Here is a 72,089-nt window from a genome sequence, read left to right as displayed (position 1 = left end):
AATGTGTCTTATCTGTCTGTGAGGCTGGGGGCAAATGATATACAACCAAACATGAAGACATTTGTAAAGTTACGATACTATGATTAAATTGAATGCTTGAAAATTAATCCATATACTGTATACAGTACGAGAGACCCGTTATATAGTACTTGAATAGCAACTTAACATTTTTAGAAAAGGAAGTCATATGTTTATGAGGTCATCCAATAGATGTAATTACCTGTGGACTAAAGATGGCAAAAAAGCTACACCGAGTTCAAGGCATTGGATTGACTGCATGCTGAGCTGTTACCTCAAGCTGCTACCCCACATCTCTCTCTCTTGCACTTTATCATGGGACAGGATGTTTATGGGTACAGTGCATTGTTTACCTCTGGGATTTTGTTTATAAATGAAGGATGTCATAGCAACATTGGCCATGACCTTTTGTTTATTACATTAAAGTTCTCATTCCCACGGTGGATCTGAGCAAACAAAAATGGCAGGGTACAAGACAGAAAGAGGATACAGTGGGTGGTGGCAGGGTGACTTGTAAAAGCACTGAGTCTTTATTGCAGCTGACAGTAATGATGTTGACAATGTCAGTGGCTGGTGGCATGACACCAGTGGGAGCCAGCGTGCTTGGGGTGGTTTGGCTAGTCACCTTGTGAACAGGTCCAAAGCCCTCTCCCACATTAACAGCCTTTTCACTGTGCTGCATGTGTGGCCCCTGCCACATTCAGACGCTGCTTCACAAGGCCACAGTGCTGCTGGAAATTACTCCATCACTCTGAAAACACCCAACCCTGTTCACTTGGCCCTTAAACACGGCTGCACCGGATCAAAATTTGGATTCTGATGTGAAGCCACTGCTTCCTAACCTTACTGTGCACTCTGACAACTGCTACTACTTTTTCAAGGCCATTGCCCTGCTCTCATTTAAGAAAAAAATATACATAAAACTAAGGCTAAATTTTTGGCTTTCACAGACACGTTCTGTTCAAATGGCCTAAAGTATATTTTTATAAATATATATATCATTAGGCAGAATACATAGAAGTAAATAGACAAAGAAATTACTGCCCCATCAAATTGCTATAAGTTTTGTATAGGTTGAAAGAGCTAGCAAAGGACATGTCTTTTATTGAGTATGATTCTAACGTAGGCATAATGAGTAAAGCATTTCACTGCATGTTGTACTCTGTATGTATGTGTATGTGACAAATAAAATTTGATTTGATTTGATTTTGTATAAGTTACACATATACTCTACACAGTTAATTTTTTTTTACATTTAATATCATGACACAGAGCTGAGCTCTAAATTCGTGTTGACTCCAAGTCCAAGGTCCAAGTGACACATACCTAAGATTCAAGACAATCTACAAAGGCGAAGCAAAAAAGTCACTCGGGTTCTGATTAATCATTACTCAGATCTAACGGGTGACTGAGGATCAATGCTAGCATGATTCGAATTTGCTGGATAGTGAATGTAATTAAAGAACAGCATAACATGACCTACAATGCATGTTTTATTCTTCAAAAAAATAAATAAATGAAATAATATTTCACTTTGCCTAAGTATATAACTATTTTACATGTTTACTATGCAAATGTCTGGCATTAAGCCAATATGATGATCATTCTTTTTAAACATACTGTAGTATCTCAACACATTGGAACAAAAAACACACAAACAAACAGAAAATCAGATTTAGAAAATGCTGAAAATTATTATGGTTTGCTTATATAACTTACATATACCAGTAAATGCAATGACTGTTTATTGATCTCTGTGTGTCCTTTCAACACCTATCCAAAAAACACCGACACATTTCAAGACAGTACTTTCAGGAAAAATTTGCTTTTTTATTTTATTTTTTAATGGGTGTGTGTGTGTGTGGGGGTGGGTGGGTGGGGGGGTGTTTATGGCAACTGTTTTGTACATATCATGACAGTGTTAGTGAATTTAAAGGATCATGTTACTATTTACAAATGCAAATGTGAGAACATTTCTTTTAATATATCGTATTAATGCGTCCATAAAAGCCTGCAAATAATTGGTACTGGTGGTATTTCCGTTGACTAGGCTAAATTTTAATTATGCCTAAAAAGCTTACATCATGCAGTCACTCCCTTAGGTTATAACACTCTATATTTAACGTGTGTCACTGAAGCCAAAAGTGATGGAAAGGAACACTGGAACATGTTGCTTCCTGTTAAAAGGATTCACAACACAGGATGTATTGTATAACTGTTAGGATGTTTGGACCATAAAACAAACCATGTTTTTGATATTAACAACATATAGCAAGTTGCTGTTTTATTTCAAAAATGAAACTGTGTTGGAAAGGAATATGGCAGTACTTACAGGTCTGTAGTGGGCACTAAATCTGTTCTCTTTTGAAGATTTGTACATGTAGAATATTTAAAAAACCACACAGTAAGAACCTCTGGGAACTTGGCTGTATTTGTTCCTGGCATTTTGGCTTCTTTGCATGTCCTTGTATGACACAAACTAGAGACAATAATAGGCACTATTCCTGGTGTGACACAGATCTCTTGGTAACTTTGCTGCTCATTGCCTGAAATGCACTCACTGACCTCATTAGCTAAGTGTCAGTAACTGCACAAAAGAGGTTAATTAAGTGTAACAAGGATCAGCTTGATTAGTCTCTGGTAACATACGCAGTGACCGAAAAAGGACTTGGAGGTCTTACAACTCATTCAAGCCCCATACATTTTGTATGCTGTGAGGAAACATTTGTAAAATAAATGAGATAGGATACACAATGACGTCAGTCACTCTCATCCATCTTCTGCTGTAAATGGAACTGGTGTATGGTGGGGAAATAAAAATGGAGTTGGTACACACAGTTGCCACATGACCCTAAGTCTCCTTGGTCACCTCTGATTCTCTCTCCAAACTCCTGTTAGATTACTGTTTACTGATTTTTGTATTCCCTCAACTCTCACCTACTGGGATAAAGGTTCTGCAGTATTCTGCTTCCAGGATTCTACCTCATCACTGGCCAAGATTAATCACTGTCTAATGAGGTGGGTAAAATTTTAGACATGGTCTGGAGACCCCCAACAGCTTGAGCTTGTTAAGCAGTAACAGAGGTCTATATGCATGGCCGGGTTTTCTCCCTTCCTGCTAGGTCTGAGTCACTGGGCAGTGCCCAAGCCAAGGGCATCGTGAATCAGTGATGCTTCAGATGGAGCCTGCTTGATGTTGTCCACCCCACCCCCACCCCTCTTGCTGTTCCACAGAGCATCTGCGTCACCCCATTCAGCCTTAGATAAGAGCTGTCAGGGTGGACTAATTATGGTGGTGAGTGACATAGGCAGGGAGGCATTAGCCTCTTTTACACATGTGAATTCTGAATAAGCTTGGAGAAGAAAAAAAGGATGAGAGACACAGAGAGAGGGAAAGTGACAGAGAGGGGGGGCACCAGAGAAAAGTTAGTTGTACAGAAAACGTTTGAAAAAATTGCAAATGGAGCCAGCTGCTCTTTGAGCTTGTTTGCCCCACCATCTTGCCTAACCCTCCTCTCCTCTAACACCTCATCCATTTCAAATCCACACCGCCCACTAATTTTGCTCTCCACTCTCACATAGTGCTTTCCTCTCCCAGGCTTTGCATCCAGCACTATCTCACCTCCTTTTCCCCCCTGTTTGATGTGGTCTGTTCTGTCAATGAATGATAGCTGAGTCCTGTGAGAATCCTCTCCAAGGTGAAACATGTCCTGTCTTTAAAGTCACTTTTTTTAAGCCTGCATAGCCAGGAAGAGGCGAAATGGCGCAACAGAGGAAGTGGGATGCGTCTGATTCTTCTCTGATGTTTGTAGTAGTCCGCCTACATGTCTATACTTCCCCAGTAATCTAGAACTTCCGACATTATTTTAAAGCTAAGCATGAGGAGATTAAACTAGAAACTCCCAGATGGTATGTATTCTAAAGCAATATGTTTGAGCAGAGAACAGAAAAATGATAAAGCAACAGTAAGTGTTTTTTCCCTAATGCAATTGAACTTCTTTCCCTCTGTCATACTTGATATAGAACATTTTGCTTCTTCTTCTTAGTATTCAGAGATCCTCTTTCCTGCCACCTCACTTTGCCAAAGGCTAATAGACTGGGCCTTCAGATTAATTTTCAAGGAAATTACTTCAACAACCCTTGCTTGAACAGTCCATATTCTTCACCATGCCATTGATCACTGATATGATGATTAGCATGACCCTATAATTGTGTGAAATGCATCAAGAATGAGAGTAGTATTAACAAATGATCTCCATTCGATGGCTCGTTTGCAGTTTTGGCACCCTGTTAATCACCTGTCAGATACGTTATATAAAGAATCGGAGGGGAAAAATGTACGGAATTAAAATACAGACTAAAGAATGTGGAAGTGAGCAGCCAGGCACTTGGGTGTCTTTGTTTAATGAATGGGTTTTACAGTGGTATTTGAGGGAAGTTTTAAATACAGGAATGTAAGCAAGGAATGTTAAGTGATGGGTGGGTGGAGAGTGATTAATCTCTGGTGATTTAATGTGTTGATTTTTCTAAAGATTCAGCACAGTCTGACATACAACCAGCACTTACAAAATGCAGTATGCATATCAGAGAACAACACTTAAGAGACCAATTAGATGTTTTTAGTTTCCTGCACATCTCTATAAACTTAGACTATTCTTTTAGAACAAGCATTCATTCCTCATCAGCTATTATTAAAACCTTAGTCAGCACTTTTCACCTAAGATCTTGCTTTTTAAAACAATGGCAAATGATTGGTTTCACCTTCTTAATATCTAAAGATTTGAAGTCACTAATAGTTTTAATTTTGCACCGAAACAGTGATTTGAATTTAGTTCAATTCTCCTGACAGAAAAAGATTTGTCAAAGATTTGTTGTTTCTACCAATAATAAATTATGACATCTCTACGTTAAAACACCATAATTAGATTTCACAAAAATGATGTCGAAATATTTTTATTTCTTTTTTTAGTCTTGCCTAAACTTTATGTTTCTACCTAATCCTGTTGGGTAAAGAGCCAGTTTAACAAACACAGTGATCAATGTAATCAATCTGCCTAAAGATCTAAAACTTTGCTAGCTAGGTCTTATTTCCTTAGGCTATAATTGGCACATATGGCTCTCAAAATGTCTGTGATGCTTCACCACTGTCACAGTATGAAAACAGAGACCCTCTGTACAGATAGAAGAAGACAAATAAGAAAAAATTCATAGCAAGATATTTAGACAACAGAATAGAAGTAATTGAATTAATCAATGACTATTTCCCCACCTCTGCTTTTGTGATCAGAGACAAGTTGTTGAGACCTTGTTGATTCTCATGTTTAGATATTGTGAGTTTAAACTCAGGTGATGAGATGGGGACTGATTTGGATGATGATGAAAATCAAATGCTTATATGTCCTTTCCCACCGTATGCAAACAGCTTACAAATTGAGATCCACAAAGATTTTTACGTTGCGCAAACCTTACTTCTGATTAAGATATGTGCCAATAAGATGCCAATTTCGGTTCAGGAAGCTTGTAATCTTTTAAAATTTGTATACTAGAAAAGAACAATATTTGACCATTTGAAGGGATTTCCGGGGGGCACGGTGGCTTAGTGGTTAGCACGTTCGCCTCACACCTCCAGGGTTGGGGTTCGATTCCCGCCTCCACCTTGTGTGTGTGGAGTTTGCATGTTCTCCTTGTTCCTCGGGGGTTTCCTCCGGGTACTCCGGTTTCCTCCCCCGGTCCAAAGACATGCATGGTAGGTTGATTGGCATCTCTGGAAAATTGTCTATAGTGTGTGATTGTGTGAGTGAATGAGAGTGTGTGTGTGCCCTGCGATGGGTTGGCACTCCGTCCAGGGTGCATCCTGCCTTGATGCCCAATGACGCCTGAGATAGGCACAGGCTCCCCGTGACCCGAGGTAGTTCGGATAAGCGGTAGAAGATGAATGAATGAATGAAGGGATTTCCGATATAACCACACAATTACTGTATTTGTTGCTGTTGCTTTTCTCAGACGTAGACATAGACATAGTTGCGCATAAAAATCCATTTCAATACACTTTTACTTTTTTTAGCATTGTAGTGGATTACACATTCTCTATTTTGTTGGCTGCAGATTTATATCACCGAAATTTCTTAGAAAGAATCAACTCAGTGTGTCTACTAAGTGAAGCCAGGCTGTAAAAAAGTAAACACTCAACTTAGATTCATTGCAGCAAGTTGACTCAAGGAAGTACTCAATTTCAAGTGAAAAGATGGGTCCAGAAATCAGCAGCACATACTTAAAATTGCAGTAACACATTATTGTTGCTGTGCTAAGACAGGTTAAGTCTGAACTAACAAATTTAGTGCACAAAGAGCTGCTTGTAGTAGGTTGGGTGGCCAAATGGACTTCCATTAAAGATTCTCATAAGACCTAGAACGGAAGACTCTGTCTCAGAAGGTGTGCCCATGTCTGAGGGTGCCGTATTTCAGTGCCATGCACTGTGTGTTTCCCTGGTTACACAGTCTCCAAGGTAGCAGGTGCTTGGAAATGGGTGAAATTTTTCAGCTGCTGGAATGCAGCCTTGAATCAGTGTGTGAGAAAGCAGGCATTGTTGGCATCACATGCTGTGGAGGTGGCATCCGGAGACATACTGCTGATTTTCCATCAGTGTGGGCAGAGGTGCTGTTTTATTTCCTCTCTTTATCAGGGGTTCTGCTTTATACTCTGTCTTTATCAACTTAAATCAGAGAGAACAAACAAGTGTACCTTGTATCTATATAGAATAACCGAGATGTAACAACACAGCAACTGCACTTTCACAGGTTCATGTTCATACCCATGGTTAATAATTAGATCTGATTTCTTAAAACATAAATTTTCTTGAAATTGGTAGATTTCCAGAAAATTTTAGCATACTTAGCAAACAGGAAATTACTCAAATATGTGTTTTGACCTGTAACAGGACCGGTGCTAGTCTGTGTAGGAATATGACTTTTTTTAAATAAAGCTGGGATCTATAATATAGATAATGGTGGTAAAATGGTTTAACTGAAAGGCACTGTATCGATTACCTATTGAATTGTCTATTTAAATTCATGAATAATAAAGCACAAACTCTTCACATATTGAAGACTGAAATCCCCATTTACCACAAACTTATACTCTGTCTATGCTTTGTTTGAGGCAGAGAGCTCTTGAAGTATCATTAGCTACTGCACCCTCTCAAGCCACCAAGCTAAATGCAATCGAATAAAGATTGCCTAATGAAGATGCTGCTGCTATATACTGAAAGCTGTTGGGCCAGAAGGAATCTAAGGCCAATTAGCATCGGAATCTAAGGCCAATTAGCATACTTTACATTTACGTTTATGGCATGTGGCAGACGCCCTTATCCAGAGGGACGTACAACAGTGCTTTTAAGTGTCTATTGATGAATACTGGTTCACTAGGTTACAGAATTAAGTACTCACCATCATCTTCAAACTGTCCTTTGATCAGCATGTCTTACATATCTTTGCAATGTTTGCAGTTTTTAAACTTTTCATTTAAAATTAGACTCCAAGAATTATACGGCATTTATACACAATAATATAACTCTTTGTATGTCACTAGTAAAAAACCTGATCTTGAACATTGTGTAGGTTTCTTCCAGGCTCTCCAGTTTCCTCTCAGTGTCCAATTACATGTGAATAGGATTGGCTATTCTAGATGTGACCGTAGATGTAATTAAGTGTATGAATGTGGGTGTGGATGGTATTCTACAATGGACCGGTATCCCATCCATGGTGAATTCTCTCACTTTGTGACTAGTGTTGCTAGGATAGGTCATGCCAACAAGTGAAAATTATATATTATATATATATATATATATATATAAATTTTCATTCCTGTCAGACTATTACATATATCATATGTATAATAAATTCCCAAATTTATTGAAACAGGGCATTGAAACATGGTGAATTTATGTGGGAAATAATAGCATTGTCTTTGGTCTGGATTTGGGATGGATGATAAGCGCTAGAGAATGGGAATGGGGGGGTGGGTAGAACATTGTACTTGTAAAAAGGACTAAATGTTCTTTTTTGTCATACAGCTGGAAGATCACTGGGCCAAGTTCTGTCTGAGCTCTGCTATCACACCTATTAAAACAATGTATTCTTAACATGAAGCAGTATTGTTAAATTATGAATGCATGAATTGGCTACAGGCCCATATCATTATACCAAACCATATCTGTTTTATCTTTGGTCACTTACATAAGATAAACTAAATCTGTTATGTCAGTTAAGGTTATTTAACTGGAACATTGTGTATGAACAAGATCTAGGGAAGGGGGTGTAGTTCTTGGAACCATAACTAAACTGTATGGTCCATTTAAGCTTCAATTCTTTGCTTGCACATGACACACTCCTCATAAAACCCACTAATCTGAGAAGTACCAATATCAGCTTTAATTGTTTCATACTATGACAGAGCTTTTTTTTTTCTTTTTACAAAGAAATTGCTTTGTTTTTTTTTTTCAGGTTGTGAGGCACTAGTTTAAATCCTCAGTAGATTTATAAGAACAAAGTTTTATTTCTGGGTGCTTTTAGCAGCTCCAGCATGATGGGCTTCCATGATAATTCAGCAGGAGCTTTAATCTTATCTGAACAATCAAGCTGCTTTATTCTCAGGTACTTCCTTATTTAGGTTGCTTAGCTACATGCCAACACAAACACAATTTTATAATTTTATAAAACAATTTTATAATTCATATCAAAATACATGGGGCAGATGTTTCCCTTTCAGCAGGCCAATAACCCTAAGCCTATATTTTACAGCTAGAACCTTTCTGCAACTACCATCATGCTTTACTGTGGTGCTCGTCTTCTCAGAGTGATAACCAATGCTTGGGTGGGAAATGTCCATGAACAAGTTGACACATCTGGACATCAGATGCTTCCAGGTTTTCAACCATTTTGGCTTCTTTGTCACGTCTTTGACTAATGCCCTCCTTACCATGTCACTGACCTTTGCTAGACAGCCTACTCTAGGCAGTGTTACAGTCTTGCTGTTTCTTCTGTTGACATCTATTACTGTTTTGTAATTTTTATTTCCTATATATTTTTTCTTTTCTATTTGTATAAGTAAATTCAATTTTTATTATAAATTCACATTTACAATTATGGCATTTAGCAGACACACTTATCCAGAGTATACAAACAGTGCTTTGTAACACTGGTTCAATAGGTCACATACAGTACCTAGGATACCATTTTAAATAAACAATATTTATGAATACATAAAACAAACAGGGAAAATAAGAGCTAGTTTAAGTGTTTCAGGAAGAGGTAGGTCTTCACCCGACATTTTAAGAAAGTCAGTGACTCAGCTGTTTAGACAACTAGGGGAAGTTAATTCCACCACTTCGGTGCCAGAAAGGAAAAGACGTCTTGACGTATACCTACCTCTTAACCTGAGACGGTTAGACCATTTGAGCAGTACTAGTAGATCAAAGGGAGCATAGTGCAGTGTGAGGAATGATAAGAGCTATGAGGTAAGCTGGTAAGTGCTGGTACATTTTTGTCTTAGGCAAAAAAAAATAGGCAAACATCAGTTTTGAAGCTGATGCTTTCAGCTACCAGAAGCCAGTGGAGGGAGCATAGCAGTAGGGTGGTGTGTGAAAACTTAAGCAAGCTGAAAACAAGTTGTGTCGCTGCATTTTGGATCATTTGCATAGAATGGATTGCAAGAATCATGAGTGTTGCAGTAGACCAGACTTGAAATAACAAGAGACTGAACAAGAACCTGAGCAGGATGTATGGATAAAAATGGCCGAACCCTTCGGATGTTGTCGAGAAGAACCTGATATTTCACATTAGTGACATGAAATGAAAAGTTGATTGTCCATGGTTACCCCAAGGTTGCAAGCAGAGCTCAGAGCGTTGAACAGGGATATCGTAAAGTCCTGACCTAGGGATGTATCATTTAGAATGACCAGCAGTTCAGTTTTACTGGGATTGAGATTCAGCTAATGAGCCATCATACATGATTTGTCCGCCAGACATGCTGAGTTCCGAGCAGAAGCCATGGTGTCTGAGGAAGTGAAGGAGAAGACAAGTTGAGTGTTATCAGCATGACAGTGGTAAGAGAACCCATGTGATGATATAATGTTGCCAAGAGAGGGAGAGAAGGAGAACACCTAGTACTGAGCCTTGTGGGACACCACTAAAGAGTCTGTGTTAAGCAGATTTCAATCCCCTCCGTGTTACCTGACATGAGCGACCATCCAGGTAGGAAACAAACAATTCCCATGCTGCTCCACAAATTCCAAGAGTAGGGTGGACAAGAAAGTCTTGTGGTTGACTGTGTCAAATGCTGCCGAAATGTAGAGGAGGGTAAGGAATGGTGACAGGTTGGCTGATTTAGCAGCATGTAGTTTCTCAGTGACAGCCAAAAGGGCTGCATCTGTGGAATGTGCTGCTTTGAAGTCAGACTGGTTGAGATCTTAGAGGTTGTTTTGCACATGCATTTTATAATTTATGCATTTTTTATTGCTGATGTCTGATGGATCCAGAGCAGGTTTCTTCAGGATGGGATACCTGCCTCTCTATTTAGTTGGTACATAACCCCTAGGTAGTTGGTACGTGACCAGATTCTATGGATCCTTTGATGATATAATTTGATTAATCTTAATTCCTCTGAATAGTAATGTTATGTCACAAACATAAAGACAAGCATTTCACTACGTCATAGATTGTATAGTTGTTTATATGACCAATATAATTTGAATTTTAATTAATGGTTGTGGCATAATCTTTTCCATTGTTTTATCAACAGATTGATGTATTCCTGACAAAATGACAATAACCATATCCAGACAAAAAGTAAATGTAAAATTTGCAAAATGTAGTAAAGCTCAAGGGGGTAAATATTCATGCAAGCCATGGTAGACTTCACACTTGAGTCTTTTTTGATTGGTAGGAGATCTGGTGAATGTATTAGACAGACCACTTTGTATAGCATACCTTGACTTAATCTCAATAAACTTATTTTGTGTTGTTTTTTTGGAGATTTGACAAATCACTGTTTTTCTATACTTTTGGTCTGTACTGTTTGGTCTTAAAATTTGGAGGTGGAATTTGATTTTAAACTCATGCTTTGTCATTTTGGGTGCTACAGTAGATGCATAATTATCATGTCATGTTATGGGTTGTCACAGAATATCCCTTTAGGCTTGTCTGGGTGGTGTGCTGGCCTAGATGGACAAACTGACCTCATACAAAATTCATAGGAATTCTAATGAGCAATTTTGTGGAATGAAGTTATAAGAAAGGCTACAAAAGCTTACCCCAACCCATGTCCATATTCATGGCTAACCTAGATTTCAAAAGTAAGTGCATGAAGTGGAAATGGAAAACAAAAATTAATATACAGCACTGTGATTGTTGAAGCAAACTCGAGGTGTTTAATATGCTTCCTTGAAGTAACTACAACAAATTTTATGGCTTATGTTGCAAAGCTGAGTTCTTTGACCACTAGGATACTACACTGTTGATTTTCTCTAAAAAAAAAGTAACCTTGTAAGTGGTAAACTTTCAGGTCTATATCAATGTAATTGCCTTATTTGTAACTTCAAGAAGATATATCCCAACACAGCATCCTCTCTGAGAGAATATTCCTTTCATCACCAGATTTCCTCAGTCACAAGGTTGTATTCTGTCTAGATGAAGTCTGTTTGGTTATTTCAGAATTCTGCTACATCAAAAAAAAAACCTTAAAGCCAGTCCGATGGAAACTTCTTATGTTGAATTCATTTAACATCTGAGAGTACAGTAAGGTTCCTAAGTTCTGCAGTGCTCCTTTCGTGTCACACCCTCCTTTCATTTATATATTTAGGTTAGTAATTATAAAATATATTGCAGGGTGTAGATGAAAGGCCTCAGTGGAACGTGAGGTTGTTCGAGCCAACTCCATTTGCATGTCAGACGTGTGGATCTGGCAGCAGAGGAAGGGCTGGATAACATTTTCTCTGCCCAAGCCATTTCTTCTCCTTGAATGTCGACTGCCTTTTAATAGCAGTTTTCATCTTTATGAAACTAGCATTTGACATAAAAGGTTCAAGACACAATAAGGAAACACTAACTTCCCTCTTTCAAAAAGAAGTACCAAATAAAATAAAGGTTTGTGAAGCTCTTAAAGGAGCAGTTAGTGATAATCTGGCCATTTTTTGAAGTTGACTGAGTGCTGGAGGATGATGGAATGTGTGGGAGATATAGATTTGCAAAGTGTGAGGTCTAGCACATATCAGGAAATGTGCGGGAAGGGAAAGTACAGTATAAAACGGCATGTTTGCCATCCTGTCCAGTTTTTGAGTGAACACACTGTGACTGTTGATGTAGGCCAAGTACAAAGAAATACATACAGCATTATCATCATCACTAGCCAACACAATCTGAGTTTTGTCTGATTTCATTTTCAGCAGAATGTGAAGACTTGTAAGTTGTGCTGTCAAATGGTTATACATTACTTTGACGGCAATACATCACTGACGGCAATACATTTTGAAAGATTTATCAACATCTTACGTAACGGTGTCAGTTAAAATAATAATAATTCATCACATTTTTTAGTTCAGATATAAGAGCGATTTTTCAAATGCAATGCACTGAGCAACTCAACATAAGCTTTGAATCGAAAGCATCTGCATTGATTAACTAGAACATTACTGTAAACTGCAAAATTTGGCTTTATTATATGTTGTAGTTCCAAAGGTTGCAGTACTACACTACGCATTAACCCCAGTTTGTCACATGTCTCACTCTCAATTTTGTGTCTATTTTTGGTAGCTCCCCATCCCAATAGGTTGTGAATCACTATATTGTGTATAGGAGTTTGGACACATGTAAGGATCCTGGCTTACTACATTCTGGGACAACGATGTATCAGTTTCTGATGTTGTTCTAAATTCTCCATCACTGACTGTAAAAACGAAAACATATAGTGTTTGTCATATAATTTTTTTAGTTTAATCAACCGTATTTTTCATGGTAGGTCGAGCAGGATTGTACTGTCAGCTAGCAAGTGGATCATTAAATACTTTAAAGTCATTAGACTCAATCAAAGCATATAGAGAATACCAAATAAAGATAGAATGCACAAATGTAAGTAATCATTTAAGAGCTACAGCATAACAATCACAACAAACTCCTTATATTTTTAGATGAAGCTTATCCATTTTTTAATTTTTTTTTCCACCGGAGAGGCTTCAGTAAATATGACAATTTCCAGTGAGGGAACATACATAGGGACAGACTGTACTTTTGTGGTGCATAATAGGATTTTTTTAGGGAGCAAATGTTCTAGTGACAGCCCTTAAAATGGCAGCCACCCTGATCAGTGACTTTCGGTGCCTTGCTCAAGGGCACCTCAGTCGTGGCCGGCCCGAGACTCGAACCCGCAACCTTAGGGTTAGGAGTCAGACTCTCTAACCATTAGGCCATGACTTCCCCCCCTCCACGACTTCCCACCTTCATATTCTTTATATTCCTGTAAAGCTATTTTATATTCTTTATATTCCTGTAAAGCTATTTTATTTTATTTTAATACTTACACCATTGTCTGTTTTTAAACACGCAGTAAAAATAAAACACAATTGCGTACTGTATAGTGATGGTGCTTTTGTTCATATCCACAGTTCTTATTTATGTTCTTTTGCTTTGCTTGTACTTCACCCAATAAATTATCTGATCTTGCATCTACCGCTTTGTCCAGTCCCTGACTATACATAATTATATACGATCAACTAACATATTAGAAATAAGTCCATAAAAACATGTTCTGTTTATTGGTTTGAATTTAACTAGAATGTTGGCTATACTGTACCTTCCCTTTTGGACTTTGCTCCATTTTTCTAACAGTACTTGAAGTAAAATTGAAAAGTAAAGCTTGTCGCAGAAGGATGTTATCAGCTTGTGCTTGCCATCTAGGCTTCCTCTATCTGTTTGCCACCTGTTCTGAGCTGATCGAGAGATCTTGGCCCACGCATTCACCATTCCTCAATCCTGTTGGTTTGCCTATAGTTATACAGATCTGTTCTCTTTCTGTCTTACTGTACATTATGCCAGTGCCAGATCTTCACACACTTCTACTGTAGTGGCTCTTCTTCTTAGCTACCAGATCTGTTGCTCAGTTTCTGCTCGGAGCTTCTGCAATTGTGTTTTACCTTCTTCTGCTGTGAATGGTCCCTAAACATTAGCAGTTCATGGCAATTTACAATCTTGATATCTTGTCACCAAGAAGAACATGTTTTTCCTTTTGAGTGCTCTCAAAGGTTTCTTCTTCCAGTTGTCTCAGAAAGTTTGTCCTCATCCCTGGCTTGCTCAATATTGATAGGTTTTAAACCATAACAGTTAATTTTATTTTGGTCACAGAACAGCTTTATAGAGATCTGGATGTTTATTTCTAAGACTTTGCTAAAAAAAAGCTTACTTTTAGCCATAATTCTTACAAGCTAACCCTTTTTAAATTTGTTAAGACATTACAGAGTGTTTCGAGGCAGGATTCATCCATGGTCTAGTGTGGAAGAAATAAATTAGATGCATCATACTACCTTCTGATCTCCTGAATATCAATTTGTTGCTCATTTACTGTGCTTGTACAGTGTTAAAACTACATATACTAAGAATTTGCATAAGAAAGTTTACATGAGAATTCATGCATGGCTAAGCAAGAGCTATAATTAAGTATTCACCATAATAAGTCCTTATTATTCAGTCGTCCATTCAAAAGCGTATTATTCTGTAACTGCCAGGAATTATTCAGTAACAACAGGAAAACTAATAAGAGAGGTCTAGTTACAAGAGTAAGGAATTTGTGTCTAGACGAGCTCCTGGCAGTTCATTCATTTTTTCTTTTGTTCTTCTGCATCTTTATCCAGGTAAGAGTCTATCCAGTAAACAGGGGGATGGGGCACCTTGGAGATTAGAAGGGTTAATTGTATTTATTCATAGACTTGTTTTCTATAAATTTTGCATAATGGTATGAATATAATATGGAAAGTATAATATATTCCTACCTTACACCCAGGGTTTCTGCCTTGGATGAAGAAAAAGAAGAAGAAGAAGGTCAAAAGAATATAAATATTCTAATAAAGTAAGGGTTGAAAATGTACTTCTCTTTTTAATCCTCTCTTTTTTTAAGAATCATTTGATCTTTACACTTTTAAACAAATCTCTCAAATCTACTGCAATGAGAACAATGCTTTATGTCCATGTTAATCTTGTAAATATTCATATATAAAGTAGAGTAGTACTTTAAACCTAGGTGCAACATTACTCAAAAAAGCAAAAGGCCTGAAGCATGAACTGTTTATGTTCATGGTAGGCCTTCCTGTCACTGGCTTCTCTCAGTTCTCTCCAAGCAATGCAGTTATCTCCAAATATAAAATATACACCATTTTACACCAGGCTTTGAACTAGTACATATGAACTTTGTAGATATGAGCACTCTCCTGCAAATTGATGTAGTATGATGGAATTTCTCAGGTGGGTGCAGTCCCCTTCCCATGTCTGACTGAAATCTGGGGTCTGCAGGGCTGCCCATTCTTCTGCTCTGAGTCAACTTCCATAGAATGTGGTACCAATCCAGTGCTTTCCTGTTTGGTCTCCAAACCTCTGTTTTACTTGGAAGGCCTTTTAAAAAATCCCGAACACTGAAAGTACTGAAATGTACTGAAAAGCATGGGCAGCTCTGGGCCAGATATGTTCAGATTTGATGTGGTTGCAGCACATTGTTATGTGTCATGGATTTTTTTCCACAAGGTGTAGTGGCTGGGATTGTTGGAGAAGTGGGATTCAAATGTCCATAGCCAGTCAAACGGCCTGAAAAGAAAAATGGGCAAAATAGGCACCCGTTAAAAGTAAGACCAAGCGTATCAATAACTTAGAAGTTTGTTACAAAATTGTGGAGAACCTGTTTCATAAAAGGATTTTATCCGGAAAGTCATAGGATCGGTTAGAATATGCACCTGTTATAAATCTACGATTCGGGAAACAGACAGACATGGTAAAAAGAAACAGACTTTGTCCAACTTCTACACGTCAACCTACTCAGTCCATCTCAGTCATGCTGTCAGAGGACAGAGATACTTACTGACATAATACTGACATTGTTTACACCAGCTTCTGTTCCAATGCTGAACAATCACAGCTTCGATCCTGTTCCACTTCAAAATCATGTTGAGTGGCATTTTCACCTCACAGCTCCAGTTTATATGCAAGTTCAGAATCATATTGTTGTCATAGAGTTGAACAGACAAATCCTAAAGGTCAAACTAGAGCTGACAAACAGGCAAAGTACCGGTCAATCAGCAGACTTATTGAATATGTATCTAAGGGCCTTTTTACACCTGGTCACTTCATGTGTTTTCTCTGATCCGATAGCTATCTGATTTGTTAAAACTGTTCCATTTACATTAAGCCACAGAAATGCATCTTGGCAAATCGAATATCAATCCGACCTTTCTACTCCCAAATTGCAATTATATTTTACCTCATTTATGGGGTAATTGAAATGGAACACGCTTTGGTGTGTGCGGTTTTCAGAATGCAATCAAAAAGAAGATGAAAAAACTAACGACGGTTATGCTACAAAAAACAGCATCTACTGTTTGTTTCTGGCGCGATACACGACTTGCGAGTGACGTACTTCCATTTGGGAGGAGTATATCGCTGACGTATGTGGCTTGAACAACCACATGCATTTACACCTGTCCAGTTTAATCTCAAATGCATCCCAGACCACCTCCTGAAGTGGTTTGAACTATTGGATTTATATCCGTCTCAAAAACGTTTCGGGGGGCATTTACACCTGGTCTTTTTACGATCGCATAGCTATTCGATCACAGAAAATGCATGAAGTGACCAGGTGTAAAAAGGCCCTATCCTAGGACCAAGTTGGTCAGGCCTGATTTAAAAAGATTGGATTGATGTGTAGTTCAAAACAGTTCAATATCACATTGAGATTTGTGATGATTTGTGTTACTTCAGCCTGGTAGTGTGAACAACCTGAAATTGAATTACATACTATCCAGTTTAAATAAAATATAATACAATTGAAAACAGTGTTTGAAAAATTCATACCAATTATGAGCATGTGTTTTTTGTTGTAAAACAATACTTCTATTAACTATTAACCCTGATTAGAATGTCTTAATATATATTTTTCATCTAATTCTCATGTAAACCTTCAAAACAGATGCAAAATTGTATATTGAGTTACAGCACTATGCTTCCTTGATACTTTAACTCATTCCAGCACTCCCACTGGAAAAAAAAAGATATTACATGCAGGGCAGGGCAATGTTTTGACACTGCTTAACTTCTATCAAAAGGACCCACACCCTTCCTTAATGGACAGGTGGGCCAGCACCCACTGCTGAGTGGAGGAGGAATGTGGGCTGTCACGCAGGAGTATGAATACTAGGGAACGTGCAGGAAGCTTGCCAAGTCTGGATATTCTGTAGAAGGTGATCCCATACCTTTTTTTTTACCTCCAGTGCCAACACTGGTGCTGGAACCTGTCCTACCTCAGAGAGCCAGCATAGTGTTTATATTTCCATGATTTAAACTGTGGGAGTTTGCACATCACATGAAATGACCAAAGTCAAATCTATAAAAGTCTGTATATATTTTCAGCTCAGAAATATTGTTTAACATACAACGCCCACAAAGCTGGACCCTTCCTTTTTATTTTTATTTTTTAAGCCGCTTTAAACAGGTTTGAATAATCATTTGCATGCAGTTTGTTTAATTTCTAATCTGGCCTCAACATTGCATCATTTTAGTCAGCATGCCCTTTATCAAGTGTTTTAGTGAATCAGACTATCCCAGGTACACTGGGTGCAAGGTGGGAATACAATCCATATCACCTGTCCTGGATGAAATGTCAGTTCACCACAGAGCTGCTGAAATATTTTATTCTGTTAACTTGTTGAGCCTCATTTATAAAAGTTAATTAGTTAACTTCTGTGTAAATGTTCTCAAAACCAACGCAAACACTTAAATACTTAGAAACCATGAACATGGCTGTGGACTGCATTAACAATAGTATGCTATGAAGGCTTAGGACTTTCACTTAAGTATCCATCAGTGAAAGCTTGATAACTTAAACAAAATAGACTTCATGTTAAAACTAGAATGAAATTTTGGTTGAATAATTGCCCATTTTGGCCATATAGAGTACAATTTCAGAAAGGGGAAATATTTATAATCACACTATCTGGGGTCACTTACTGTAGATGAGGGCATTTTCCTTACTCTCAAGGAAGTCTCCTTCCTCTCAAGGTTTTTTCTAATATTATCCCAGGAGTTTTTCCCTGCCACTTTGGCTGCTGGCTCGCTCATTACGGATAAATTAAGAATGTTTATGTTTCATAAAAGAGCTATACAAGTTAAAGTGAATTGAATTTCTTTCAGCTTGGAAATGATCAAAACCATTTATGGCAAAGCTCACAGAGAGTTAAAAACAGAAATAAATGATGAAAGGATGACTGAAAGATCAACCTCAAAGTAAGTTACATACAATTTTGTCCAGTAATGCAGCTCAGCAAATTCAAATCAGCAACCATTTTATTAGGTGCCATTGATTTTGTCCTAATTGAATGGATTATTTTATTTTTACCATTTTAATTTCTTCATTGCATTGACAGCATAATCCACTCATAGTAACTCAGACCATTGATACAATTTCAAACTTTAAACTGTGGATCATATTAATGAGTCTCCTCATTAACACAAAATCATCAACTCTAGGTTTTCTAAACTAATTGGATTTTGATGACTACCCCATTTCTTGTGCAAACAATGTACAAATATATATGCATCTACTTTGATAAATGAGGCCCATTAATCTCAAAGCTCTCTCAGACAGTTCACATCTTATTTTTAGCAGCTGTCAAAATAAGCTTTGATTGCTGGAGGTGTCAAAATGAGCTCACTACCAATTCCAGTACCAGCATCTGCACCTTATCAATAGTAAAGAGCTACTAGTGAAAGTACTGGCTGTAGTGAGGTTCTAACCCCTGTATTCCAAGCAAATCACTAAGGAGATGCCAAGACATTTTCCAACTTGTTTCACATGGAACCCAGAGACAGAGTTTTAAAAAAAAACTTTGAAAACATGAAAAACTAGGAAATCTATTTCAATCACCCCAAACAGCATATTTTTAATATGCTGCCTTTATTCACTCTTATAGAATGTGTGTGTCAGGTCCAGAAGTACACGTGGAGAGTTTATATTAGCTAATGTGATAGTAAGCTTATGTGCATAAACAAATATCTACTATTTAGAGTGCAGGGAGAAAAATTGTTCCAGAGGAGAACTTGGTTCAAAAGATGAGGTTATGGGGCTTCTTCCCATCTATTCTTAGTTTTTAGAGAATAAGTTAATTCACCCTTGCTCTGTCATGTTCCAGTGAACTTTCTGCTTCAGCACATTTGGAAATTATACTAAATGACATGACCATGAGTATCTTTTTCTCATTCACTCCCATCTTTCATTTCAATCATGGCAGAAAAATAAATGTGTCAAAATGAATTTGATATACAAGGTCATGCTGTAACGAGACTAAGAGGTTAAGTAAAATTCTTCAAAATGCTCTGGCTTAAAATATATATAAGAAAAACAGTTGAATTATCATCAGTCGTTATATATGCAAGTAAAAAAGGTGGTACCCCAGTCCACTGCAAGGCACAAGGCATAAACATGTTTTCATCTAGTGTCAATTCAAAGTAGGCAAATTCACTTCCAATACAGTGTTACAATACAGTGAGTTGTATTGTCTGTTTGCACTGTCCTTTGTCTCACACTGTTGCACTAGGTTGCACACGTTGCACTTTATGTGGTTAGAACCAGTGTTGTGCTAGTTACTAAGAAATAGTAACTAGTTACCGTTACTAGTTACTTCATTCAAAAAGTAACTCAATTACTTTGTTGATTACTTACACCAAAAAGTAATGCGTTACTGTTAAAAGTAACCTTTTAGTTACTTTTTTAAAGAACTTTCTTTAATGTTCCCATTAATGCCCTTTTATGCGTTATGGTCTATACAAACACAAAACTGTTTGTTGATCTGTCCCTGGCTAACAGTCCGGTTAAAATCTAGTCGCTGTTGTTTGGCTGGAGGGGCTTGACTCACTTCGAGTGTGTCCACCATCACCGGGTTAGATTCTAGCTACGTGGAGGCATGTAGTTTCTACCTCCAGATGGGAGTTGCTGTTTATCGCAGTAGATAGGACCTTCGAACCAGAAAGACGCCGCTTACATTTGACTAAAATGTTTTTGTCTTTATGCTCAACTAAAGTGAAATAATGAGAATATTTCCACTTTGAGAAACTTGTCTTGCTCTCGCCTTGACTCGCCATTACTGCCGTACATACTTGAATAAACGTAAACACACCCACAGTGCGGCGCCTTCGTGTTTACAGTGGTTGGCATCCACCAATCCTACAATGCGTCGCTGCTGTAAACAGGTTAGGCTGTAGGCTAAACTTCAGCCAAAATTAATTAAGTTAAAAAAGTAACGGACAAACGCACAATATGGTAACGGTAAAAAGTAATGTGTTAGAGTATTAGTTACTGTCAAAAGTAACTGTGTTACAGTAACACGTTACTGCCCAACACTGGTTAGGACTTAAGTCCTTGGCTCTGTGTTGTTTTATATAGCTTTATGTGATTTTTTTGTAGCACCATGGTTCTGGAGAAACTGTGTTTCATTTCACTGTGTACTGCATCAGCTGTATATGGTTGAGATGACAATAAAAACGTCTTGACATGACTTGACTTGACTCTTGACTTGAAACTGTAGAAATCAGAAGAAACCCACTTGGACCTTGGGAGAATATGTGAAATTCCAAAAATAGAGTAACACGAGATCTGGAGATGAGAGATTTCAGCATTGTCCATTGTATCATCATGCAGCCATTAAGCAATTAAACAAAAAAACAAGTTCTACAACTGTACAACAGTGAAACACAACTATTGAATCACAATGAGCTCCAGTTTTATCATGATCAGAAATGAAATTTTAGAGAGCTTTTTTGATCCTGTAACCTGGTATCCTACATGAACCCAGCAGTGGAAAGGTTATCAGCATAAGTGTGGATCTGCATGCTGATATTGTGGTTAGAACAGGAGCATAGGGATTAGAACAAAAGCGTAAAAGGTTAAGCCACAGTATTGTTTCTGAGACTCGTTTTGTACCATTGTTATCTTTGTGTGCACTCGAATGTTGTGTTAAAGAATTAGAAAAAAAAGAATATTTAGTTTACATTTTCTGTGTGAACTGACTTTTTTCACTGAGGTGCCAAGTGACTGGTCAGATGTGAGACATAAAACAAATGGATTGCCAATATGTTTCAAAGTCCAGAAAAACCCAAGCTATGAACACTTTGCCAAAACTTTTAAGTGTGAGATCTGTGTCAAAATATCCACAAGTGCTCAATCTCTACCATGGCACCTTTGTTAACATGATCACATAGCCAGCTGGGGCCAGTACTGAACCATGGTGTTAAGTGAAGAGAAAAAGTCATTAGGAGGGGAAAGGAATATCCAGTGCTTTCACGGGTAAAGAAGGCCTCTCGGGTATTAGTCAGACGTTGTCTCATGACACACTGACATATGTGGATCATGCTTAGAGACAAACCCTAGATTAAGAGCACAGGATTTGATGATGAGCTTCAAGGTTGCATAGTTTGCTGGAACCAATGTTATGAGGTTTTTGTTCACTTCGATTCAAAGTGGGGGTGCTTCACCATATTTTCCACACCCATACAGCAGTCCATGTCCAGAGAGACTGGGGGCAGGGCTTCCAGTCAAACAGAAATTTTAGCACAAGTCTGCAAAGCCAGAAGTTCTTGATAGAAATCAATCCATTTTCAAGGCTCAGTTGAAAATTGGAAAATTCTCACTTAGTCTTTTTCCTATCTTCACTTGTCCAGTTTTGGTTAACCTGTGGCCAGTGTAGCCTCAGATTTCTTGTTCTTGGCTAAGAAGAATGAAACCTAATGTGGTCTTTGGCTATAATAGCCCATCTTTTTCAAGGTTCTATGATCTGTTTACCACTGTTGTAAAGAATGATTATTTTGAGTTACCATAGACCTAACGTCGGCTTGTCCCAGACAAGCTATTCTCCTCCTGTAGAATTGTAGCTGCCTAGATCTTTTAGTTGTTTTTTTTTTTCTGGTCAGTGAGTGGAGGCCACGGTAGCTTGCTGGCTAGCATGCTTGCCTCACATCTCCAAAGATGCGGGTGTGTAGTGTGCATGTTCTCCCCATGCCTCAGAGGATTCCGCCAAGTACTCTGGTTTCCTCCCCAGTCCAAAGCCATGTGTTGTAGACTGATTGGCATCTCTGAATTACCTATAGAGTATGTGATTTTGCCCCGTGATAGAAAGAAATTCTGGTCAGGTGGTGTTCCAAATCTCCTGTGATAGGCTCTCCATGTTCCTGGAGACCCAGTACAATAAGCAATGCAGAGAATGGATGGATAGCTTCAATCACTGGTCAGTATATATATATATATTGCACTGTATGTCAATTTGTATGAATTGTAAATGAATGATTAATGACTTGTAGTAACACCTGGAAGTACAATGAATTTCAAATAAATAAATAAATCTCTGTTATTCCCAACTTTTTTTAAAATAAGAAAGTAATCACACTTGAATGATCAAATTAAGTCATTAAACATTTGCCACAAAAAAAAGCCACAGGGATGAGCCTTTAGTGACTGCATATGAACACAATGTTTTAGCCTCTTTGGAGCAAACATAAAAGTTCCCATTGCACGATCATGGTGGTTACTAGGAAACAGAAAAAAGCAGTTCTGAGTTCTCCCAGTAATGCAGGAATGGGAAAATGACTTTTAAAGTAGTCTCACTTGAGACACACATTCCAGCCCTTGCATTAAATGGGAGATTGCTGGCTGAGTGGCCTGTCATTGATATCTGCCATTGGGTTTTGGCTAGAGGGGAGCTTGTACTGCACCCTTACCCAGCGTTTTGTACTGAGGCTACAGGAAAAGCCATCCAAATGTCAAGCTCAGCTTGAGATTCCTCCCTCCCTCCCTCTCTCTCGCTCTCTCTCTCTCTCTCTCTCTCGCTCTCTCCCTCTTGCTTACAGACAATCAAATCTCTTGGCTGCTTATAGAAGGGAAAGCAAGAGAGACAACGAAAGATAGATTGAAGTATGGGGGCCAGATGTACTTTTATCTACTGCTCATGTAGTACCCCAGACCGGGTTTCTTGCTATTTGAAGGTCAGCCACATTACACTTCGCATCTGTAGAGACAAACAAACACTCCTTGTCCGGCTGTGCTCCTGTTCAACTGTCATGTTAAGTTAAATCAGCTTTTGAGCTGAGCAAGTGTGGTCTCAATTTTGTGGCAGCAAGTACAGCTGACACCAATCTAACACAGAAAAGCATCCTTGCTCTCTGATCAGGCTCATGAGTATATTCAGTTTTTACATAATGAAATAGGGAATACTGCTAATTTTACACATCATTAATTAGTCCCCACACAATAGCCATTTTTTTTTGTCATGGCATTCATTAACATAATTAATAGTGAAATTAATTAAGGTCAATGAATATGTTTTGATCCTTTAAGTTACATGTTCCCAACCCTTGCCTTGGAGTACCCATCCTGCATATTTGAGTGCTTTTCCTACTGTAAAACACCAAATTTAATAATCAGCTTATTGCTAGCACTTCCAAGGGTGGTCCAGGACCAGACATCCGACACTGTCTTAGGTGTTGCAGTTTTTTTTTAGGATTTGTACAGATTCAAACTGTAGAGTGCTACTTTTGGTGTCTTTACAATAGTGCTACTGTGGACCCTCGATGCTTACTGACTCAGACATAAAAATTTAATTATTTTGAAACTCAACCTGGGCTCAAGTTCCCAAAAGCATTGCAGCACAAGCATCATCAGTAAATCATTAAATCATGGTAGTATTGGAGTATTCATCACTCTGTCTAACCGTTTAGATGATCATAATTTCACAATGTTTTTGGGAAGCTGATCTCACTGATCTCATAAGGAAATTACAGTAAGAAATTCCATCACCACATCCACTCCTTTAAAAGCTTTAACTTAGAGTAACGGTAGAGAGTGCTTCATAAGGCTTAGATCTGTAAGAATTAAGCCAGCAATTATAGCAAAACTAGTTGTCATTTCTTGTATTAAAACAACATAATGTTGTAATTCATGCTGGTTTGTTACATCACGTTAAATGGTGATGTACACCAGAATCAATCTGAAACACTAATGATAACAGGACCAGTGACCTAAAGTGTCTGAAATGTAATAAATTGGACTGACTATTGCATACCAGACCTTCTTACCTGACATCAATGCCTGACCACACTACTCTTTAATGCTCTGTTGAATAAGCAAATCCCCACAACCACACTTTTAGAGTCTTCCTACTGTACTAAAAGAAGGTACCTAGAATCCTCTACCTACTGTAAGATAAACACCTCTGCTGTAATCAAAAACTTTATGATACTCACATCTTTTTAAACACACTTAGTATTGTTTTCAATGTAACGTATACAATTTTAAATGAGTAAAGTCTTATAATCCCTCTGGTTCCTCTCAAATTTTCTTTCTCGCCTCCAGGGATTTTTCCTTGTCAAGGTTTTCTCTAGTTTGCTCACTAGGGATCTAAATCTACATCCGGTTTTCTGTAAAGCTACTTTGTGATGTCCATTGTTGAAAGTGACACACAAGAGAATGTAATTGAATAGTCATTGGGTTTTGTATTAACTTCAGAGATGGCATACATGCCAATCAACCACCTGAGCCCAGCTAAAGCTTGTGCCAATTTAAAGCTCTTAAACCACTGATCAAAGATTTATTCAAGGGTTGTAAATCATGATAAAACAAATTAATCTGAAGCACTCTGCCCTTAGGCTTGCCTCTAAGGTGAACCTTGCATGGGTAAACTTTGAATATAAGAAGACCACTAATTCAAGGCTTAGATTACCTAAAGCATAGAGATACTCATCTATCCAGACAATAGACTCAGTGGTGAAACACTATATACATTATTTTATTTTAGCAGCTGACTGTAATAGGGGCTATGCAGGCCTGAATGCCTGTGTGATTCTAGCCTCAGATTAGACTTCGAGGTTGATGTCTATCTCAGCCTGGCTGTAAATTACTCTGCTTGTGAATAATGGAGGCCTGTGACTGCTGGGCTTGTTTGCAGGGTGAGGAGCAGGGGTGTAGTCAGGTACAAGGCAGAAGAATTGTTTAGAAGGCACGGTTTGCGGTTCACAGCCTGACCGGAGTGGATCATTTGTTTGTGCCTGGTTTGTGTTTCCCTTTGTTAACTTTTGGTTTAGATTACAGGGTGAGGTGAGAATGGGTTTGTAATTGTGTCCCACACACAGTCATGCACCTTCACAAACATACACACGGACATTTGTAAACCTCATGACCTTGTGAGAGGTGGTACAGTAAACCACAAGAACCCCAATTTATTGTTAACTGCAACAAAATTAAATAGAAATGATCCATAAATAAAGGGTTTGTTTCCATTTGACTACAGTTGAAGGCAACAGGAACTAGTAATTTGTGTATTGCATAATCCTCGATTGTTCATTAATTTCACTTAACAATAAGAGCTCTAGTATTTAAACTCACTTTGTATACACAAAACTCCATAGAAAACCGTAAGGATGGATTTTTTTTTTCTTGTATACTCAGTGAAACATTATACTCTAATCAATAGGTGGGTTTATTTAATTCAATTCCATTTGCAAAGTTGGTGGAATGCCACCTCACTAATATATAAACAGCATGCGAGACGTGACCTTACTTTGAACTTCTTAGAAAGGTGTATGTGTATTATAGTCATAGACTACAGTGACTGTGAGGTGGGTACCATGTAAAATACTGGGTGTAATGTGATTTCTGGGATGTTATGCCTCATGCAGATTCTCAAGGGCTGGAGATTGTTTTTTAAATATTTTTTTAATAAAGCAATGTAACCATCCTGGGATCCCCAGTTCCCTGGTATTAAAGCAAAAGAAGGACAATACAAATACTACAGGATTCTGAAATTCATGTAAATATTTCTTTTGCTTTCTATTAAGTTATTTCCAATATTATACTCTATTATATCGAATGTTGTATTAAATTGGAAAGTAACGGAAAATAAAAGCAATTTCACTAGTGGCCTCAGACAGTTGGATACCACTGTACATTTCATATTGTCGGTGCTTTTTTGTAAACTTATTTTTTGTACTGTTCCAGTATAAACAAGTTTTGATTTGGAGCGCACATTTCATGTTCTGCGTCTATGACCATATTTAACCAGAAGTAAGAAACTAGCATTTGAACAGACCACAAAGAAATATGATCACAAAGCAATCTGATAATTTTCTTAGGCCCATTTCTGGACATGGCAAACATTTTTGCTGTCAAGTCACACTAAAAAGAAAAGCAAAGTAGCAAATACAAGCAAAATAATTCAATAATCTACCCTAAAAACATGTCTACGTGTCATGAAAGGTAGGCTGAAGAAGATGCTGGAACTGGAAAACAAATCCAAAACATGAGGCACAGATATAAATAGGAAACAAATAAAAGTCAGACAAAAACCATCGAGCAAAACAAAACAAAAAAAAATGGCTGTGTAAGATCAGGTAATGGTCCACTGAATGTTCTTGTGCCATTTATAGTACTTATATAAATTTATAAGTATTTAAAGATTTTTAACAAGCCACTAGCTAGAAATCGTAACAGAACAACCAATGTAACAGAAACATCAAGGTGTAATCAAAATACAAATCAAGGATATATTACAGAACAATTATAATATTCTATCAAATGCTATTGGTATATGCCAGTGCTGACGTTTTATAATGTGAGAACATAGTCGTGTTACTGGAAATTAAGTCATCGGTACTGCAATGTCTAGTGAGCCTTACCAGCGCCCGTAAATTGTGCACACAATATACTGATTCATAACCTAGGGAGCTTATCGAAGTACACCCGAAGGGATCTGTAACAGTACTCTGTGTTGTGTTAGGGAAAACTGAGTTTGTTTGGTGGTACCTGAGTTGACCTGACACTAGGCCAAATGTCAAAATCGGAACATCCAAAATGTAATGAGTCCCATGTTTCTTTTTTTGCACACAATCCCTATCCCACAACCACAGCAATATCTGTATTCTCTAGGTCAATGGCCCTGACCACAAAGAGACATATCCTGCAGCTGTCCAAAATGAACAAACTTTTAAAGATTCCCAGTGAAATACTGTATATTCTTTGAAAACAAATGTTTTGAAAATAATATCTTATTTTTTGTGTGTTCTCTGCCTTGCTTTATTGTTCTTCCAACTTTCTCTCTCTATCTATCTATCTATCTATCTATCTATCTATCTATCTATCTATCTATCTATCTCTCCTGGGGTTCATGAGTTGTTCCTTATTGGGGTTTGGTGGTAGGTTATATCTGATCCATGCAATTTTAAACTGAGAGCAAGTTTCATGTGAAGGGAAGTGACTCAGCCCAGTCCCAGGATTCCTGGCTTTATACACTAAAGCATGATGTCATTTCTCAGGGTTACTAAGCATTTGCAGTCATTTTTTATGGGAGTGGGGTTGAGAAGAGTATGGGCAGAGGTATGGGCAGAACCTGCTTTCCTAACCTCCTGATGCACTCAAGTTACTCATGGTTGAGTTTTCTTAAAATCATAGAAGCTGTAATATGTCACACCATTATGCAATGTTCTGTTAGTGGGCATCATTTTTGAATGAGAATGAAAATGAAAAAGAAATCCATTGCTGCATTATTAAAAATGTCCTTAACAGTGGCATTCAAGCGTTCAGATCCCTTTCGTCTTGGTTACAATGGGGATCATGTTTCAAGCTGGATGTGAATGAATGTATTCATAAATTCACATTTGCACCTGAAATGTTGTGTTGAAGAAAATCCAGTTAGCTTGGAAAAATTGGTGGTAGAAGCAGGAACCTCCTGAGTCTGTGTAAATTTACATAAAAATGTAAACCTTTGTTGTCCTACGTTAAGTAAAAGATTAATAAATGAATCACAATGCCGTTCTACAGCAAGCTGTAATGTCTCATTTCCAGTTTTACAGATGGCCAATCATTGCTTTTATAAGTTACAAATACCAGGGTAAATGCCATAGAACAGAAATATCAGGCATACGTTCTATAGCTGTGACATTTATGCATGTCTGGAGTACAATTGTTAGGAATAACAGATGGACACATATCCACAGATGTTTGCTTAATTCCTGTGTGAAAACATTTGCGGATCTACAGAGTGACTGTAGATTTGCCGAAGACCAAAAGACTAAGCATTTTCTTTTACAAAGTGCATTGCAATAAAAGCAGATTCCTTCCAATTCCTGACACATTAAAGCTCTGTAGATCCGCTTTGATTTCACCACTATTCTGGAGAGGAAAAACAACCCAAACCCCATACATTTCTTCATTCTAGTTTTTTCTGCTCTCCTCTCTTTCTCGCTCTCTTCCTTTCCCTGTTGTGTAAGAATACTGTTGCCAGGCAGATGTCTTTATGCATTTCAGGCTCAGTCTTATGCAGCAAACTAACAACAGACTGTCTTTGTTCCCAGGTCCTCTTAAGGAAACATGCAACACTCACCATGACACCAAGAGTTCAGCTCTCTGTATTCACATTTCACTGTCTCTGACCCCAGCATAACCACGCTAATGTTAGAAGAATAACGCTAACTACATTTAAAGTGAGCAAACACATATTTGGATTTAAGTTCTAAGGATTTAGACTGGTAGATGTTCCAAGGGTTATCTCCATGCTTTGTAGGCATAATGATGTCAGACTGTTATGACGTTTTTGAAGAAAACACATTGAACACATTTTAACGTTTCAAATTAGACTTATTATTACAAAGGTGGGGTTGAGACTTGCGTCATGCGCACGTGTTAAAGGCAAGTTTTTTGTTTTGATAGACAAGAGTTGAAATTTTACCAAACAAAATTACTTTACCTTATGAGAAAAAAAAATGCCATATGGTGTTCATCCCAATCAAATATCAGTGCAAGGATATGATGAGCATGCAGTTGTTTTAAATAAGGAAACATGATACCAGATAAAGCCTATACACTGCTATACTATACACATACAAAGCCAAGACCAACTGTATATGTCTCCGCACACTTAAACATCTGTTTACATGTAAGATCAGTAGATTTGACATTCCTTTTAAGTCAGTATGTCTTAGCAAATTGTTGCTGTTTCTTTCAAGACACACTGTCTCACGTTTAGGCAGGATCTGCTTTCATGTGGAACCAAAAAGACCATCCCATTTTAGTACTGCCTGAATGACTTCCATGTGTGCCGTGTATCATGACAGCGCACCAACTTCTTAGAGGACTTCTTTGAAGTTTCAATAGATTTCTTGGGAGGGGTTGAAACAGAAGAATGGGCTGATGTATATGGCATTGCTTGACTATTTCAACCCATTACCATCAGTCAGGGCAATTTAGCAAAAACTAGAGCATTAACATTAGCACAAAGGCTGATCTCAGACCTAAGCAGTTCTACATCACAGTTAAAACAACAGTAGAGGAAATCATTCTGATATACATAAATCATACATCACTGCATTTATTACATGACAGCTGATGCAAAAAAATTAGATAATAGCTAGATTTTTTCTAGACACGTTACCCAAATGCCATTAGTATTACATTACTGCCACACGATTATTACTACACAATTGCTATTATTGTTTGTCTGAAAATGTAACAGATCAGTCCAAAACTGTCTGAGCAGGACAATAGTCAGGAGATTCTCTGGATGTGAGGGATGTACTGCATTACATTACTGTCTCACCTGCAAATCAAAGCAACACTAACTGATCATGGATGTCTGTGAGCATGTATGCAAACGAGTCTAATTAGCTCTCTTCTCCAAGGATGTACATCTCTACTTTGATGTAGAAATGTTTCCGTTCACTGGCTTCACGTGTCTCTGAGGAAGCACCTGCTAGCTTGTGGTTGGGAAGAGACAAATGAAGAAAAGATGGCGTGAAATGATTATTTAAAAACATTTCCATTGGGTAAAGTATTGGTATTGGGTTGTACGATGAAGATCAATTAATTGGTTACCTATAGGCATATCCAATCCATGTCAATAAGTTTGGACTGGCTCAATCACATCTCTGTTTTACTTGAATCAGATTATGTCTGTCCAGAAACAAACACCAGGCCTCATTTCAATGCCCATAATATCCACCAGAATCCTGCTTTTTATTGTCAGTTTGTTTTACCTGATGAAGAAAGACAGCCTTTATTATTGTTACACACATACAGCATTCTTGGCTTGACATATCTCAGCTTGGAAAGAGTTTGCGGTCAGATCACATGGCTAGCCATTGTACAACACACCTGGAGCAGCTGAGGGTTAACAGCTTTGCTCAAGGGAACAACAGTGTGGCTGGGAATTTGACTCTATCCCTCCTGAGTTCAGCAGCCTAGACCTGAACCACTGAATCACCTCTGGACTTATCACTTTGGGACTGGAACACTCGATGGTCTTTATTTTTTCATGGACTGGAACAACAAAGTGGTGTACTGTCACTCAAAGAAGGCTGTAAGTAAAAAATGAGAAAAGGTAAAAGAAATGATGCATCATCAATATTCTTGCTTTCTCTAAAACAAACCGCAGACATGTCTGATTATTTTCCTGACATGGCTAAGAAGATTATATAACAAACTTTATTGCAGTTTCTAAGAGTAGGCTAAAAAAAAAATAGGAAATAATCTTATAAAGGGAGAATGCTTAACATGAATGCAATGAATCAAATGGGAAAAATGCTGAGTAGCAAAATATCTGTTGTGTCAGCTTAAAACTTTTTAAAACACTTCTAATGGTTTCAATTTGGTTAGAATTCCAAATTAGTGGTGTGCTAATTTATGGTGAATGCCACTGAACAGTTAAATTGTCATTATAACCATGTGTGCACACCTCCTGTGAATTGCTTAAAACTCCACTGTTTCAGATCCTCTAAGTGTTTTGGATGACTGATGATGCGGTTCAGCTGTAGTTCATGAGAACACAAGGAGGAACTATTTCACATCCACAAAAAAGAAACAAACAACAAGATTATAAAATGTGACTGAGCAACTCAGACATAGTGGTCAATAAAATGGTTTCTATTAAACCATGGCTGTGGTTTATTCCAAAGGGATTATGACAGGGATCATGCCCTGTTCCTTGTGAAGGATCCACTCTCCAGAGCAAAAACTCAGAAGGGTCGCCCCTCGTCAGGGGTCAAAATTAACGGCCATTTGGAACACACGTGAATGATTAAAAAAAAAAAAACGAAACTGGTGGTTTGTTGTGGCACAATCATTGACACTTCGGTAAACAAGATCAATTATCACAGTTTAATAATAAACAGATGGAATAAGCAACACCAGCAACACCACTAACAAAAAACTTTCCCATGCTGCCACCAGTTATATTTATATGCAGCTGTTCTGATTTTAAAAATTGACATTCATTCATCCTCAGTAACGACTTTATCCTAGTCAGGGTCCCAGTAGTCCTAGGAACTCTCAGTGTAAGGTGGGAATACATTACTAAGATATAATAATAATAATAAATCACATAAGTTTTGAACAACCATCCAGATGGCTGCCATCAGTGATCCCTCTATAGGGCTTATTAATTATAGCATATGGGTATAATATAGAGTTCTAACTTCCATAAATATGCACTTACATTTTGTGACAAATCTTAAAGTAAATTTTGGAGCAAATGCTAAAATCCACTTTATTTTCAAATTTTTTTTTATTGCGAGTTGGTTTGCGATCAAAACTCCCTGAAGCAGAAGTCACCATGGTAACTCATTCTTCCTCAATGAGCATTTGGAATAGTCATGATCCAATCCAGTCCAGCTGCATGCTTTTCATTCACCCACTCCAAACCAAGAGAAATAACCTCACTTGAATTATATTGAAAAATATGAATTTTTTTTTGCTTAAATTCATTTAGTTTTAGTATTAGAATTCATTCCTTTTGTCTGTCCCTCCATTCATTTTCTCTATCTTTTATCCTATACAGGGTTGTGGAGAACATGGAGCCAATGCCAGGGGACTCATAAGGCACAATCCAGGGGACACTTTGGAAGGGATTCCACTCCATTGCAGGACACAATCACCCACACACACTTATACACCCATTCACACACTGCAGACAATCTAGAGATGCCAAACCGCTACAACACGTCTTTGGACCGGAAAAGGAAACCAGGGTCTATTCATATCATGTAGTGCATAGTGTATATTGTGTGAATCATGGTCTCTGCTAACACCTTTGGCGAATAAAATATTCTGATTCATCTGAACAGGAATATCTCCTACTACAGAACAGGACAGTTGAAAGCATTTACTATACTGAGTATTGGTTTCAAAAAATGATTTTATTTGCTGGAATGGTACAATCTGTCCATCTAAAAATGTTTAAGATTATTACATGACATTTTAATTCTTATCTTGTGGCAAAGTAGCATTATTAGTTTCAAGCAAATTATAGCATTTTTATTATTGCAAAAATACATTTTAAGCAGGCTAATAAAGAGTAAATACTAGTTAAGGATGCCTAGTGAATGAGTACTGTTGTGCACAGGAAAATTTAAGTTTAAACTATAGTTTGTATATAAAACAGTGACAGTTAAGACACCAGCCAATATATTTCCTGAGTAATATTTTCAAGCGGTGGTTGAAGACCTACTTATTCAGGAAACACTTCAACTAGAACTTCTTTCCTTATCTTTTGCATTAAAAAAAAATAAAAAATAAAAAAAAAAAAAAAACAACCTTTGAAACTTTTTCATTGTAACTTTGAACAAATGTTTTAAACTCATGGTATCTTAAGTATGTAACCTAGTGAGCCAGCATTAATGTATTCAATGTTAGAGATTTAAGCACTTATGTACGTCCCTCTGGATAAGGGCGTCTGCCAAATTCTGTAAATGTAAATACTGAGAAAGTAAAAATATACTTTCATTTTGGGGATAAACATTGCTGGCTAATACTGCGGTGGGTTGACTGTGCTTCCTTATTATTCAATCTTTACATGTTAAAGAATAAATATTTCTATAAATAACATAGAATAAATGAAAATGTCAAGCTTATCACACATATTGCTACCCGGATGAGAAGAGCAGAACAGAAGGAATTACAGTGATCCAAATAAGCTACATTTACAGCCGGCTTTGCTAAACCAAGCTTGTCTGGGACAGCTGGGACATGAGGACATAAGTACACTAATACGGCAAGTATATAATTACTTGTTAGAAACTTTTAGAGCCTGTTAGAAATAGAACCAATTCAGAATAGGCGCACCCTACCCCTTGATTACCTTCTTTTCTTGTTAAATTTTGTATTCTCGTTAAATTAATGTATTCGATAGAACCCTATATTTAGAGTTAACAAGCAGTTAAACATGCATAACCACACCTGCACTCCAATTACACACATAAAATTATAGAAAAATCTGCTTAATACAACTTTTTTTGAAGAAAATCACTGAAATGCACAATGCACTAAATGTTATGGCTGTAATTAAAGACAAACTCAAGAATAAAAAATTTGCTGCAGTAGAAAATAAAAAAAAATATGGTTAAAAATGCATACACACACACACACACACACACACATATATATATATATATATATATATATATATATATATATATATATATATATATATATATACATACATACATACACTGTACACACACACAGTATGTATCTATATTTATACTGTATAATACATGGTTAAGATACTCTTGTCCGTTATAGAAAATGTCTATACTAATGTGGTACTGTGCAACTTGAAGGCATCATGCAAATTAAAAATTGCACGGTGCACAAGAGTGTTTCCTGCTGTTTGTTTCTGGAAATGACGACACTAAAAAAAGCTAGAGAAATCACTTATCTGCCGGAGTGTCGGGTGGGCAAAACTGACTCTGAAGCTTAAGCATTGCGCTGACCAGCCAAACTGCAGACCACAGATTGAAGAGTTTGTGGTGTGTGTGTTTGGCTGAGTCAGGTTTTGAGCCCACAGGCACAGAATTACAAGCCCAGGTGCTGCCCATTAGCTCCCATCTGGAGGCCGTGCTGCCATTTAACCTCCTCCCACAAGCTCACCAGCAAGGCCTAAAAAGATACAGCACCTAAATTAGCACTGCTATATTACTCCATAGCCACTCAAATGGTCCTGATAGCAATTAACGCTCATGCATTCTCTAAGATTACATTCCTACGTGCTGTTCTGTACAATTTTGAGTTCCTATAACTAAGGATATACTAAACAGCTTAAACAAATAACTAGCATAGTAGTATAGTATAACCCAGGATTATTCACTGCAATGACAGCTGGATGTTTTTTATCACATCGTTAAATCCTTTTGCCAGAAGATTTTTTTTTTTTAAACAGAAAGCTCAGACAGTATTATCAGATGCAAGGTTAAATCAAAGATTGTTATTAAAATGGATATTAATGGTTTTAATTGGTTACACAATTCCACTTGACTATAAACAGTTGTAGAAAATACATTTACATTATTTACTGTCCAGTGTCACCCAAATGAGGATGGGTTTATTTAATTCAAAAGGAAGAAGAAAGAAGGTTAGTAGGGGAAGGACTATTTATAGCTGTTATAATGTAAGTGATAACAGGGAACTTTGTCATGGATCAGTTGGAGACAGATTGTGCAGAGTGTTTAAATTAAAGTGGAACACATGAGGTTAAAGACTAGGAGTATGTAAAAACATAAGCTAGACAAGCATGAAATATACATGAACATGGCATTCATACAACAACAAAAACGCTGCTACTCCCAAGGCTAGACAAAAGATGTGTCTTAATCAGCTCTCTAGCTCCCTAGCTTGTGAATCGGTATATTGTGTACACGAGTTTGGGCACTTCTAAAACCCTGGCTCACTACACGTTGAGACACTAATGACTCAATTTTCAGTGACATTCTAATTTCCTCATCAGTCAAGCTGGATAGTAAGTTAGTGGATTTTTTTTTAACTATTAAAACATTTAAAAGTCATTAGACTCAAACAAACCGTATAAAAAATGTCAAATACAGTTAAAAATCGCCTATGGAAGTAATCTTTTGAGAGCTACCAAATGAAAATGATAACAAGCCACTTACTTTTGTAGATGATGTTGGCTGAGAGTTTGTCTTTTTTTTCGAGCTAAGAGTCTTAAGTAAATGTTTTTTTACTTACACATTTACCAGTAAACAAACATAGTGAGCCTTGATGCTCTATGGTTTTTGTGGTGCACTGAGATTTTTTTAGGGGGCAAACATTTTTGTGCACTGGAAGGATTTTGAAATTAAGACAGACCTTAAAATGAACTAGGGATTTGGTTCAATCTCGCCCAATGTGTGCTATACAAATGTGACTTAGTACTCATTGTGCATAAATATGATTCAGGTGTGAACTGAACATGTCGTGTGCAGCGGCTGAGTCTTGTGCCTGTCCCCAAATAGCAAGCATGGTAAATATTAATTCTAGGCTATTCAATTTTATTTGTATAGTGCCTTCCTAGATGGACATTGAATGGCTATTATGTATAAAAGCAATATGAACCTAATATAAATCCATGCTTTCTGTTCACAAGATGAATGAGAACTTCTGTTTTAATGCTATAATTAAATTCTGTTAGTATTGGAAGCTAGAACATGGGGTAGATGAAACCAGTTGTACAGAGTCATCCATCCATCCATCCATAAATCCATCCATCCATTTTCTCCATGTATGTATTTTGCATTTTGCACTAGTTACAGCCTTCCAAACTGCATATTAATTAATTAATTAATTAATCAGATAAAATAAACATATCCTGTACCTGATTCCACTATGCACGCTAATAAAAATTAGGATAATGGTACAGCATAATAACATTAGCGGTAGCTAACAGGTAGAAACATTGCTTGTTTGCATCACCCTCATTACAATGTACCTCTCACTTAAAATTCTTTGTACTACACTTTTAGTTCACTACACAGTAAATAATTTTACGCACAAGTATCCGAGTATGCAATTTGAGACCGTGATAAATTCCTTTTTACTACATTGAATTTTTCCACAAGCCTGTAAGCAGTCATGTAAGGTTGAGATGTTCCTTTCAAAGGGATTTTGACTCTTGACCTATATCTATTAATAACAAGGTGCTGATAGCAAGAGAGCTTTTCTCCACAAGGATTAGAGCGAAAATGTGTGGATGTGATGACGTCTGCTGGAATCACTTGACTGACAGTGAAATGTTTTGAGGATTTTTCTAATTTCCTTATGATTTGTGCCACCCACACACTTTATTGGCTACCATTTTCCATCTATTTTCTCAGGATTTGATCTCAGTCATTCTCTGGCATGGCAAAGGCCATACACAGAGATCAGAGAACAATAATAAAGGGTGAAGTCTGCCAGCTGTAGAGAAAAGACCATTAGACTTTTCATGCTGAGGCAGTCTACTGGAATTTGAAATAGTACTGGTTACTTTTCAAAACACTGACTGCCTCAATATTCCTTTAGCTCATGAGGGGAACATAATGTGTATTCTTTTCTACAAGTGATTTATCATAATGTCAGTTCACCCCTTTTCTTTTTGTAAAGCCTATTTAAATTATAGATTTTGTTTTGTTTCCTTGGATTATGTCCTTTTGCACACAGTTACTCAATCTGTGTAACTCTCCCTTAAGGATAAAAATAGAACTAAGGTCAAATTGGAAACCTGGACACTTACCATAAACAGATACAGCCATACAAACTCAGTCATGTTTCCAAAACACTACCATTTTTCAGCACTCAATTTTCTACACAGAACCTTTCAAATATCGTTGGCATGTCCTCTGAGAGAGACTTCTGATTCTACATTTTGGCATTTCTTTTATTTATGCTTCAAAATACTTGGATTACTTTAAGATGTAATGATGTTAAGGAAAAAAGTAAATACAACAAGAATGAACATTTCAGCCTGTTTTGGGGTGTCCATGTTCAGCGTTGATTTTTCATGTAACACTCCAAATGAATGCTTAATGGCTCATATGAAAATAGAAACTATATTTGGTTCTACCTAACCTACAAATTTTTTTATAACAACATTGCAAAAGACACCCTCATTTTTTTTTTCCCCACACAAACGTTTAGATCTTCAAAGTAATCTCAAAACCATTTCTGCTTTCTGAGAAGCCCCCAGAATTAATGCAAGGTTATATGAATGGGGTAAAAACATCTCACTCTGAAAGCCAACAGTGTCCTGACTAATTTTATATCAGACTTGCAGCAAAAAAATAAATAATTAAAAATGTCCTCACTCACTCACTCATTTTCTACCACTTATCCGAACTATCTCGGGTCACGGGGAGCCTGTGCCTATCTCAGGCGTCATCGGGCATCAAGGCAGGATACACCCTGGACAGAGTGCCAACCCATCGCAGGGCACACACACACACTCTCATTCACTCACGCAATCACACACTACAGACAATTTTCCAGAGATGCCAATCAACCTACCATGCATGTCTTTTGGACCAGGTTAGGAAACCGGAGTACCCGGAGGAAACCCCCGAGGCACAGGGAGAACATGCAAACTCCACACACACAAGGCGGAGGCGGGAATAGGACCCCCAACCCTGGAGGTATGAGGCGAACGTGCTAACCACTAAGCCACCATGTCCTTTAAGTTGATTTCCCAGTGTACTACTAAAAAGGCTTAACTGTGTTCACATTCAATTTTTGTCAGTTTGAATAAATTCATTTTGAATGTAGACAAACCTGTTTAAAGCCTAATATCTATTGGCAGACAGTACAAATATGGGGCTATTTGAAGCACAAAGTTATATGACTGTATATGTTTATGTATGTGTAATGTAAAGGAAATATTTGGGTTGATTTGGTCATTCTCTTATTTAATACAACACAATTTCCTACATTTGTGAATAGAACTTTAATAAATCATTTTCAATATCATTCTACTGTATACCGTTTCTGGTTTACAGCATAAATGTAGGTTTCTTATTTTTAGCTTAGTACAAGTATACTGTAGATATAAAGAACTGCTGACACATGCAAAAAAGTAAATAAATAAAAAATTGCATGCAATTGGTTTTGTAAGCTGTTATCGTATTGATCTTGTGTCACAGAAACATGATTGCTTAGACTGAGTGGTGCATGGTGCAAAAGCAATGATGTTATTATGCCCTCAGAATCACCCACAGCCATGCTTTGTTGAGCCAGCTGAATAGCAAACAGATGAAGATGGTGGCAGCCTGTGTTGCCTGGAGACCACAAATACACTGACGAGTAAAAAAACGCAACAGCTGGAGCTTGCCATGGGAAAACATCGACTGATTTCATGATCCTGATAAGTTCCAGAGCATGGTCACCTAATACACTTTTAGAATATTCACCCGTACATCCTTCAGCAAAGTCTTTTTTTTGGAAGGTTTTAGTTTACCATTTCAGGCCATTTGACTTCAGTCAGCACCAGCAGGTCTGCATAACTCAATCACTGTGTGTTGTGGTGAAATGAAATGGCTGCACATGATTAATAAATAGATCTATTATATAAGAACAAAATATGCAAAGTGCAATGTAATGTGACCTCTTTCTGATTTTGCATTGTCAGAACTGACTGTGTTTTCCTCTAAGCTCCTTTTACAAGAGTGACAGAAAAAAATGCTTTTATGTATGCCACACCTTGTTAAATTCTCCAGAACCCATGTCTTTTAGAGGCAGACTTTGACTGCATGCCTGACTTAAGACCTAATTTATGGGAGCAGTAGCATTTGAGAGCTAGCCTGTGTCAACCCATTGGTGCTGGCGACTGATGGTGGTGGAGTCAGTGGCAGGGTTGAGCGTGCTGTGGATAGAGAGTTGTGGTGAACACACACTCATTCCATCACATGGATTACACATGGACAATGTAGTGTGGCTGCCACATGCTCCATTTGCTAGAAAGTAATAACACAGCAGTGAAGCACGCAACCGGACCAGTGATCGACGACAAGAAAAAAGTAAATCGGTGATATTTATATAACAGGGGGCAGAAAAAGCCACGTTATATAGGGTATTGCCTATATCTATATATGAGTCTTAAATATGTTTTGATGATGGCCTTAAATTATAGGCTGTCCTAGAGCTTGGAAAGGCAAATGAGAGTGCTGTATCTACAGTGCTGCGCATCAATCTCTCTGATTTTTGAAACAGAATTATGTGTACACTTGCATACCTGGCAGCATTGTGATGAGATATGGTGACATGTTTTTTCTTGAGTTTTATGAATAATTCTTTAACCTGACTGACATCAATTTGGTGCAGCACTACAATGAGAACAAAGCATAAGGAAAGTGCTGATGTGCAGCCAGATAATTGAGAGAGAGAAGGTTCATAGACAGTGTGCAGTCTCCAAATCTTTGAGTATTTTTTTTGTGTAAAAAATCAACCAACACCTAATTACATTGTGTGGAGCTGTGAAATGGCAACACTTTTCGCCACACCATCACACCGTCCTTTTGAAAACATGCGTTTTGATATTAATTTCTGCCCCTTAGAGCGATGAAAACTTTCACGCTACACCACAGAATGAAGACAGACACCTCTATGACTATGCACAGAGCATCCTGATTTGTATTCACAAATACACAGACAAAGAAGGATAAAACAGGCCATAGGGTCATTGTGTCAAGAAAATGTTGACAGTCCAGGAAAAGGAGTGCTTTTCCAGTGAGCTTAGACCTGGCGATCCTCCACAGGAGCTACACACCACTGATTAGGGAAACCACATACTCGGTGACAAACAGTGCAGCTGCCATATTTTGGTTATGGCAAAATCTATCTTTAGCTCTGTTTGTTAGAATGAAGGCAAATGTGCTGAAGTGCTGCTTATTTTGGGTTTTTACTCACCCTCTCCTCTCATGGTTGTTGATTTTGACAGAACATAGTTTAACACTTGTGTAAGGTTATAGCCTGGTGTTCCAGTAAGAGAGGAGGGAACCGGAGAGTTACGGCAGCATAGAACCAGGAGATACAGGAGATCGTTGACATTCCTCATGCTGGCATGGAATGCTCAATTTAGCCATAGTTATGTATAGGTGTAATAATTAGCCCATAATTTAATAACGTTTCAAACATTAAGCCATTTACTGAGTAGTTATTGATTTAGCTACTGATTTAACTTATCTTTAACTTCAAAATCACTGTGGCAGATGACTAATCTCAACTGGTGTTAAAGCCACGTCCTCGTCTAACCCTAACCCTCATCAACACAGACACGTGTTCTCAATTTCATCTGACATTATCGAGCATATAAATACTTCCTGCATTTGTGTACTGGTTTTGTATGTTGGTTTTGTGTGGTTTTATATTATTCATTGCCTCATTCTTTATGTGTAATGCTTTTCCAGCCATGTTCTCAGGCCTGGGTTCCTTGTGGAAATGGATCTGAGTATTTGTGTCCAAACCTATGAATGCATCTTGCTTGACAACTTCTTTATTGAAATTGTATCCTATGAGTCTTTCATGGAAACACACATATTGAAAATGGCCCTTTTAGTGTAGTAATGGAAATTCCAGATCACCCAAGATGCATGACGTATCGTACGTTACCAAGAAAACACGAAAACCCGTGATTAATTGATATCCAGATTGATTTAAGCCAATTATTTGAAGTGGTGCTGTTCTTCCTGTCAAATTTAGTGACACATGAGGCTTTCTGTGGAAGAGGAAGGCATTTATTGTAATTTGAAAATCAAGGGGGAATGAGGACAGCTCTGTGGAACGAACATATTAGTCAGAAGATGAGAATATTTCCATCTTACTGGTGACATTTCAAAATTAGAGGCAAAGTACACAAGGAAATGAAATGGCCCTTCTTTCACACTCTGTCTTATTCCAATAGTGATGAAAGTTCCCCCCAAAAGAATATTAAATGTTGTCATGTCATACAGTATGCCTTTTGTGTATTAGTGAGTATTTATGCTGTATTACCTCCAAATAATTTTAGCCTGAGTAAGTAAATAAAGCATATAGGTGAATAACAGTTGAATAAAGCTTGGATGGACATAGACCTTTCCTGGAAAGCAGATGAGGGGTGATAGATGCTTCATCGCCGTGCTGGCCTTGCCGAATCATGGCCAGTAAAATATGTAGCCATGGCAAGACCGCAACACTACATAAATCAATTCCAGTGGAGCTAAAATTCATTTAATAAAGAGGGTCCGTGGCGCATTATAGCAATTGTACTCAAGGCTCATAAATCATCAACTGCAGCCTTTTGTAGATCATAAACTATTTCAGGAGCTATGACATCACTGAGCTTCGATTCATTATGCAGCCTGTAAGCAATAAACTAAAAGCAGTAAAATAGCACTGAAGCCAGCCACTTGTATTACAAATCCTTATTTTGCCACAAACAAGCACATAACACAAAACACTACTCTGCCAGCAGACTATTCTCTTCCTCAGAACAAAGTAAAAATACAGCATGTTAGAAATAGTCCAAAATTTTAAGCTGATGATTGTGTTATATTTTTTAGTTGTCTTTGAGGATGATTAAAGCACCACTGCTAACGCTACAAGGAAAATGTTATGCTGGCTTTTTTTGGGGACTCCTAAAAGTCTGAAATACTATTAAATCTCATAACTGCTCTGTTGATGCAAAAGACCTGAGATCACACTAATGATGGTGCCAGAGATCATGCTAATGATGGTGCCATTGAACAAAATGGAAGGCTGATCAATTTGAATCTCACTGTGATACTGTAAGCCTGTCCTCATCATAGGCACTCTAGCACAGCTGAATATAATAAATAAATCATATTTATTTCAATTCATTTTAGGTCATAATAAAGGTAACTGTAGGTCATTCTGGACCTACTGATCAACGTCTGTTTTATGATTTTGTCACTTATGAATTAATGAACAGAGTTCAATAGACATGAGTAAAGTTGGCTTTACATACTTATTGAGCTTGTGGAGACAGCAGTCTTGAGTATAACCAGCCACACATGCCTTAGACGTCTGTTGTTTTATTGGAATATGAAGTAGATCTCTGCCTTTTCACCACTTGCTTTTTCACCACTAAGTGATGACAGTCCAATCCTCAGCCTGCTGGGACGAATTTATGAAGTCGTAAACAGAGGTCAAGGCGAATACAAGTACAGAATCATTTCATCATTTGATGCCTTTGTACTTTTAAAATTAGACTGCAGAGACATCAAATGCATTCTCATAGGAAATGTAAGAGAAATTTGTTTTCAAATGCACTCCAATACATAGACAATACATTGCCTTACAATACGTTGGAACACTACGTGGACACATTTGACTTGATTTTTGCCTTGTACATTAACTGCAGTTGATTTGCTATACTGTACAGTATTTATGAGATATGGGTTCTCCTTTCTCACTGGTGAGAAGACCTTGATTTGTTTTCTAGATTTATATACAAGCACTCAAATCACAAGTTTGTATTAACGAACTCATTCAAACATGTTCACATTGGTGTAGTAACCGTGACTTGTATAGCAGATTCTCGACATAATCCGACTGATAATAAACCGGTTAAAAAAAATGATGCAATTTAACAAAGTAAAATGTAAAACTGTTATATCTTATACATATGATACAAATTTCTGTAAGTAGATTATTTACCCTTTTCAAAGGAATCTCCAGAGTCAACACTAAAACAGGAAAGTCAGTTTTCCTCAATGGGAAAATCATTAGGATAGAGGAGTTCGGTTTCCTTGGCAACTCGACAAGCTTTTCTTTAATTTTTTAATTTTTATTTTTTTGTAATAAAGACAAAATTTACTAAAAAGTTACAAAAAAAATGTAGCATATTGTTGTGATATAATAGAAATAAAACGTTTTATTGGAAAATACTCAAAATACTTCAAAAAGCTCTATAACACTATTCTGTTGTTGATTATTTTTCTATATAAGTATGCCATGTCTTGATTTTTCTTTTACATAATACATTACTCTATTCTACTAACTAGAATGAGATTTATATTTCATACTATATGAACAGCTGCTTATATCTCTAACATTTCCATCAAGAAATTATACTAATTTCTGAGGTCTGCAGCCAGAGAATACATTTACAGCAGCTCAGTATCCCTGTCATGTCCTTGGCGTGTAATTTGCCAAATCCTTACATGTGGAAAAACAAGCAGTCTTGTCCGGATGGCTGCCTGTGCTCTCGGACAGGAAAGCCCAGAGATGACTGCTGCAGATCTGGAGACAGTGGAAAACAGGTAAAAAGTCTTTTGTTTTAGGCCACACCCATTTCAAGTTTATTTACTTTTAATTAGGCCACAAAGCCTGAATTAATCCTTGACTTAAACCTAATTAAAAATGCATAAACAGCATTTTGGTGTTGAAAAACTGACTTTACTAGAATAAAAGTGAGGGATAGAATTTAGTGAAGAGAGTATGGAGCGATTGTTATGGCAAACTGGCCAGGCAAGAATCCAAGCAGTAGAGTGGGAAAGAAAGAAACAGAGTCGACAGACAGTGGGAAGAAGAAGGGCAGTAAAGGCTGAGAAAGGGAGACACACACATGAGTGTTCTTTTTTCCCCTCACAGTGATGAAGCAAGGCTTGAAGCGTAGGCTGCAATCAGAATCTTAAATGTACGAGGATAATGGTTCAGCAAATCGTTCCCAGGCACCCTTGCTCAGTTTGTGGAAGACAGGGATCCAGGGAGGAAATAATCGGATTTTGCTTCCTTTATCTTGCTGACGCGGAGCACAGGCAAGACGCTTTCAAAGGCTATGTCTTCCTGTCACAACCCTTTGTATATCCTATCCAGTCTGCAGACTGCTCCATTCCACACATCCTTTATCCATGCACTCTCTGGCTGAGGCTCAAGTAAACCCGCTGGTGATGTTTTGAATGTTTTGTTAATTTATTATTTTTTTTTTTTTTGCTATGTTTATCAAGGGCTATATTTCTGTTTAAATAGCTCTCTTTGTGTAATGCAGAAGATATTAGAAAATTAGCAGCAGTTTTTTTTTTTATTATTTTTATAAAATAAGCAGAATCGGAATAAAAAGGTCTAGAAGATTCCATCGGCTCCTAAATATTGTCTCAGACATGTGAGGAATGGCTATGAACATGTAACAGACACCCATACTGGGTGGTGTTTTGTCTCTCATGTCATTTACCAGGAGTCTTTGCCAGATCTCTGTACAAAGACAAATTGTGTATGTGGAATGTTCTGGAGAGCATCCTAAAACACTTGCATTGTTCACTGTTCTCTGTGATGACATGTGCTTGGATATTTAGTGGCATACTTGACTCCATGCCCTGAGAGCATGCAGGAATAGCTCCACATTCAGGTTATTACACCTGCATGTTGAGCCGCACTGGCAAGCTTCAGGCACACGGTTTGGTACTTACTGGGCGAACGTTAGGGAAAAGATGTTGTAAGTGGACTCATGTTCTTAATGAATGTTTGAACGAAAGCTCGGACTTGAAGGGATAACATTTGCAATTCCACACATAACTATCCGGTCTTGTATAACATATACATGAATGATGGATCATACTGTAGTTCAAGGAGTCAGCTATGTAGTGTCTGGCATTCCAGTTTTGTTATCACTGCTATTGTTGCCAAGTAATTTCATGAAAGCTGAAAGATATCCACTAATCCATTAATCATTCCTATTCCATTCAGTGCATATGTTCACTTGTATGTTGAGCACTGAATATAGTGTAAAATGTCCGAATCTTTTTGGATCCTGGGAGCAAAAAAATTAAACTTCTACTTTACAATTTATCAACAAAATGTTATTTTCCAGGTGTGTTACGGTCTGCATTTTATACCAACCTAATCAAAGTCATCAGTTTAAGGTTTGCAATTGACATAATACATAATTCATTCATTCATTCATCATTGCTAATTGCTTTATATAATTATTATTATTATATACATTGACTGGGACAGCAGCCCATCACATAATACCAAGCACAAACATTCAGACACTCTCTCACATCTAGGGGCAATTTAGCACTACACCAGCTACTGGAGGAAACCAAAGAACCAGAAGAACAGCCACGTGGACGAGTAAAGACCAATCACAGAAACTCCACACAAGAAATTTACACAAACAGTAACTCAAGCTCAACGCTGAACTGCTTGACTACTGTGCCAACCTGCTTATAACTAAGTATATAGTATTACTTATACTTACTAATATAGCTATCTAAAAACAACATACATTTTAAGTGCATCGCTTATGCACAATATGACATTTGTAAGTGAAATAACTGAGTGAAGTTGATGAAGCGATGGGATTTGAATACAGTGATATATTTGAACCTGGGGCAATGATTTGAAGATGAGGCCAAAATATGTGTCTTTGCCGATTATTTACTGTAATCCCATCCACGACTTTCAGAGTAATGTTTGCAGAAAGTCTGTTAAGAACTAAAATATTAATATTAAAATAAACAAGAGTCATTTTTTATATCACTTCAGTGTAAGAGTATGAACTTTTGTACTGTGTATGAATAAAATGAACAACACTTGCTTGCACTGTTTCTACCTTTAGACAAAGGATTCTTTAAAGTTTCCCCCCTCAGTTAGTATGCAAATGTAATATATTTTTAGGAATTGTTGGAAATATTTACTAGTCCACATAAAGTTTTCATTGGTTTATAAACCTCAGTCAGGGGTCATGTCAGATATTGGGAAAGTTTCCTAATCACCAGAGATGTCTTCATTGTGTAAGTGAGTATGAGAGTTTGGTGCCAACTGTACCAACTGATAGCATGAAATTTGCATTAACTCTCCTTATGCCCTCATCGCCTAATGACCAGATGTCTTCTGCCACTGAGCATCAAATGCCATGACCTTGCAGTTCCTCTCCCAGCTGCTACTGGTTTGTGTTTCAGTGTCCTGCAGCTTCCACCTCTGTTTAACCCTGCTCCTGGCAACTTCTCACTAAAGATGTTTTCCCATGATATGTCTGGCTTTGCTAAATGTTGGCACACAAATTTGGATTGGAACAAAAAGGTAAAAAGACAGCATGGTGCATTGTAATTTTTCTGCCTTAAAGCTAAGGAGCTGGTTTAATCCTGAGCTTGGAATGCTGAGATTTGCAGATTCTCTGAGTGTCTGAGTACTGTAGTTTTCTTGTGGGTTTCTACTTCCCAAAATTATGCATAGTTGAACTGGTATCTGAAAACTGCCCCTTGGTTTAACCCTTGTATGTTGTTCGTATTTTTGTTACTCAGCCAGTGTTCGTGGGTCTGGTGGACCCGCTACATTTTTGGGTTTTTAATTCAACACAATCAAAAATTTTATGTTAAAATACTGTACAGATGTTTACTTTATCCCAATTACAAGCAATATAAACAGCATATATGGTTAATATTTGCCCTTTACCTTTATTACATCACATGTTTTAATTAAAGTGCTACTCGTTTTTGTTGTTTTTTTAATAAAATGTAATAAAAAAAGAAAATCAAATTTAATCAAGTTATGAGTGGGAAAAAATCAACAAATTTACAAGGAAGCAAAGTTTTTCAAAACTATTGATGATGAATATGGGTCCCACAGCATACAAGGGTTAAACGAGTGTATAAATGAGTGTGTGTGTGTGTGTGTGTGTGTGTGTGTGTGTTTGTGTGTATGGTGCCCTGTGATGGACTGGTATCACATCCAAGTTGCCTTCTCACATTCTGCCCAGTCTTTCCAGGTTAGGTATAAGACCCACCATGACCCTGACTCAGATAAAACGCTTATTGAAAATGAATTAATAAATGAATGAATGAAAAGGTAGCTTAGACAGACCTTGTTCTGCAAGGTGTATACAGTATAAGTTCTCTTGCTTTTCTGCCTAATAATACAATTTCCACTAAGGCATAATTTCCGATGTTAAATGTCAGCCCTTTAAATTGCCATCATAAAAATAATAATCAGACTGACAATGTAATTATATTTGGCTGAGCAGACTTTGTTTACTCTGGCCATGATATACAACCAAAATGTCTCTAAAGACTTCATTGCTAAGATCTTATTTCATGATCTCTGCCTGGTAGTTTACATCAGGCTGCAACAGCAAGGAGTTGGCGAACAGTGGGTGTTCTCAGGTTCTTGATGCAGACAGGATTCTAAAGTATCTGTAAGAATCAAATTAGCCAATGCCCAGTTTCCCACTGGGAAAGGAAAACAGTACTACGTATATAATTTCTCAAAAGTGGCAAATGTGTTTCTTATTAAAGGGTAGATGAAACGCCAAGCACAAATCATACATACGATCCAAATTAATTCAAATGTTTGTTCCAAAGATGATATCTAACGCCTTTTGGCTCAGACAGTGAAATAAAAATAAACCATTGTAATGTCTAGTGTCTGTCTGATTCATATACAGTATCCTGTCAAAACAAGGCTGAGATTATTAGACTCCCAAAAGCATCAGAATGACCTTATAACAACACCTCACATTTGCAGACATCCTACAGCGAAAAGGAAAGAAAGAGTGGGAGCAAATAGCAGAAAAGGAAGTGATGTCTTAGTGAACACACTCATGAATCAACACCTACTATTTGCCTGTCTAGTTTGGAAACATCTCTTCCTCCATTCTAAGAAAACAAGAGAAGGTCAAACAACATGCTAATGAATGCTCACATTTACTTTAGTCACTGAACTAATTCAAGAAAGGAAGTTAGAAATGCTGTATCTAAAATGAAGTTCGATACCGTTTTAATTTCATAGCACAGCTTTTCACAAATAAAATTGACACAAAGGAGTTCTATAGAAAATTGGATGCACATTTAGATCACTAACAAGCAAGGCAGGAGGGAAGGAGGGAAGAAACCTTGACAGAAACAACACCAGATAGTGGGATTATAAATCATTCAAACGTACAGTGCAAAACACATACAGTACAATACAGCATATATTTAAAGGTTGTTCAGTATAATAATATGATAAATATTGTGAGTACTGTGATGAACACAGGGCAGTATTTACTGTATGATTGCAGCATCATACATAAATCAAATGTAAATACAGTCATAATTCTGCTAATTATGTTAAAAAGTTAAACGTCAGTTCTAAATACATTTTCTGTGCTGAAATCCTGAAGGTTTTAATGTAAGTATAAAACAAGAATAGAAGAAATGCATTTAAGTTGTCTTACACTTGATTAGTGACAATGATGTCATGCCCCTCCATACTGGTGCTGGTATGTAATTGTGTAAACAGCAATCAGTCACAGAGTTTCTTTTTCATTTCGGATCATTACTCACTCTTGACTGTAGTATAGCAGGAACCCCACCTGTAAGGGCCTGTTACAGTAAGAGGAGGGGAATAACACAGTTCTCCTCCTACTCCGTGGCTTGCAGATCAAATAGGCAGCATGTGGTAGCCTGCGGAGGATGATCAAAGACCTGAATGTCTCATCGCACAAGTTCCTGGTGGTCTTTAGAACAATTAGCGTTAGTTCAATCTCCAATCCATTCCAGGGGTTCCATGAAGGCTTAGGGTCTTGAAGTCTCCTGCAACTCTGATCTTCTAACTGCAACCTCATCACAACACAAGAGAATCGTGACCTGATTTTGGAACCGCATTTCAAAACAGAGAAGAAGCCTTTCTAATGGAAGTATCAGAGAAGTGTTTTCAATAGCAAAGCCGCAGCACCATACTGGCACAAAAGTTCAGTTTGAGGTCATGGGTGTGCACAAAACATGGTTAGGGCTCATATCACTCTCTGAGAAAGCACGCAAGCAAGCAAGAAAGAACGAAAGAAAGAAACAGACAGAGAGACAGACTGAAAGGTTCCTCTTATATCATAGCCAGCTGGTCAGAATCTCTTATTTGTTTTCTTACTTCTACAGATGGGCACAGACCATTGGAGATCCATAAGCATTACATAATCAAGTATAGAGTTACACTTCCCACTGCAGCCGAACATTCTAATTATACTTTGCATACAGATCCTCGGCATTCTTTCCTTCCTTAGGGTTGAGATTAAAGATAACTGTTCAGCTTGCACAAGCAGGTTGCACCTCTGGTGGTGTGTCGGTGTGGGCACAGTCTGTGGGACGGAGGTAACTGAATGCCAGCAAGTGTGCAGAGTTCACCACAGAAGAGATTGTTTCCAATCACGTCCCACATCACAACCGCATGGCTTCTGGGACTCAGATTGGGGTGAAATTAAATGGCTGGTGTCATAAAGCCCCCAAACAATGGGGGTATTCACCAGTCGGGGTTTCCTTCAAGCGAACACAAACACGATACATCTGATTCAGCATTTTAGAGTCAATGTAGTCCTTTCTTACTCTTCTCCCTCTGCGGCCATCTGTTAAAAAGAGTAAACCACCTAGCATCCCTCCCAAGCACTACCACTGTGTATTATTTTAATAATAGTCCTCAGAAATACATTTACCACAAGATTTAATACAGAAAACATCAATGTTTAAGCAATTTACAACATGAACATAGTTAGCTGTCACATCCAGCCTAGATTGGAACTTTGAACAAATTTCTATGTTCTTTCATACTTTAATAACATGTAAATATCTGCATTGACCATCAAAACACTTTAGACCCTAATACATTATGCACGTTGACACTGTATGCTTTGTAACCTTTGATAAAGTTCTGGATTTGACCTGTTAAGCTCAAAAGTCTGTACTGCTGCAGTAGGATGCAGCCTGAAATATAGCCTGTTTGCTGTATAGATTATGGGCACACACTACAAAATATAGAATGAATATTGAAATAGAGCTAGAACCCCAAGGGTGGAGACCTTTAGCTATATCATAGCTAAGAAAAGTTTTTAAAAAAATCTGGAGAGTGCAAATCTCTAGTGCAAGTAGGAAGTGCAAGCCTCTCGGGTATCCTTACAGAAGAATGTGTGTCACCAATGCAGAAAGGATATGGTTATTCATTATCTTCATGCTGATGACAAAAACTTAATTCATTCATTCTTTATTCTGGTCAGGCTTGTGTTGGAATTGGAGCCTCTCCTGGGAATGCTAGTTATGAAGTGGGAATACACCATGAATGGGACGACAGTCCATTGCAGGGCAGCTTGCACGCACATATACATTCACTGTAAGGAGCAATTTAAAGTAGACATGTTTTTAGGAGGTGGGAGGAAACCAAAAAACCTGCAAGAAACCTAGAAGGGTATGGAGAGAAGCTGTAGAATTCTGCACAGATGGTAACCCAATCTTAGGATCAAATCTTTGGTAAAATAACAAAACTGATTAAATAGTCACCAAGTGCAAATTGAGACTGATTTGCAGATGAGTTATTAAACCCCTTTGACTGGCAATTGCAGCTATATTTTATAGTTTTCTTTTTTTTTTTTTTTTTAGGTACATGAGCTTTGTTTACATACACGGACAGAAACAGTTAGAGTCTAGTTCTTGCAACTATACTTTTTGGTTTGCAAAAAGGCTCCTACAGTATTTTTGCTGTTCCTCTACGTGAATAGAACCTCTAATTTTCTTTGTGCATAAATGTATAGCTTGTATTTGGGCGCATGAGAAACATGAGAGGGATCTGGCTGCAAACATGAACTCTCTGACTCATGCTGCTCTACCAATTTTTTTAAAAAGACACTAGGAATTTGGCTACAAGGTTTTTTTTTAAACATATAAGTAACAGGCACTGTGTCCTATAGAGATACAAGGAAAAACTGTGCGCTGCTATTTTTTGTCATAGGTAGTAATGTTTTATTGTCAGTAGCTATCCTGTATAGGTTAATAACGTTACTTAAAGTTATTTCTTAGATAGGTTAGCTACATAGATTAATTCATGAATACATATTGTTTACATATCACAAAAGTATTTATCCATAAAAATAGCATTATTTAGATGCATGAGCGAGTGTAGCTAGCATTAGCTTACATATAAATGATAAAGTAACATACATTTCCTTCATGACTCTCCGACAACGTCAAGAAAGAGACGGCCCTATATTCCCAATACTTCTTTTCAAACTACTGTTTGTTTGCTTTTGTAAATTTAGAAATTTACTAGTTGTCCTTGTAAAGAACCCTAAAAGAGTTCATTTAGACATTTTACAGGATTCTATTTCGAATTTCTATCATATTTTAATTTTCCTAAGGCTCCTTGTTTTGTCTTATTGGACAATACATAAATATCCTTTAGATCAACTGCTAAGGGATTTTAATGGGACACATTTGGGGTTGTGTTTCATGAACTACTAAACATTAATAACCAATGCAGGTTTCTTGAGATTTATGCAACATATAAATAAAAGTAAATACTCAACACTTTAGAAATTGATCAAATTTTAAAGAAAATCTCAAAGTACCATCGGTAAAAGAAGAGTTCTAACAAAATTGTAACAATCAAATATAACTCTGTGGCCATGAATGTAAATTTCCTATTTTTGTTAGTATGTACAGGGTGGATATTACTATTGGGGATGTAATTTTACATTTCTGAGACAGTATGTGTAGTCTTACTGAGGGACACAGAGTGAAAAACTGTCATTTCAAGAGTAGGTCATATATCTGTAATCTAGCTGTCATCAGTTCTCTCCTGCATACCTACATTTTCCAAGCAAATATACTACCAAGGAATTCTTTTTGTTTTAGTAAAGTCACAGAAAAACACGAGTAAAATGTGAGAGTTTGTAAAACCTAGCTCTGTGTTCCTGGAAAACACAGAAAAAAACACGGAAAAGTCAGCATGAATTCAGCTCTGACATTCCTCAGAGTCAGCGGCATCATTCAACTTGATGCTGATCTCGGTTTACAACGAGCATGAGACTGGGTTATTGCTCACACAATTATTGATTCCCTGAAGAATTTAACTGGTTACATTTTCTAAAATATAAACAGACTATTAGCCTAATTTAAAGCACCACAATTCTGATCAGACAGTGCCTAAAGGTGCTGCGAATGATTCATGCAGCTCTGCATATTCATGGTAATAAGCAAAGTCTTTGTGTGTCCTGCAAGCTTAATATTTGATCACTTCCACACATGATTTGTTGCATCCCACAGAATCCCTGCACTATGCATACCTCTAGCCTTAACCAATTGTCTTGTTAACCTTCCTGAAAAGCTACGGAAGTAAAAACAACAACAATAATAATAAAAAAAAAAAAACACAATAGAACACGATGTTCTCATTTTATTAACATCCCTAATGTCTATAAAGGAAGCCACCGAACAGAACATCTAAGACAAAACCTCAGAGAACTGGTTTACAAAATAAAATAAATAACAGATTTAAACCTTCAACTAAATGTCTATTAATAATGTGGAAACCGGGTGTATTTAAAGTTAAACATATCCCAAAAGAGCTTTGTCTTTTCTGTTCTTGTGCAGAGATCTTCTTAAGCTTTGGGGAAAGTCCATGTATATAGCCAGCTGACACTGATTGACTTCTTGTTATAGTGCTCCAAGTTCTAAAAGTGGAACTGAACCGCATACAATTCCCATTTCTGGACCAGATCTTGAGTTCATGCTTTCCTTGAAAAAGACCCCAAAGGTCCCACAATTTGAAAAGCAGACACTGAAGCAAATGAGCACTAGAGTCTCATTTGGACATACAAACCTAGAGATTTTCTATGCATGATGGCTGGCCTGAGCCAAAGAGGACTGCAACTGAACCCCACAATTACACCCCAGGACACATGGGAATGTGCTGCTCTTTCTCCTAGATGTACTCACTGTTTGTTTAGACATTTATTACCAATTTGTCACACAGCCATAGCATATAAGGTCAGTTTGGAGAATCATATTTGAGAGTATTTTTTTCCCTAAGCCAATTTTATCCCAAATGTAGGTTTGATAATTCCTAGTTCCATCTTTTGCAATAGCCATAAAGCTTAAGCAAAAGATACAACATGCTAACGCATGCCTTCAATATGCTTTCACATTTAGGCAATGAGAACATTTGCCGAGCTTTTGTTCACTAACATGCAAAACAGGCCATCGCTTGTTGCCCAATGTACATTAAATAATATATATTATCACTCACACTTCCCATTTTACCCCCCCCCCCCCACACACACACACACACAAACACACACACACACTTATCTCACTGAAATGCTATTACATTCCTGACTCAGGGGAAGACAGAAAGAGATGCACTGTTCTTTGTTTAAAAGATGTCGAACTCTGCTGATGGATATAAATGTGGCTCCTCCTCTAAATTCCAATAATGAGAAGTACATAAACAAAACGAGCCATGAAGTCTTCAGACGTTCCACTTTTGGTATCTAATGTATGAGGAGTTGAAATGTAGTTTGCTTCTTGTATTGTGTGTGTGTGCGGTGGTTGTACTGCGTGTTTAAGCTTGTTTTTTTTTTTGTATTACTTTCAACCCTGGCTGCTCAGTTAGGTGCACCTTAGGTAATATATATTACCTGATATATTACCTAATATATATTACTCTGTATATATAAAAAGAGACAGACAATTAATCAATCAATCATTTAATCAGTGAAAGCATGATTGCATTACTACAAGTGTGATTCCATCATTTATGGCTACTTTAAAGACAGTTGCATTATGGTAATGAAATTGTAAATGCAAGACCAGTTCATTATTATTATTATTATTTTTTTTTTTGCTATACACTGGAGACATTTGAGTTTGAGATCAAAAGATGAGCTTTCATTTCCTGATATTTACATCTAGATGTGGTAAACAAACCAGTTCCAGTGCTTTCAGATAGGACCGTATGTAAACCGATGCTCCTTTTCCATCAATACCACAGTTGGCGTAATCTAATCCCATGTAAAACTGCAAGTTGCTCAGTTTCATTACAGTTAGCTTCAAGCCATCAACTCTGCACCTGTTATGGTCTGGGTTTGAACTTTGACCTGACCTCTGACACTAAAGGTGCACACTCTGAGAATGGTAATATCATCTTGAAAAACAAGTGTTGCCTAAATTTCAGTACAGGTCTGCTTTTCTATGGATATGTAGACTTGTGGACATCTACTTCCTCCTCTTTTTCTCATGTAAATAAACTCATTTTCACAAATAAATGAAAGGATAGAGATTGTAGCTTTAAATCTAATCCACATTGCTTACAAGGGATGGCCTTATACTGTACGAATCCCATGTCCGCACTTCTGTTTTTTTTTTTCTTCATTTGTTATTTTTTTTTTTTTCCACAGGGCTAAATAATCAAAAAAATAAATCCTAATATATATATATATATATATATATATATATATATATATATATATATATATATATATATATATATATATTGTGTGTGTGTGTGTGTGTGTGTGTGTACTTTAGGCAGTCACTAGCAGGAAACTTATATCAGGTCTTATTTTTCTGTTACTATTTTAAACCATGACTATTATTATTATTATTATTATTATTATTATTATTATTATTATTATTATTATTATTATTATTATTATTATTATTATTGTTATTATTATTGACATAATAAAAACTAAAAAAAAGTGACTGTTCTTTTTTTGGTATGACTTGAACCAAAAGACCAGGACCAGGAGAGTGTGTCAGAATGCTAGTGACAGCTAAAGATAAATGGAAACAAAGTGGGAGGCACTGAACACCAGAACAGGCAGCTTTCACTGCTGCTTAATATCATAATTCATCCTTGATACTATCTCTTTCTTTTTTCTCTCCTTCTTGCTCCCTCCCTCCCACATACACTTTCATTATGCCTAAGGAGGTTTCTCTTCACATGTACAGAACAGTCCATTAACCCTTAGGACTTGGTGTTTTTTTTTTGTCCATGCTTATTCCTCTTAAAAAAATAAAGTAAAATTAGCCTCAGTGGAGTAAACTGTTATGCATATCCCATTCAGGAGGACTTACACTCGAAGATTTGTGCCATATGCAACCATTGGACTTGCTATTACTTTTAGACAATATGGTTGTGTTCTGGTGCTTATTTCTTTCCACAGGTGCATTGGGTTTAAGTTACAATTCAGCTGTCCAGCTGAAAAAACATGGACAGGAGCGAGGTCATTTAGAGTCTGATTACTTATTTGTTCTGCACATGGGACCTAAAAATCTGCTGTGGGACTCAAGTCAATCCTCACATGACCACAGTGTGATTTAAGCTTTGTCAACAGAGGGAGTAGTACTCTTTGGAAACTAACAGAGCATCAGAGGTGCAATTCCTTTCAGTTAGCTTCAGTGGATTGTCTTAATGCATACTAATATTCCATTCAGACTGGTCAAAATATGTCAATTTTCATCACATCCCCCACCAAAAAAAATAAATGCTTTGTCAGCAAGGCAAGTCACAGGCTTATGTTAATGCACTCTCTTAATATCTTATCATTTGTAAAGAAACAGCACATTTACATCATTGACTTGTGGTGGAAATTCATATAAATATATATATATATATATATATATATATATATATATATATATATATATATATATATATATATATATATATATATATATATATATAGCTTTCTTTAAGGTGCTACATATTTAACATTTACGGAAAGTCATTGTTGTGTAGCAGTCAGTAAATGTTCCACCGTGATAAAAGAAGAGAGCATTTTGTAATTTCCAGTGTCTATGTTATATGACTTTTTTTTCCCAAGAAAGGAAAAAAGAGAGTCTGGTTACTGAGTGAACATTTCTACAGTCCACAATATTACATATCAATTTCACTTGATTAAAAAGGAATATATTAAAGAATATATTAATAATTGTGGTTACTGGCATATTGCTGTGGTATAAATAAAGGAATAAACCACTTCCACTTAACTGTTATTGAAAAATAGTCAACTTGTGTGACTACCCCAGCATTGGTCATTCCTAATAACAGCACACCTTCATCATATTTTCTTCATTGATTATCAGCTAGTCACTGTTATTGATGAAGCATGGGGTGCAATTCTTGCATAAAAATCCATAGTTACACATATGTCAGCAACATATGATGAACTCATCCAGAGTTCAAGTTGCACTTAGAAGCTGCTGAACCTCAGGAGAGATTAATCATAGCATAAATGGTGCTTTCAGTCATGGACCTATTGAGAACGATTTTCAAGCCAGCAAATTTAACGAATCGTGTTCTTGAGCACTAAGTAAACATAGGCAGAGCTGTAACTGAAATGTCTGCAGGCACCATGAGAAGCTGTTAAAACAAAACAAAGCAAAAAACAACTAAGGACAGATTTGTTTGCTGTAATACAAAAAGAAATGAAAATGCCAGCACTTTATGTCAACACGTTCAGGCCAAAATATAGCCATTTAACAGACACTAATGAGTGAGTTCAGGACATTTTAAGTGTCACCAATTATTTACTGTACTTGACCTTGTTACAAGAACACTATGAAATATTTGGAATATTTCACGTTTTACATTTTGCATTTTTTCAATCAGTTGAAAAATTACACGTAAAGGTGAAGAAGAAATTTAAATTCTCCATTTTTCTCTTGAATTTCAGATATTGTGAGATTGACTGACAATGATATTTTCAACATCTAACAATGTTCTTAATATCCTTATACCTTAATCATGTATGCTAATTAAGTACATAATGTGTTTTTGCTAAACTCTGTTACTTTCCTTTGTTTTAAAATGTTTAAAAGTAATATATTTTTCATTTACAAGGGGTAATTGGCATTGAACTGGTAGAATCGCTCGCTTAAACGTAAAATAGTGACACAGAGAATGACAGATGAGTCAGCTATTTGGTGAAAATGTATTAAAAATGTTGATCATGAATCATGACTGTTTAAAAAGAACATCTCAGTGTCTTGGCATATTGAATCCTATATAGAATGTGTTTCAACACAAACAATGGCCTCCCCATTAGCTCAAAATTTAATTGGCACCCTATTGAATAATATCCAGCTGTGGTTTCTCCCTTATCCAAGCAAACCTTTTTGTTGTTTTAGTGCATAATATTTTAGTATTTGGTGTGTAGGAGAAGTAATGTATCTATGACAGCAGTTTTTACAACCAGATTTAGTTGATGAACAGAATCCTATAAAGTTGCTTTATTTAAATAATTTAAATTTCAATCTTTAGGTTTCTTCAGAGAACACTCACTCACTCATCTTCTACCGCTTATCCGAACTACCTCGGATCATCGGGCGTCATCGGGCATCAAGGCAGGATACACCCTGGATGGAGTGCCAACCCATCACAGGGCACTCTTCAGAGAACATTCATTCATTCATTCATTCATCTTCTACCGCTTATCCGAACTACCTCGGGTCACGGGGAGCCTGTGCCTATCTCAGGCGTCATCGGGCATCAAGGCAGGATACACCTTGGATGGAGTGCCAACCCATCACAGGGCACTCTTCAGAGAACATATTATATTTAATTTGTCAGAAGACTTGATGTTTACTTAACGAGTTACTATACGAGTTAATATAAACACATATCACCAGTCAAACATTTCCAATTCTGTCAAATCAATAATAAATATAACAAATACGATAAGTATGGGCAATGATACACAACCATAAATACACTTAAATAATGTGTAGAACTCTGGCTATGATTCCTGGATCCATGGGGTTGGGGGAGCCAACTTGAGAGATAACTGCATTAAATGTATTATCTTTGAGAGTAACATGAGCCTTTCACAAGGTCACAAAAATAATCCAGAAATAAATCTGTTAGTGGGTGAAAGCACCTAGGCTTATGGCTTTCCATAAATTGAGCTAGCCTGCATGTCAGCTGTGGTTTTTGGTTTCTGGCATGCAAGACAGCATTGTTTTTGTCGGCACATAGCTCCTACAGGTAGGGCAGCACGCAGCCCCATGCAGCAATGACGAGGGCAGGCAGGCAGGATGCCAAACAGATTCTAGCTTTCCATGCGAGCACCATTTGGGCAGAGAATGTGCTGAACTGCATGACTGACATGCAGTAACAATGCACACACAGCAGCACCTCCAGGCATAAGGAATAATATTTACACACTTTTTCTGTCTCTTAAGGAGACGTGCACACACTATCACTTGAAACACACCCAGACACCCTTTCTCCTTTTTCCTTGAACCCATACATACTTTCTTAATCTCTACATCAACACACAACTCTCTCTCTGGTACACAGTTAACCCAGTCTTGAATCCAAGTCTCGAATGCATAACCAACAGCACCAGATGCCAATCTTGGCTGTTTCACAGTTTCATCATCCTTGCCCTCTGGAAGGAAAATTTACATTCTGGCAGTCATTTGAAGCTGATTACCAACATGGATGGAGCATTTTTTTCTAAGCTTTTTAAGCTTCAAGACTTTTTGAGAACATGAAGTTAATACCAGTAAATTAGATACATATGAAATCAAACATTGTTTTCGGGAGAGAAAGCCTTAGGGCAGTAGGATTATGTGTATATATCTACCTTGCTTTTAGTGTCCAACTACAGCTTACATACATAAAACACAAATCCCTGTATTCTATGTTCAGTTTAACACACCATCTCTTGACTTTTAATATATGCTTTCAATGTGTCTCAGGTTCCTTGTGGTTGGATAAATGCTATGCCCAGACTTAACATATGGCCAGCCACATAGTTTTGTTTTTCTTTCACTGTGGAAGGCGACAGAAATGGAAACAGACTGATAGTGTGTGAGAGTGAAAGACAGACAGACAGGCAGTGACACAAAGAGAGAGAGAGAGAGAGAGAGAGAGAGAGAGAGAGAGAGAGATGGCTAGAGGTCAGATTATCAACAAACTGGCACGTCTTGTGGGGTGTTGTCAGTATACAGTGGCTAATACCTATCAAAAGTGGTTTATTGATGCTCCCAGGGCTAGCCTACTGTATTTTGTCCAATCCTACAGAAGAGCTACTGTAACACAAATTGCTGAAATATAATGCTGACTATGATTGAAAGGTGTCAGAATACATAGTGCTATACTATGTGCAGACTGCAGAACGGACTGCTGTCCATCACCAAACACACCTACTGTACAATGCTTACGTGAATATCAGAACTAGACAACGGAGCAATAGAAGAAGATGGATTGGTCTGATTAATATGGTTTCATTTTACATCATGTGCACTGAATACCTGGGGTAAAGATGGCAGGAGGCCAAGATGTGCTATTAGAAAAAGTCAAGCCTGGGCAATGTTCTGCTGGGAAACCTTCTGGCAATCATGTGGATGTTACCTCGACACCAACCTAAATATAGATAATAATGGCAAGGATATTCCTAATGAGCCTAATTGCAAAAAAATTTTGAAGAATGGTTTAAGGAACATGACAAACAATTTAAAATATTAAATTGATACTAAAAGACTGATCCATGGAGGCCCCATGTGATGCATAAAATCAGATATGGGTCAATGACTTTAGTTAATGTTCACATCAATCATTGCTATGGGAAAACGTTGATCTTTGACCATGCTATGGTTGTTGGTCCCAGGCAGGTAATATGTGTATTACAGAAACTGCTGATCTCCTTGTATGTTCTCCCGCAAGAGTGTCAAGAGTTTAAGAATGGTGTGAAAAACAAACCATAAAAAAATGCAGTTCTGTGGATGAAGAGAAGAGAATAGTCAGTCTGATAGGAAGGCTACAGTTACTAAATAACCATTCAACACAACCATGGCAAGCAGAACAGCAGCTTGGATTGCACAGAATTAAATACGAGTATCAAAAATAGTAGATTGAAGTAAAGCTTTGTTGTTTAGCGTAAATATCAATGTGTGGGTATACAACTGTAAATGTAATAGATGTGCTAAATGTATGCATAAACATGTCAGATAGAAAGGAAATTTAACTTTATATATATATATATATATATATATATATATATATATATATATATATATATATATATATATATATATATATATACTATATATATATATATACTATATATATATATATAACTTTATATAACTTTATATATATATACATATGCTCCATGTGTATTTATATAGTCTTACGTTTTGTAATGTCTTTGTCCTGAAAAACTTCTTGGCAACTTTTTGGCAAATTGAAGTAAGTGGTAATTAAAGAGGCAGGAGTGGTCAGGATTGTGGCTTTGGTTAGGCGCATATGTGGCATGTCTACCTCTGGAGAGACCATTAACACCTCCAAAAGGGTACCAGAGCATAGCGGAGACACATAGTCGAGCTCTTACTTTGTTCTATTTCACACCTTATGATTTGACTACTCGTTTTTTGGGACAAAAATGAGTGGGAGATGAGATATTCAAAGAAAAATGTGCAGAGAGCGTGGGTGGTCAAACCTAGCCGTGAAAACTCCCTAATCCTGCACAGGGATCTAATGTTATTCTAGCCGCACCCGGCACACGCTGTCCTTTATTTAATGCAATCTATTTCACAGTCTGATGACCAGATAAACATATACAGTATAAGCAATCTTTTTAGATGCCAACCCTAGAAACCTGAGCACCAAAAGTGCGTCAAATCCTAAAATCCCCCTCATGGGTAAAAATAGTCACTGTACTAAAGATAGAACTGTAGAAAGTAGGATACGTTTGCAGCATGACTAATGACTCTGTGAGGTTCATTAAACGCTCGAGTGAGTCCAAGACTACAAGAACTGGGGCATTTACGTCACCTGATTTACTAAAGAAAAAAGAAACCTAGATCAATGTGCTGTAAGATGATGGTGCAGTTTGACACACGTTTCTCCGATTTGCACTGAAGCAACTGTCACAAACCATATTTTGGATTGCTTTTTTTGCATGCAACTCAAAAAAAAAAAATAAAAATAGTATGAAATTTGAAATAGTATTAATAGTAATATGAAATAGTCATATGCCATATGTAATATTACATTTTTCAATTTATTTATGAACCCAAATGATTTGTATGCTTAGACAGATATATCTCTTAGTTTAAGACTTCAGATTTCCGGTATCACAATAACTCGGGTCTGTTTATGTTTTAACTGTATGAGATTGGGGTAAATATGAAGACTATTTCTCAATACAACAGACTGCTCAGATTTCACCTGGTATCAGTCTTGTCATCGCAGTGAGACAGCATATGAAGTATTCGTGATGGAGCTTAAAAAAAACAAAAACTGACAGCAAAGAAAGCATAACAGTGCATTCCCAGAACCGAGGCAATCTCAGGTGGGACAATGATGCACTTGTGTTACCCTTCGTTTGCCATCTCATTGGAAGATATTAATAGAAATTCCTGCGGTGTATGGGTTATTTCTTTACTCCACGCCATCATACCGTACTGCTTTCCTTCTTTGGAGCATACCCGCACATTCAGAGCTGCTAATAGTCTGCTAAACATCTGCTTTGGCAAAAGAATGAAAGATCTTGTTTCTATCTCACTATCACTGTCTCACTATCTCTCTCTTTCTTGCTGTCTGTTCCTTTTACAAAAGCACACACTATACAATATCTCTCACTATCTTGCATCTATTGAAGCAGCTTCAGAGAGCTTTGGATTTCTGCATGCTTAGTCATAGTGAGAGTTAAAAGTAGAGCCTGCATGTTGCACAGGATAAGCACCCACCTGCTGGTATCATTATTTGTGTAACTACCTCATCTAGCCTTAATCTTTTACAGCATCTTCAAAATGTAAATTGAAAATGTGCCATCGTTTCTTTAAGCTCCATCAGAGCAGATATCAGCAGTTGTGGAAAACAGCTGGTAGAGTTAAGTCTGTGTGTATGTTGGCAACTGGAGACAGTGAAGGATGAATGGTGATACATGTTTTTTTAATTTCTTCTCTCCAACACACTAATCTTTACAGTAAGGAGAAGGTCTTTGGCAGCAAGTACCTCTCTCTATTATGCACGCATTTTAAGTAGGTGGAAAAAGGATAAAGTTGTCATTAATATGCATAAGCTGATTTTCTAACAAAGTTTAACAAATGCTGTGTGTGTATATGTTTTTTTTATGTAATTCTTTTTTAGATTTGTTCAGTTTGCACTTTCCCTCATTGTCATATGGTTCAGGAATGGACAAACACCAGATAGCAAATTTCATATTCAGGCAAGTAGTTTTGTTTTGTTTTTGCTTTATTTGTTCAGCCAGAAATGATTGATTGATTTCAACAAGAATGATTTTTGAACAGGTTGTTGCTTGACTGACATGCAGTATTTGACAGCCGGACCTATTTTAGTAGTTTCAGAATTAATAAAAGAATTCCAGGGTTGTCTGATAGCTATGGACTTACTTAGTGTGATGGACCATGATGCTGTAAATGTAGTGTTTACTGCTCAGTGTAACTCCTATCTGAAATTTTTGGGAAACGTTTTTATTTAGTCATTGAAATTTAGGGTCAAAGATACATGCGGGCAAAGATGATTGTTAGCACAAGAACTTAAACTTAGTAAAATAAGCACATTACATCATACAGTGCAAGACTCACTAACAAAACTATGAATTGTGAAGTCCTCCATAATGAATACAGTGTTCTGGGGTGAGAAGAAAGGTCAAAGTGAATCCATCATGAATCCAGGGAGTGATGCTCCATGCAACCCAAAAAAAAAAAAGTATGAATTTTGAAATAGTATTAATAGTAATATGAAATAGTCACATGCTATATGTAATTTTTGTAGTTTACAATCACATTTCAGTACTTACTGTAGATCTGTGTTGTTCTATGTAGCTCTGTTGTGGTTTATGTACAGTAGCGCTATCTTGTTTATGTACTGTAGCACCATGGTCTTGGAGGAACACTGTTTCATTTGACTATGTACTGTGTCAGCTATATATGGTTTAAATGACAATAAATGCTTCTTGACTTGACTTGACTTGACCTTTTATTCTTCATCTTAAACAATTTAGTCTCCAAGAATGAATAAGCTTCACTTGTCTGCCCACAGATACAAGCACAGACTCTTCAGTTGAGCCACACTGGGTTTATAATGTCTCAGTATAGATTTTCCAGAATCAGCAGCACATTGTAATAATAATAATAATAATAATAATAATAATAATAATAATAATAATAATAATAATAACAAGAAGAAGAAAGAAAAAAGAAGAAGAAGTCTGTAAGTGTGAGAAAACAATTAAGTTGTTTCAAAGAAAATCCTAAGAACAGGAATAACAATAAAAGATCTCATACAGTTTTCATCTGTTCAATCACTTTGAATAATCAGAATTGTCCCTAAACACACCAGTGATGATTTAATTATTTCAAACAAATACATTTGATTTAGTTGCCTTGTATATGTGAATGAAACCAATTGACTCTGCAGTGTTTGACACTAATGGCTCCCTAGGCAGACTGAGATATCTATGACCTTACTGGAGGAGCCATCTTTTATCCACTGCAACCGAAAGTTCTGACAGCACAATAATAATAAAAGAAAAAAAAACAACAATCTTTTATTTCACTACTGAGAACCTCCCTGTAATTCTAATAATGCAATAGCGTGCATGGAGGGTTTAAACATGACAGCTGGTATCAGTCAGACAGTGGGACCATAATGAAGTATAGCCTTGGGGAAAGTGTGTGTGTGTGTGTATGTGAGAAAGTACATGTGTATGTGTGTGTGTGCATGTGTGTGAAAGAGTGTGTGCGTGCATGAATACGTGTGTGTGTGTCTGTGTGTGTAAAGATAGAGTGAGAGAGAGAAAGAGAGTTACAGAGACTGAGAGACTTTTAAGCAAATTTCCAACAGTCTTAACTTATTAAAAGTCATTGTTACTGGGAAAAGTTAAACAACAGATAATGCATGTATTATAGAAAGAAAGTGGTTGGATTATTTGCTGTTTATACCATAAAGCTGAACAAACACAACAAGATAGTTCTTCTACCGACTTTCTGTGGGTTAATAATGTGTAACAAAACTATACTGAGTTTTTTCTACTCTCACCAAACACTTTATAAAGAACACTATACTAATACAGGAGAGGGCCTCTCTTTGCTCAGGCAAAACCATTTGTGGCATAGATTCTACAAGATGTTTATACAATTCCACAGAGATAGTAATCCAGGACGATATAACTGCGTCATTCAATTGCTGTAGGTTTTCTTTTCTACCACATCCCAAATCTATTGTATTCAGATCTGGTGACTTGGACGGTCACTGAAAAACACTGAACTCGTTTTCATGTTCATGAATCCAGTTTGAGATGACTTTTTGCTTTGTTACATGGTGCATTTTCATGCTGGAAGCAGTCATTAGAAGATAGATACGTTGCAGACATGAAGGGATACACATTGTCAGCAACAGTACTATGTCACTATGTTGTGACATTAAAATGCGTGATTGCCAAAAGTGTTCCCTGGGTTTATGAATTCAAGCAGAATTCAAGATTCATTGACAGTCTCCAACTGTCCAGTTTTGGTGTCTGTTATCTGTTCTTGGGTGACAGAATTGTAACTCTTATGAGGTCTTCTGCTGTTGTAGTCAATCTGCCTCATGGTTTGACATGTTGTGCATTCTGGGATGCTTTTCTGCTCACCACTATTGTACAGAGTGCTTATGTGAATTAGTGTAGCTCAAAACAGTCTGGATATTCTCCACTGACAACTACAGGGTTTTCCGCAGCACTTTGCAGTTCGGGTGGCCCGCTAAGCTGGGAAACGGTACCGCCTTAACTAGGTCGTCCAAAAAAATAAAAAATTCCGCTGCACAAAATGCCGTCAAGTGCATAACGCGGACACGCTTCACACCGCGAGTGGGCACGAAATGAGAGAAAGACGTGGTCCGTCACTGTCTGTAGGATAACTAGCCAGTTGATAAAACGTGTGTCCGTGAGAATTGTTAGTGGACGTACGTTTTGGGTTTATTTAAGCCTGTTATTGTATTAGTCTATAGTTCTTGCAAATTTAAAGTAAGTTAGCTGGTAATTTTGTTGTTTGAGTTCTTCACCTGCTAGCTACAGTAGGTTGCACATGCCTGTTTTTTAATAATTGTTAAACATAGTACAGAGTCTGTGGTCTATCTCACAAAGAAGACCCCCCCCCCCCCCCTCAATTTTCTGCGGGAAACCTTGCAACTCTAAACAACAAGACTTTTCTATCTCACTAGATGTTTTTCTTTATTGCACCATTCAGCGTAAACTCTAGACTGCTGTGTATGAAAATCCCAGGAGATAGAAATACACAAACCAGCCTATCTGGCACCAACAGTCATGCCACAGTCACAATCACAGAGACACTTTTTTCCCATTCTGATGGTTGTTGTGAATGTTACCCGAAGCTGCTGGCCCATATCTGCATGATTTTATGAATTAGAGCGCTGCCAGATGATTGGCTGATTAGATAATTGTTCAGTATATATATACCTGTTTAACCAAATGTTATTTTGAAAATCCTCACTGTCTATCCAGACAGTGAGGATTTTCAAAATAACATTTTACTATTTACATACTAGAATGCCGGACCTATTTTAGTAGTTTCAGAATTAATAAAAAAATTCCAGGGTTGTCTTCTGTAGAGGGCAAACATGGCATGAGTCTCACTCAATCTAGGCTACTGATGAGTTTGAATTCATTTCTGGAATAGAATGAAGTTTGATCCTATAATACCACCATACATTTTCAGTATGCTTTGGTCACTCCACTGCATCATACTAACTGTAGATAACATTAAACACATGATTGATGAGCTTTAAGATAAAGCTATGGTTCAACAATCGGTTTTAACTAAGAAATAATAATGTGCAGGTTCAAATACCACAAGGTTAGTTTTTAGGAGACAATTAGTTAGCTTAAGTGATTTTACAAGTTGTCAATCTATAGCTAGTCTCAGAACTCCTTTGGGACCACAAAGCATCTCAAATCTTTTGTCCACTTTTCTGGCCATAGGTTTCACTTTTGTTTATCAGACTTTTCTGTGTGCTTGTTTCCGGCCGGAAAATAAACCCTTGAACAAGTGACAACGAGAGCAAAATGTAGTCATTATGTTGAAATAAAAAAAGAGTTAATGTGGTAGTGAGAATGTGATTTTTAAATGAATTTATTTATTTATTTATTTAGGGATGCTTTAAGTAGGGGACAAATGGTATGCAGATAGCATGTAACTACTATTAGCTTATTATTATGTTTAAAAATTAGTGGATAGCTTCCTCATATGAGGCACAAAGTGGCAGTTATTTCAGACGCAAAAAAAGATTGACAGATTAAAACAATAATAAAAATTTTAGTAGCATTGTTAATTTAAAAGTAATTTGGTAAGACATATACATATGATATGATTGGCTATATATATGTATATATAAGGATAAGTAAAAGCAGTCGTATGCATTATGAATGTCTAGTGAAGATTAAAATTGAACAAAAAAATGTATATTTCCAAAAAATCATATTTAAGTATAACAAAGTGTTTCTACTTTATTACTACACACCAGTGTGGATATAAGAGCAAGCATGTGTCTAACTGAGGGGAGACATGTATACTGTACACCCTACAATGTCGTATTAAAAAGCCCCATCATCAGGACACAATGCTTTCTGCCACACATGCAGTGTTAATCACTATTTAACCCAGACAACACACTGCAGTTTTTCTTATCCAGAAAGGTCTTTCATGACCGGAATGGGCAATGCTTGCTATATTTTTGGGTGGATCAGAAGTTTAAATCCCAGTATCAACAAGAAGTGACCTTTTAACACTCCTTTGACCCTATAGTTTTCCCCAGGTCCTTCCAAATCTAACATCCATGGATGTTTTTTGTTTTTTTTTCTCTGTGCCTTCTGCTCTGTATTAATTGTTTATGATATCCCAGAAGAGAACCAGCATGTTGGGCACAATGTGAATGACATTGTCACATTAGAAGAATATAAAAGGGACACATCAGGCAACAATGGTGACACATTTCAACCCAATCACACCAGTCTATGTTATCAGCCTACACCCACTTTTGTAAATACCAGCTTTATTTTTAACTTTCTAGAATTCGAGCTCTAGTTTGAACTTGATGCTAGCTTTTGTACAATTCAATTTCAGCTATACATTTATTTATGTAATTTGACAGATGACCTTATTCAGAGTGACTTATAGAAGATAACGGATATTATGTTTATTTCATTTCATGAGCAGTTGAGGGTTAAAGGCCATGCTCAATGATCCAGCAGGGGCAACTTAGCGGTCCAGGCATTTGATCACATGACCTTCCAAGACAGTCTGATCCCTTAACTGACCAACTTAGGCTGTTGCTATAAACCAGATCTTAAACTTTGTATACTCAAGCTTTATGCTAGGTTTGTAAATCGTAGTTAGAAGTACTATACCTATACATTTGTAAACAGTTTATTTGTCCATATTTATATCAGAAAGTTTCACTTTGAAAATCCCGTATAATTGTGCACTTTATAACTGCTTGGGGTGCCTTTTCTTTTGGGAGTCATGCTGTTTCTCCAGAAGGGTCCTTTTAAAAATCTCACTTAGCTAAATATTGTTTATTCTCGTTGATCGCAATTCCCTGAAAGCAATTTTTTTCCAACATTTAGCAAAAAAAAAAAAAAAACAAATCTAGTATCTTGATTTACATTACGACTCTTATTTCTTACTGGAACAATGATAAACTAGAATGCAAACTTGTTTTTAAAAAAGGTAGTAAGCTAAAAAGCTAACATAGGTGAGGAAATGAATTTCATTGTTTATGGACAACTGTAGATGGTAAAGGCTGAATCTCCTCTTGTAATGCTGTGCTCAGAATCTAGACTTGGAGCCCCCTCTTACCCGAAGCAAAGGTCACAGACAGGCACTATGTCTCCTGCTGGCACCAGACATAATTGTAATTATAGAGGCAGAGAGCAAGAGAGAGTTAACAGCATGTCTTCTACAGTCCACAGCAGTCCCATGCTGTCTCATGTTTGCACAACCCAGTTACAAACAAAGTACATAGGAATCCTAATATGGTAGTACAATTCTGCTAGATTTCTTGTAAAAGAGGTCATAAGATTATGTTGCTATCATGAATTCCTGAGAAACCTCTATTTACAAGTGGGTTGGCTTAATTCATGTAACTTTTTAATCTAGGGAATGACTTAATACATTATCAAGTCATGTCTTGTTTACCTGATGTAGCCGTGTCTCGCGTAGGAAGAGCCAACCGGCCACAACGGCACAATCGCCTGAGGTAGAAAAGAAGCATGTTTGTGTGTGTCAATCACAGAGTCACCAAACCTTAACAGATCTAATACATTTAGTAAACCTGAACAGAGGAAGCATGCAACAAGCTGCTCTATTCAGTCACCTGGTAACAATCTTTTATGTCAGTCACTGCTGGGCTCCAAAATCAGGTTATTTACAATGTGACTGACCTTACCTTAAGAGATAAACAAAGCCTGAAGTGAACCCCAGCCGACATAAACACACTGCAAACAAAACGAGGTCAGTATGTTTCAGGTCTGAGGCACTGCAGACTTGTAAATATTTACCAAGCTTCCTTTTTTTAAGCATTTTTAGCAGTGTCAGCTAATCAGCTATATCCGTTAAGTAACACACAATGCTATATTTTACATATTAAAAAAAAAAACTGTACATTTTTAACACTTCAATTTGGCTGTTGTTGCAGGTGACAAGATGGATGTTGTAATTATATTTTATTTCTCACTGAAAGCAAGCTGTGAAAATATGCAGATTTATTTTGGAGGTGGAAAAATAATGTAAAAAAAAAAAGAAAACATAAGTGATGAGTAACGTACTGTTACTATAGTAAGAATTCCCTGGAGTAGCTGTCATGAAGATTACTAATCTGGAGAAAAAATTACTAATAATTATTATGTTAAGAATTTTACCAATTACTTTTTTTTATTAGTCAATTTTTTATTACAATAAACAAAAAATAATGTGCACATGTTTTACTTCCATTTCTGTTTCGTGTTAACTAATCAAGTCAATTATTAACAGTATATAAAGAGAGGGGGGCACGGTGGCTTAGTGGTTAGCACGTTGGCCTCACACCTCCAGGGTGGGGGTTCGATTCCCGCCTCCACCTTGTGTGTGTGGAGTTTGCATGTTCTCCCCGTGCCTCGGGGGTTTCCTCCGGGTACTCCGGTTTCCTCCCCCGGTCCAAAGACATGCATGGTAGGTTGATTGGCATCTCTGGAAAATTGTCCGTAGTGTGTGATTGCGTGAGTGAATGAGAGTGTGTGTGTGCCCTGCGATGGGTTGGCACTCCGTCCAGGGTGTATCCTGCCTTGATGCCCGATGACGCCTGAGATAGGCACAGGCTCCCCGTGACCCGAGGTAGTTCGGATAAGCGGTAGAAGATGAATGAATGAATATAAAGAGAGGTATTATTAGCTCACTAGCTAACTTGGTGTTTCAGTAGCTTGCTAAGATTTTTAGCTCACTAGCTTAGCTAACTCATCTAAATTTATACATCTTTCGAACTACATAGTTAAATATCTCACACATTATTCTTAGAATCACCTATAGGCTGTAGATGCACTTAGATACAGTATATTGAACACAACAATCAATCAGTGCTGAACATTGAAGTGCCATCTTTGTTGTATTGCTGAAAAACATAAATAAAAATCTGGCTAGTTAGTCTAGCTCAGTGTGCTAGTCTGGTTAAATGTTAAGCTGTAAAATGTTGATATCTTCACAGGTTTTGGCTCACAAAATTTGCAGATCATTAACACACTGTTTCTTTTGATGAATTTAAACTGAAGATCGCTGATAAATTGGGCCAGAAAAGTTTACCTGTCTCCAGTTTCTCTAACATTTGCTTCAGCAGTGTATACATACTGACTTTTTATTAGCTTACAGTATTCTGGTGTTAAATACATTGTTATTTTCTATGAATTTTAATATTTTACTTTATATTTAAGTAAAAATATGATTATGATTTAATTATACTTAAAGTATTATTACAGTAATCCATGTAATGTATTGTAATAAGAGTACATGCAGTTTGTTACTTTCCCCTTGGGAAATATTTGTCTGTAATCATCAGATAAGATAAGACATTTTAGCAAATAAATGATTGAATTACTTACATACAGGGATGAATATTATAGCGAATAGAACTTTTAGCTGATAGTAGTACACATCTTCACACTCCTGCCATCTGGCAGAAGGCACAGATTCATCCATGCCAACCATTAGCAGACTTCTTCCCTGAGGCAGTCAGGTTACTCAACACTCTGCTGCCTTCCAGCGCTCACCTGGGCTAGTCAAACACCTAAAACAGTATGACTCAACACCACTGCCAGCCACGCTGTACAAAGCCGCAGCAGACACTTTCTATTAATGCAACGCTATTCATATTGCTGCTACAGATATCCTTATTGCTGCCAAACTACTAAACAGTTTACAGCCCATGTTCTGAGTATTTTTGTGAATCTTTTTGTCCTGCACTTTTGTCCTGTCCTCTTACCCATCTTGTTGTGTGTTATGTTATGTATGCAGCTTGGTCCTGGAGAAACAACAAGTGCATACAAGCTATATAGACGAATGGCATTAAAATTCCATTTGGTTTGTTTGACATGACTTTTGGGGTTGCAAATAGAATAGGACCTGTTACAATTTAAATGTGGTAAAAACATACAGTATACTGGAATTGTGAATATATTCTTGTTTGGAAGAAAAGCAAAACAAAAAAAAAACATGACATTGGAGACTAAGACTGCACAGTGATATTATTTCACCATACCAGGGCCTGGTACAGGACACGGGCTAAAGAAAATGAGGACAAGATAAATGTGTCATGAGCCCCATAGAGTATTGTCACAGATAGAGAAATATGTTATGTCCTCAAAACATACATTTTGACTTTCTTTTTTTGTTATTGTTGAGATTTCTAAAGTTGGGTTTATGAAAACTCAATGCCGTTCTGGTAAATTATTATTATTATTATTAATTTATTTATTTATTTTTATTTTTTTCAGAATTAAAATGTAAAAAAGGTAAGCAAACTGGATACAAAAAGACAGAAATTAATCAAGAATTCAAGCATTGTAGTACGTGTGAGTGTGTGTGTGTGTGTGTGTGTGTGTGTGTGTGTGTGTGTGTGTGTGTGTGTGCTACTCCCTCAACAAACTTTTCCATGCTTGGTAGAAGCTAGAGCACAACCACCAATGTACATTCACTTACATGTACAGTCAAGCTCTAAAAATGGTAGACACTCCTTGACGTGCAGTCTGACAACTATAGAACTACATTAATTCTGCAACATGAACATGTGTGAAGTATCAAATGTGGTACATGCATGTTAGCATGTGCTCTGGGACATGCATCAAGAAGAATGCAAAGAATCTCCTTGACGTTCAAGTGGACTTTTAGCAACACGTGAATGCTTCATGGACATTCTCCTGCATACACACCTGGCATTCACAGAGGCGAGGTTTGCATTAGTTGCTTTCAGAGCTGAACTTTAAACAGAGGTCAGCTAATAATCTCTGCTCGCTGCCATAAGACCCATTTCTCAGCTTGAAAGCTGTAAGCATACGAATGACAGAATGACTAAACTATTGGATGACGAAGCTTGTGAAAGTGATCACACATACGTTAATGATGAATACACATTATGCCACTGGGTACACAGCCAAGTTCAAATATTATGAAAATGTTGTCTAATCTAAACAAATAAAGCCTAATCCCCAGTGCTGGGATTGGACGCAGGTAGAGTGAAGTCATTAATCACTGTATGACACAGCACAAACTGTACACATACACGCCACACCATACTCTCACTTTATCTACATGGATTTGACACCACTGTCTGGCAGTGTATAAACATTTTAAACAACCCAGATGTCAAATATCTTTGTACATTTCGTACAAATGCTATAGTTTTTGGGTGCTGGACTTGTTTCAACTTAACTCATGAAAGAACCAGATTAGAAATGGCATATATAACCATGTAAAAGGTACTGGCATAGACATGACTGTTAAAACAGGAACTTTGGGAGACAGTTCACTACTGAAATCCAGGCTTATAAACTTCAGCCTATTAACAGGGCCCTATTAAATATGAAATACTGAACTTAAAGGTGCCCTAAATGATAGGTTATAATAACAGTACTTTGCCAACACCATTTTTCCAGACAGCTTTATATGCAAGAAATGGCAACTTACTAAAAAGACACTTAATGTCCCTTTGTATTCTAATGACAAGTAGATTTATTATTTTGCATGCAATACATTTTTTGAAAATCTGAA

The sequence above is a fragment of the Tachysurus vachellii genome, chromosome 8 (assembly GCF_030014155.1).
Source record: "Tachysurus vachellii isolate PV-2020 chromosome 8, HZAU_Pvac_v1, whole genome shotgun sequence".
NCBI classification, from domain to species: Eukaryota; Metazoa; Chordata; class Actinopteri; order Siluriformes; family Bagridae; genus Tachysurus; species Tachysurus vachellii.
The sequence above is the reverse complement of the archived record's forward strand: the minus strand, read 5'-3'. Positions refer to the sequence as shown.